This window comes from Trachypithecus francoisi, unplaced genomic scaffold (assembly GCF_009764315.1).
Source record: "Trachypithecus francoisi isolate TF-2019V2 unplaced genomic scaffold, Tfra_2.0 Lachesis_group12, whole genome shotgun sequence".
NCBI lineage: Eukaryota > Metazoa > Chordata > Mammalia > Primates > Cercopithecidae > Trachypithecus > Trachypithecus francoisi.
Genome location: NW_022681457.1, coordinates 100,682,566 through 100,743,513, shown reverse-complemented (window position 1 = coordinate 100,743,513; position 60,948 = coordinate 100,682,566). Strand labels below are relative to the sequence as shown.

Below are 60,948 nucleotides of genomic sequence, written 5' to 3'. Positions count from 1 at the left end.
ATGACAGAGCAAGACTCTGTCTCGGGGAATAAAAAGAAGTTTGAGTTGGCTATCATTTCTGAGGCCCAATTCCAGGGCTGGAGAAAGTAACGGCATTGCATTCTGCAGGTTGCCCCTTAGACGAAGGGGCCTAGAGCTCAGAGGTGGGTGTGTGGAGGCTCCAGGCTCCTACTGGACTCTGGCTTCCCAGCTGGTCCGCTGAGCACCTGGAGACACAGACTCAGAGTGGGGTGGGATATGTCTCACCCTGGAGTCACCACTCTCCTAGAGAGGGTCCTCCCGCCACATGCTGATGGTTTTGTCCACCAGGGCAGGGCACTCCTCGCGACCTTCTCCTCTTCATCCACTTAAAGAAGCAGTTAGGGGGAAATAAAAAGACTCAGCTTATATAAAGCCATCACACCTCCGTGTCACGTATCGTCACACGCCAAGGGTGGGGCTCCCGGGGCTGGAACCAGTTCTGGTGTCAATCAGTATCTCTTGAGGAACTGACTCATGGAGCTGACTCACGCATTTAGATATAACTTCTAGTCTGTTTTTCTAGGAAAAAAAAAAAAAAACTCCAACCCTCATTACTTCAGCCTCCCTTTATGCACACAGGAATGAGCTCAGGGAAGATGCCGCAGGCAGCCGTTGATCAAACCCTAAGTAACATGGGAAACAATCAATTACAGAATAATGAGTTCCAGCTCAAGTGTTAAGGTCCTGTTCTGTCTCCCACGTACTCCCTCCAACATCACTATGCTCAGTGAGCAGCACCAGTGCCCTCTCAGAGCAGATGCTGGGTGAGGGAGGACGGGCACCCACGGGCAACGGGAATTTGGGATCAGGATGGTATCATCGCATGCGAGAGCTCCTGAAACCTTATATGTAAGTCAGCTACAGCCGTCCACTTACTGACTCCAATTCATATCCCAATTCACTCGCTTATTCTTATTCTTTCATTCACCTACTCAATCCCAAGCTTTCACTCTGTGCCAGGTGCTGGTGCCAAGAGGAAAAGCAACCCCTTTCCTAAAGGAAGTTTTCAGGACGTCAATTACCCCAGCGCTCCCTTCTCCAGGCTCTCTGAGCCCGGTTCAGGTAAGACCGCGCCCTGACATACCACTACTGTCCAGGAGGTGGCAGCAGACAGGCCCGGAGAAGCTTAAGGGTGGCGACCGTGCTGGGTGGAGGGGAGAGAGGAGGAGGAGGCGGAGGCGGAGGCGGAGGCCGAGGAGAAGGAGGAGGAAGGCGGGTCACCTGGAGAGGACGTCCTTTCCTGTTTCCTGGAAAGGACCAGATACCCGAAGCTGGCCAAAGCGGGCGTGGTGGCGGGTGCCTGTGATCCCAGCTACTTGGGAGGCTGAGGCAGGAGAATCGTTTGAACCCGGGAGGTGGATTCACTGTCTCCTTGTCTTGGTGAATTAGCAAGGACATTGGGTTACACGTAATAGAAAGCCCTGGCTTAAATACTGGGGTGGGGGAGGAAATATAATTTCAAAACCTCAAATGTTCATAGTAGGGACAGATCCCCCGTAACAACAGGCAGATTAGCAAGAGGAAAACAAGCAAGTCTGTAATATATGCGGCACACATCAGGAGGGAGAAACCTCAAACAAAGATGATGGTGCAGTGGCTTATGACTCTGGCTTAGGGAGCATCTTCAGTAAAGAACAATAAATTTCATCCTGACAAAACAGTGTCAGGAATAACGCTCAAAATCCTGAGGAAATTGAACACTCGAACAAAGAATTCTTAGCAAAGTAATTTTACTTCTGCGCAGAGGGGTGCCTCCTTGGCCGGTCACCTTGAGAGCACACCTGAACAAAGGGCACGAGAGCTTTTATTTCTGACGCAAGTCCAGCCCTTGTACTCTTTCCCCATTGGTCGGGGTCGGGTTGTACAATCTAAACGAATCCCGGTTGGCTGAACATTTGAACTCTTTTACATAAGGTAAGCACGTAAAAGAAAGTGGAGAGGAAGGGGAAAGGGTGCCTGTAATGAGCTAGAAAGTTAGTCTTCTTTCCAAATAAGGAAAGGAATGCGAGCTGGTACTGACAACGCCTGGTGCTGCGGTGTGCCTGGGCATCGAACAAAGGCAAAAAGGAAAAAAAGGAGAAAAATGAAAGTGGAGTGGGGGTACTATGAATTAAAGAATAAAAGATGGATCAGATTATTTGAAGAGAAACCTCAACATATCCCACAAGGGGAACCAGGAAAAAAAAAACAACACAATACATTTTAGAGAAGTGGCAAGACAAACGAAAGTAGGTTTAGGCTCCTGGAACCTCTGAGATGGTAAGTGAATGGGAGTAAACTGATGGCATAAGGTTTGTAAAAGTTGTCTCCAGTAAAGAATTTTATAACCTGGCTTTAGGCGGAAAGAGAGGAGGTCTTCCACTGTTTGCTGCTTCTTAACTACCTTAGCTAAAAAATATTCAAAAATATCGTGTCAAAGAGGCATATTTGGGGGTAACATATTCTGGTTTCTTTCATGGACTTGTACATAGGATGCAGGGGGCTGAGCGTGGTGGCACATGTTTGTAATCCCAGCACTTTGGGAGGGGAGTGACCAGCCTGGCCAACATGGCGAAACCCCGTCTCTACTAAAAATACAAAAATTAGCTGGGCACAGTGGCTCAATCCTGTAATCCTAGCACTTTCAGAGGCCGAGGTAGGCAGATCACTTGAGACCAAGAGTTCAAGACCAGCCTGGGCAACATGGCAAAAGCCTGTCTCTACTAAAAGAAAAAATACGTATATATATATATATATATATACACACACACACACACACACACACACCCCAACATGGCAAAAATCCGTCTCTACTAAAAATACAAAAATTAGCTGGGCATGGTGGCGAGCGCCTGTAATCCCAGCTACTTGGGAGGCTGAGGCAGGAGAATTGCTTGAACCTGGGAGGAGGAGGTTGCAGTGAGCCCACAGAGTGAGACTCCATCTCAAACAAAACAAAACGGCCGGGCGCGGTGGCTCAAGCCTGTAATCCCAGCACTTTGGGAGGCCGAGACGGGCGGATCACGAGGTCAGAAGATCGAGACCATCCTGGCTAACACGGTGAAACCCCATCTCTACTAAAAAATACAAAAAACTAGCCGGGCGAGGTGGCGGGCGCCTGTAGTCCCAGCTACTCGGGAGGCTGAGGAAGGAGAATGGCGTAAACCCGGGAGGCGGAGCTTGCAGTGAGCTGAGATCCGGCCACTGCACTCCAGCCTGGGCGACAGAGCGAGACTCTGCCTCAAAAAAAAAAAAAAAACAAAACAAACAACAACAAAAAAAACACAACAAAACAAAACACACAAAATTAGCAGAACGTGGTGGTGCACACCTGTAATCCCAGCTTCTTGGGTGGCTGAGGCAGAAGAATCACTTCAACCTGGTGGGTGGAGGTTGTAGTGAGCTGAGATGCTCAGATCACGTACTCTAACCTGGGTAACAGAAAGAGATCCTATCTTGAAAAAAAGATTTTTAAAGGTGGGATGAAGCCGAGGCTGGGGGTGCAGCTGCACCTGGGGAAGGGACCAGAAGCAGGGGTTACCGTTTCTTGTCTTGGCAGCCCACGTGGCAGTGGCTGCTTTCTTGTCTTGTCTGCAGACTGTTCCTTAGACTGGGAAATGCAGCCGTGGCAGGTTGGAAGGTACCTGCTCCAGGCCCAGCCAGCCAGGGAGACTACTGAATTCCAGGGAGATGGACTTGTAGGATCAGCTAGGCTTGGGTCTAGCACCTACCCTGGCACCAATAAGTGGTGACAACTGTGGGCACAGAGCTAGACAGTCACCAGGTGGTCTTATGAGAGTTGCTGGAAACTGGGAGACCCTTGCTAATGGAGAGCCGCTGGAATGAGTTTGGGAGTGCAAGGTTAGTCACACAGGTGCTGTTCCATATCCTTTCATGGACCATAGTAGCCGTTGGGTGAGCTGTCAGCTCCAGCCTCACTGCAACAAGGGATACTGGCTGGGGACCCTGCCCTCAGCCCCATGGCACTCCCCTTTCTTGTGCACTCAGCTTGGTGGATTCCAACTGCAAGTACCTGCAACTCTGTCTCAGGGAACAGCCTCCACACTGGACTGATGGGAGGGAGTAGCTAGACTCCCTGGCTCCTGCCCCTGGCAGGAGGACCAAATCTGAAGTGCATCCTACATTGACTTCCAGAGTTTTCCAGGGGCATTGAGGTTCAGCTGCCCACAGCAGGGACCTGTTGATGATACACTTTGCCTAGCTGCCCTCCTCCCCCACCACCCCATCTTGCCTCCACACTCCCCTCCTGGCGTTACCTGGATCACTGCACTGCTTTCTACCTTTCTACCTTTTCTCTGGGTTTGCTTCTGGGGACCTAACCCGAGACCCTTGTAGTTTTTTTTTTTTTTGAGATGGAATCTCGCTCTGTCACCCAGGCTGGAGTGCAGTGATGTGATCTTGGCTCACCGCAAGCTCCGCCTCCCGGGTTCACGCCATTCTCCTGCCTCAGCCTCCTGAGTAGCTGGGACTACAGGCACCCACCACCACGCTCGGCTAATTGTTTGCATTTTTAGTAGAGACGGGGTTTCACCGTGTTAGCCAGGACAGTTGTGATCTCCTGACCTTGTGATCCGCCTGCCTCGGCCTCCCAAAGTGCTGGCATTACACGTATGAGCCACCCCGCCTGGCCAGCCCTTGTAGTCTTAACAGCTAGGTTTCCCAGAGGAGAGGTGAGGAGCCTTTGAAAAGTAAGAGAATAGGCCAGGCACAGTCACTCACACCTGTAATCCCAACCAACACTTTGGGAGGCCAAGGAGGGAAGGATTGCTTGAGCCCAGGAGTTTGAGACCAGCCTGGGCAACACAGCGAGATTCCATCTCTACAAAAACAAAAAAATCAATCAGGCCTGGTGGTGCATGCATACGCGACAGAGTGAGATGCTGTCTCCCCAAAAGATAAGAGCATACACTTTTCCATTCAATTGTATGTTTTTTCTTTAAAAATAGAGTTTTTATTTAAACAGTTTAGGGTATACCAACAAGCAGTAGGATATCATTTAAATATGACATAAACATAGCAAAAATAGAAATAAATACCAATACATAAGAACAACATATACTGTTAGTACTCTAAAGTGGTACATGTTGCTTCACCTAAGGCACGAACGCTTTTCACGGGACGTGCTTCCAGTGCAGGCCCAGCCCACACCACGCAGTTCCCACTCGCTGTGCATGTGAAAGGGCTTTGTAAACAGTTAAGTGCTGAGCACACAAGGCAAATTATCATACTGATTATCATGCCCTTTCCTAATGCTTCTCCTGGCTTTTTGTCAATGACTTAATGACGATAAAGGAGATGGAGTTTAGAGTTACTAGAAAACTCAAGCTATGTCAGAAATTAAATTCTGGAAAAAATTCTTAAAAAAAAATAGTAAGGTTTGGCTGGGCGCGGTGGCTCACACCTGTAATCCCAGCACTTTGGGAGGCCAAGGCGGGCGGTTCACCTGAAGTCAGGAGTTTGAGACCAACCTGGCCAGTATGATGAAACCCCGTCTCTACTAAAAATACAAAAAAATTAGCCAGGTGTGGTGGTGGGCACCTGTAATCCCAGCTACTTGGGAGGCTGAGGCAGGAGAATCACTTGAACCCGGGAGGCGGAGGTGGCAGTGAGCCGAGATCGCACCACTACACTCCAGCCGAGGCAACAAGAACAAAACTCCGACTCAAAAAAACAAAACAAAAATAGTAAGGTTTAAGAATAGAAACGGGCCGGGCGCGGTGGCTCAAGCCTGTAATCCCAGCACTTTGGGAGGCCGAGATGGGCGGATCACGAGGTCAGGAGATCGAGACCACCCTGGCTAACACGGTGAAACCCCGTCTCTACTAAAAATACAAAAAAAACTAGCCGGGCGAGGTGGCGGCGCCTGTAGTCCCAGCTACTCGGGAGGCTGAGGCAGGAGAATGGGGTGAACCCAGGAGGCGGAGCTTGCAGTGAGCTGAGATCTGGCCACTGCACTCCAGCCTGGGTGACAGAGCGAGACTCCGTCTCAAAAAAAAAAAAAAAAGAATAGAAACGGAGTGGTTATTTCATACAAGCCTAAGATGAAGCTGATGATAGCTTTTACTTTTTTGAAATTACCTCCACGACGCAGCTCGGCTGGTTTCAGAGAGAACGTCAGTAGAGGTCTGGGAATTTCCCTGGGAGCTGGCCCTGAGCCACAGCCCTCCCCAGCTCTGTGGTTTGTTTGTTCTTCCTCTTCTGAGCTCAATCTTGTGGACAAGCCTCATTGCAGGGAAAATCCCTGGGGAGACACAGGTGTGTGTTGTATGTGTGTGTGTATATATGTGTGTGTGTGTGTGTGTGTGCCCCAGCAGTGGTGAAGGCCTCCTGACCCTTAGAAATCCTGGCTGTGACCTTCATCTTTTACTGACACGGACAAGGGGTCAGAGGTTGGCCCGGCTGTGCAGAGATCGTAGCTCTAACCCTTGGGGATGTGCACAATAAGTCTTCAGAGCAGCACTGCTCGGTGACCTTGGGCAAGTGCCTTTGCCACCCTGGACATCAGCTCCTTTGCAACAAAAGGAGTGGTTTGCTAACTTTTTCTTGAGTAGTGGAAGCCCTCTAAACAAAATCTTACGTGGAAAGCCACGGTATGTAAATCAGGGCACAGTGAGGCTGCTCTGGTGAAAATGGGAGGCTCCTACAGCCCCATGACACTCCCTGCAATGCGATCCAAGGCCTTTGGGGGACATGGTTTGAGAAGCCCTGGATGAGATGCCCTAAGAAGCTTTTCCAGTTCTGCCATTTAATGCTGTACCCTTGTGGTGGCTTTAAAACAACACAGCTCTCTGGGTTCAATGGCTTTGAAGATCCCTTCTTCACAAATCCAGAAACGTTAGTCCTGGCAGATTGAATGGCCGCAGAGCCAAGGTTGTTCAGATCCTCCACCATAAAACACTTTGGTCCTCTGGGTGAAAACTCAGCTGTGCTCATCTGTATTCCGCTGGGTGTAGGTTAGCCGAGGATACATCAGCACCCCCAGGTAAGGATAGTCACCTGAATCTAGAAGGCACTGGTTTCTCGTAACCAGAAGGGAGAATGGGACTTCTTTGGAACACAGTAGTCAACCAAGGGCCTAACGTGCTGTCCAAACAGGGATTACGGGCCCAGAAATCCGATTCCTGCCACGTTACTGTCCTACTCCAACAAACTGGGTCCCTAGAAGGTGGAGCACTTGGTTCCTCCCCTGGGAAGCAGGGTTCCCATTGCTGGGTGAAGGTGGAGAGACCAGGGTCCCCTTGGGTGGGACTCTGGTTTCTGAGAGCTCACTCACCTGACTGGGAGGCAGCAAGGGTAGAAGGAAGGAGGTAGACTGGGGATGAGACAAGCTGAATGGTAAGTGCTCTCAGTCATTCTGGGTTTAGGGGCCACAGGTGGGAGATGCCCAGGGGTCTCCTGGAGCCTGCATAGATGGAGAATTCTACCAGCCACCATGTAGAGAGCACCAAGAACACAGCGGGCTCCGTGCTACACACGTCTGAGATCCCCTAGAACCCTCACCACACCCAGGCGAAGCTGCAGATGAGGAAGCTGAGGCAGAGAAGGAAGGTGTCTTCCCCAAGATCACGAAACCAGTGACGAGCAGAGGTGGGATTTGAACCCCGGTCTGTCTGACACTAAAACCGTATAGTACCATGACTCCAAAGACCAGGATTTGAGGACAGCCACCCTTCCCTTCCCATCCAAAACCCTCAGCCAGCTGGAGTTTTATCTGGGCCTCACCTAGAGGATCCGTGAATCAGGAGGCTAAGCCCTGGGATGGAGGAGCTCAGTGGCTGCTGGGAAAGGCATGAGGTATAGCAGGTGTCCCTCCAGTGGTCTCAGGTTCCAGAGGGCCCCTTGGTGGTGTCCACCCTTGATATCCACAGTGACCTGAGCTCACCTGTTTCATGTTGTCCGGGGATAATTTTTCCCCCTGGCCTGTCACCCCAGGGACAATGGGGGTGATGACACCCCACAAACCTGTGACCTCAGGCCACCCGGTGTCCACTCCTCTTGTAGCTCAGCCTAAAGCAGGTGGGTCACAGGAGGGAGGGGCATCTTATGGCTCAGCCCAACGGGTGAACAGCTGCTAGGTGGGCTTCCCGGAAGTGCAATGCCCCTCCTAGGAAAGGTACGGAGGCTTTCGAGTTTCTTGGGAAGCCCAGTAGTCCTCGCAAAGGCAGCAGGGTCAGATTCGGTCGGAAGCCGCGGGACAGCTCACCTGGCCATGTAATACCCCAGTGTCCGGCCCCTCTCCTCGGTCCTCTGGGTACTCTCAGCCCCCCAGCTGCCCGCATCGCTGTCCTCAGTTTCTGATTCCCTCGCCTCCTCTTCCTCCTCTTCCTCCTCTTCCTCCTCAAGGCTGCTTTCCCAGCAGAAGGTCAGTGTCCGAAGAGAAACTGGGGGCCCCCCAGGGACCAGATTTGATTCTGGTGGTAAGGTGCCCCAGGTGGCCCAGGAGGAGAGGTCATCTTTTGGGAGCTCTTCCAGGAAACCCGAGTCCGTGGAGAATTCAGGTGGTGGGAGAGGTTCTTGGTGCCCATCCCCACCCGGCCCTCGGCCTGGCCCCTTCTCAGCCAAATAGCCAGAGGATCCAGCCCTGTCCCAGGAGGAGTCCACAGTGCTGGCCCAGCTTTTGTCTGAAGAATCCCAAGCAGAGGAGCCTTCGCCTGGGAGCAGAGGAGCCCTGGGCCTCCCTGCGTCCACCCCACCAACCTCCGAGTGCCCTGGAACCTGGTGCTCTTGCCCCAGGAAAGAAGGTGGCTCAATGTAGGGCTGGAAGCTGACGCCATCTTCTGTGTCCTCCTCCTCCTCCTCGTCCTCGTCCTCTGCAAGGTCCTTCTTCCATCCTGCCTGTTGGGTGGCTGGGGCCCTGACTCTAGGCGTCGGCCTGACCCCTCTGGTCAGTTCCTTTTGGGGACAGAGGAGCAAGTCGTTCAGGGACTCTGGTCTGCTGGGCTGAAAGGTTGCCACAGGATATGTGTGTCCAGAAAAGTCCTGATTTGGGTAGGGGAGAGAAGAGCAGAAAATTTAGGCTTTCCTGAAGCACAATTATCTTCATCTGAATTCCCCTAGAAACAGACCTGAGACAAGGCTTCAAGTGTAAGCAGTTTCTTTGGGAGGTGATCCCAGGACACACCAGATGGGACTGGGGGAGCAGCTAGGAAGTGGGGTGTTATCAAGCAATTGACCACTAAGGCTACTGGCACTTAATCCTGCTGGGAACTCAGGGAGCCACTGGGGCACATGCAACTTGGAGCGATCCCAGGAGGGGGATGCTCCTGGGCTCTTTACCCACAGTCATTGCTGAGGAATGGAATTGCTGGTGGCTCTGACACTTGCAGGCTGCCACATGCAGGGGCAGTGTGGGCTCCAGAGGCCAGAGAAAGCCCACTGGGTGCAGGCACTGGGAGTTGCAAGTCCAGCTGGTGTGCTCTTAACAGGAAGGCTGAGGGCATGGGGCAGCACACAGACATGTCTACCCGAGGTTGTCACTCTGACAGTTAGTGGGATTCTCCTACAGATCCTGGAGCCAGGAAATTTGGAAATGCTCCCTTTGCCACCCTGCCATGATGCAGGGACACTCAGAACCCATCCTCAAAGCCCCCATGCCCATCGGAGCCTTGCCTATGCCCAAGCTGCCCCTGCCAGCCCTCATCTGAACAGGGCCAACCCATATCACCTCCTGGGCTTCCCCTGCCCAAGCTGTCCCCTAGATTCTAAGGGAGAGACCCAGCAGACCAGGGAAGAAACTCCAAGGTCAGCCAGGGCACAGCTCATCCTGGGTTAAAGTGTGAACTAAAAATTGGGACTCTTTTAAGATGTCCCCTTGGGTGCCTCCTCTCCTCCTCTCCTTCTGGGTATCTCTCCTGAGGTCCAAGGCCGGGGGCTCTGCTCCCAGCAGCTGACACATCCTTAGCAGAGGTGAAGTTATTTATCTCAAAGGAACTTAAGGCACTCCTCCCTCCCGGGCCTATTTGCCATTTTATTCAGGACTAAATGAATGCATTACTAAAGGTGGAAATTCAGACACAAAGATAGATGTTTTGGTCCAAGAGTCTGGACCATCTTGATATTCTATCTGAACAACTCATAGCTCCAGCCCCACTCCCTTACTCTCAACCCCTCCCCACCTGCCGCACATCCCCAGATTTGCTATACCAGGGCCCGTGGCATCTTCGCCCGCTGAAACCAGGGGTTCCCCATGAGGGTCTTCCAGATCACACCCCCTGCAGCAATTACTAACAGCAGTATCAGAAGCGATGGCAGCACCAGGAAAGCCCAGTTGGCTTCTAAGGAAGGAAAAATAACAATGAGAGAAACAACAATGGCTCTTGTCTACAACGGCACCTGTGCTGAGTGCTTCCCATACATTACCCTATTTAATCCTCACAAGAATAAACCTATCCTGCAGACTGTGCAAACCAAGATTTGGGGCATTATGTAAGCTGCCCAAAGACACACAATGAGTGTGGTTTTAATCCCGGCGAGTCTATCTCTAGGCCCGTGCTCTTAACCACTGTGTCACAAAGCTCCCAAGGCCCAGAGGGAAAGTTCCCCCTTCTGCACCACTTGGTACCCACCTGGAACCTCCAGCAAGAAGCACGTGGGCTTAGAGAACTCGCTGTATTTCGGGACACTGAAGGTGTAGACAGTTCTGGCACTGAGGCAGTGGCGTTCGCTGGCAGCTGGCTGGAGGGTGATCCGGACTGGCTGGCCATGGGGAGTGACTGGAAATAGGGTCTGTTTGGAAAAGAAGCAGAGAGTGGCAGAGCTGCTGTGGGGACTGGTTTCACATAGCCAGGACAGAGTGGGGTTGGCAGACATGGTAGGGTGTTTTTTTTTTTTTTTTTCTGTAGGGGATAGGGTCTGGCTCTGTCACCCAGGCCAAAGTGCAGTGGTGTGATCACAGCTCACTGCAGCCTCAAACTCCTGGCCTCAAGCAATCCTCCTATCTCAGCTCTCCAAGTAGCTAGGGACTACAGATTCACAACCACCATACCTGGGTAATTTTTTAAAATTATTTTTTGTACAGACAAAGTCTTGCTGTTGCCCAGGCTGGTCTCGAACTCCCAGCCTCAAGTGATCCTCCCTCCTTGCCTGAACCTTCTATTCTTTTCCTGCATTAAAGTTTAAGCATTGGCCGGGCGCGGTAGCTCAAGCCTGTAATCCCAGCACTTTGGGAGGCCGAGACGGTTGGATCACGAGGTCAGGAGATCGAGACCATCCTGGCTAACATGGTGAAACCCCGTCTCTACTAAAAATACAAAAAACTAGCCGGGCGAGGTGGCGGGCGCCTGTAGTCCCAGCTACTCGGGAGGCTGAGGCAGGAGAATGGCGTGAACCCGGGAGGCGGAGCTTGCAGTGAGCTGAGATCCGGCCACTGCACTCCAGCACTCCAGCCTGGGCAAGAGAGCGAGACTCTGTCTCAAAAAAAAAAAAAAAAGAAAAAGTTTAAGCATTGAGGAAGCACTTCCCAACACTACCTGAGTTCTTTTCATCTGAGGGATAGCCATGGTTCAAAAGCAGCCTACCACTTGGGGTCGCCCTGGTGTGCACCCCCATTAAGGTCCCTACTTTGAGGAGCAGATTCTTCAGGCTTTCCATCTTGGGGTCTCCCAGTCTATCAGCAGTAGAGGAAACCTCTACAGATGTCTGTCTGGTATGGAAGGCACAGACCACGTGTGATTACTGAGTATGTGAAATGCATCTGGTCCACACTGACAGGTGTTCCAAGTACAAAACACACATCAGATTTTAAAGAAGTAGAGAAAAAGAATGTGAAAGATCTCAATCACTTTTATCAGAATTGCTCATTGAAATGATACCATTCAATTGGATGAAGTCAAATCTGTTATTAAAATTCGATTTACCTGTCTCTTTTTACTTAACATGGAACACTTAAAACTGCGCATGCGGCTTGCATTATGTTTCTTTCTATTGGGCAGTGCTAGTCTAGAATATTTGTGAGGTTCTTCAAGGCAGAAACCACACTGGATTCAGATCTATAATCCCCGGAACCCAGAGTATGCAAAAGATTGGGAGTGTAAATGTTGCTTTAGTGGAAGCAAGAACAATCAAGAACAGAGGCCCAGGGACCAAGTCTGGCTGGCCAGTTGTTTATGTAAAAAGTTTTATTTTTTGTTTTTTTGAGACAAGGTCTTACTCTATTGCCCAGGCTGAAGTGCAGTGGCGCGATCACGGCTCACTGTAGCCTCGCTTCCTTAGCTCAAGCGAACCTCCTGCCTCAGCATCCCGAGTAGCTGGGACCACAAGCGTGCGTCACCACACCCAGCTTTTTTTTTTTTTTTTTTTTTTTTGTAGAGACAGTGTTTCACCATGTTCCCAGGCTGGTCTTGAACTCCTAGGCTAAGGTAACCCTCCCACCTCGGCCTCCCAAAGTGCTGAGATTACAAGCCTAAGCCACCACACCTAGCCTGTAAACAGTTTTACTGGAACCCAGCGATGCCCATTCATTTACATATAGGCTGCAGCTCCTTTTGTGCTGCAACTGCAGTGTTGAGTAGTCCTAAGGCCCACGAAGCCGAACATATCCACTATCTGGCTTTCTTCAGGAAAGTTTGCCAGCCCTCGCCATAAATAAATGCAGCTATACACACATGCCTACACAAAAAACAAATCTGAAATTGGGTATACACCAGAGTGATGTGTGGTCATCTCTGGGTACTTTTGGTTTGCTTCTTAGAGCTTATCTGTATTTTTCAGTTTTTCTGTACTGAATCTGTTGACTTGGCAAGCAGGCCTCTTGTAGGTCATCATACTTTGACCAGATTTTATCAGGGCTGACTGTCAGAAGTCAGGGGTGTTCAGGGAAGGCTTCCTGGAGGAGGTGTGCAGGAACAGGCTGGGAGGGTGAGAAGAACCTGAGTAAGAAGGGGTGGAGGAGCGGGCCTAGCCTGGGGTCAGGAAAGGAGCTTCCCACCTTGTTTCCGGCCTCCTCCTTCCAGAATGCCACCTCATACTTCAGATCCAGTGGGGGCATGCAGGGGGGCAGCTGGTACGTGGCATTGGCACTTAGGATCTCTTCCGTCTGGGTGAGCACCAGGACAGGTGGGGCCGGCTCCACTGTAGAAACAGAGCAGGACCTGTCAGTAATCCCGAGGAGCCACACTGCGTCCATCCCTCAAGACCAGAGAGCTCTCTTGGAAATGGAAAAGCAACTAGCATGTTTCAAACACTTCTTGTGCACCTAGAACCTTATAATCTGTTATTTCAGCCTTGCACTGACCCTGGGAGGGAGATACCACTATTCTCATTTCATAGAGGGGAAAACAGGCTTAGAGATGAGAGGTGACCTAGGCAAGCTCACTGCTGACCTGCCTTCTCTCATGCCATCCCATCCGCCTGGGACGGGATGTCCTACATGTCACTGGCCTGGCAGATCCTGCCCATGTGGATTCATTTCCTATCGCTGCCATAGCAAATTACCACACACACAGTGGCTTAAAAATGATACAAACTTATTATCTCACAGTTATCTAGGTCAGAAGTCCAGGTGGGCTCAGCTGGTTCCTCCGCTCTGGGTCTCACATCTGGAACCACTGGGGGAGAAGACACTTCCAAGCCTCCTTGGGTTGTCAGCAGAACTTAGTTCTTTGTGGCTGTAGGGCTGTGGTCCCTGTTTCCTGGCCAGTTGTTAGTGGGAGCCTCTCAGCTCTGGAAGGCACCCACATTTTTCATCACGTTACCACTCCATCGTCAAACCAGAAACGGCACCGTGGAATCCTGTTGATGCTTCAAATCTCTCTGACTTCCCCTTCTGCCACTTCTCTCCTGCCTCCAGCTGGAGAAAGTTTTAAAGGCTCATGGGATTAGATTGGGCCCATCTGGATTATCCAGGATAACCTCACTATTTGAAGATCTATGTCTCAGTCCATTCTGTGTTGTTATTACAGAATATCACAGGCTGGGTAATTTATAATGAACAGAAATGTATTTGGCTCATGTTTCTGGAGACTTGGAAGTCAAAGAGCATGGCACTGGCATCTGGCGAGGGCCTTTGTGCTGTGTTATCCCATGGTGGAAGGTGGAAAGGCAAGAGAGGGTGAGAGTGAGCCAGCAAGACAGGGCAGAACTCACTTTTCTTTTCTTTTTTTCTTTTCGTCTTCTTCTTCTTCTTTTTTTTTTTTTTGAGACAGAGTCTTGCTCTGTCATCCAGACTGCTGGAGTACAATGGGGTGATCTCAGCTCACTGCAACCTCCGCCTTCTGGATTCATGCAATCCTTCTGCTTCAGCCTCCCGAGCAGCTGGGGACAGGCGCCTGCCACCACTCCCAGATACGTTTTTGTATTTTTTAGTAGAGACAGAGTTTCACCATGTTGGCCAGGCTGGTCTCAAACAACTGACTTCAAGTGACCCACCAGCTTTAGCCCCCCAAAGTGCTGAGTGGCATAAGCCACTGCCCCTGGCCAGAACTCACTTTTTAACAATCCTTTCTTGATAAACACACTCCCGAAAGACTGACATTAATCTATTCATGGGGGCAGAGTTATTAAGGACTAAATCACCTTTTAACAGGGCCACTTCTTAATGCAATCACAATGATGATGAAATGTCAACAGGAGTTTTAGAGGGGACATTCAAACCATAGCAGTCTATAACCTTAATTAACATTCCTACTGCCGGCCGGGCACGGTGACTCACGCCTGTAATCCCAGCACTTTGGGAGGCTGAGGTGGATGGATCACAAGGTCAGGAGATCAAGACCATCCTGGCTAACATGGTGAAAGCCCGTCTCTACTAAAAATACAAAACAATTAGCCAGGTGTGGTGGTGGCCACCTGTAGTCCCAGCTACTCAGGAGGCTGAGCCAGGAGAATGGCGTGAACCCAGGAGGCGGAGCTTGCAGTGAGCCGAGATCTGGCCACTGCACTCCAGCCTGGGTGACAGAGCGAGATTCCGTCTCAAAAAAAAAAAAAAAAGATTCTTACTGCCGGGCAATACTGACGTCTAACACATTCTCAGCTTCTGGGGATTAGGGCAGAGCACCTTTAGAGGATCATTCTGCCTACCATGGTCTTCTCTCTGTCCCCCACCCAAAATCCACATCTCTTTCTTTCTTTCTTTTTTTTTTTGAGATGGAGTTTCACTCTTGTTGCCCAGGCTGGAGTGCAATGGCATGAACTCAGCTCACCGCAACCTCCGCCTCCCGGGTTCAAGCAATTCTCCTGCCTCAGCCTCCTGAGTAGCTGGGATTACAGGCAAGTGACACCACGCCTGGCTAATTTTGTATTTTTAGTAGCGATGGGGTTTCTCCATGTTGGTCAGGCTGGTTTTGAACTTCCAACCTCAGCTGATCTGCCCGCCTCGGCCTCCCAAAGTGCTGGGATTACAGGCGTGAGCCACCATACCTGGCCCACATCTCTTTCAGATGCAAAATCCATTCACTCCATCCCAATGTCCCCCAGTGTCTCATCTCATTACAGCATCAACTCAAATTCCCAAATCAACAGTATCTAAATCAGAGTCAAATAGACTCTGGGCATAGTCCAGTCAGTACAACTCCCGGGACACAGTTTCTCTTCATCTGTGGGCCAGAAAAACTAAAGTTATCTGTTCCCAACATAAAATGTGGGACAGGCACAGGATAACAGTTGCAGACAATCTGGCTTAAGTATGGTGAAATGGAGGGGACAATGGGGTCATGGTCCAACACAGTTTGAAAATCCAGCCAAGAAAACTCCATTAGGTTTCAAGGCTTGGGAAGAATTCTCTTTCGCTCTTAGCACTGCCCTTTGAGCTTCTGGTTTCACCATCTGAGTCATCCTTCCTTTTCACTAAAGGTAGCAGGTGTTTGCAGCTAAGTAGGTTTACCAGTCCGCATCTCACCAGTAGAAACTGGAGAGTCCAACAACCTTCTTTGATTTCATATGCTCTGTGTTCCATTTAGCCCAAGATAACAGTGTTTCTGTGGATGTAAAGTTCTCAGGAACTTTATGGATCTCCTATGGATGTCATGGGGGAATCCACTGCATTATTAGATAAAAGCCAGGTGCATAAATCTTTTTTTCAGATAAGCCCTTCTCTACTTTTGGCTCCAGCTGAGATGGCTGAGGGACAATGCTCTTCAGCTTCCTAGAAGTCCCCTGGTTTGATTGAAGGGGACTGTGAGTTATAATCTTAATCTCTTCAAAAAGCCTTTTGAGCGACTCAGTACTTTGATCTTTTATCTTCCTGAAGTTTGGTACAATCATGTACTTGTCTGTTTCTCTATGTCACACTTTTCGGAGCAATCTCTTCCTCTCTTCCTTCCTTCCTTCCTTTCTTTCTTTCTTTCGTTCTTTCTTTTTTGAGATGGAGTCTTGCTCTGTCACCCAGGCTGGAGTGCAGTAGACTGATCTTGGCTCACTGCAACCTCCACCTCTTGGGTTCAAGTGATCCTCCCACCTCAGCCTCCTGAGTAGCTAGGATTACAGGTGCCCACCACCACACACCCAGCTAATTTTTGTATTTTTAGTAGAGATGGGGTTTCCCCACATTGGCTAGGCTGGTCTCAAACTCCTGACCTCAGGTGATCTGCTCACCTCGGACTGACTACAGGCATGAGCCACTGCGCCCAGCCACAATCTCTTAATTTTATTGTTTTTTGCATAGGTTGAGAACTTCCCAAATCATCAAGTCCTGGTTCCTTTCTGTTTAAGTTCTTCCTTCATTTTCTCTCTTGCCTCTTGCATGTTACTATAAGTGGCAGGAAGAAACCAGGCCGTGCCTTCCACATTTTATTTGAAAACCTCCTCTGATAAGCATTCAAATTCATCATTTACAAGATCTGCTTCCCACAAGATTGCAGGACACAATTCTGCTAAGCTTTCTGCCAGTATGGAACAAGGCTCTCCCTCTCTCGAGTTTTCAATAACGCGTTCCTTACCTTGTGAAGCAGTGCCTTGAGTGTCAGCGTGTCTACTAACAGGCTGTTCATGATGATTGAGGTATTCTTGGAGGGGATTTAGCTTTTCTCTAAAATGCAGCTTGTTTTTCTCTACACTCTGAGTCTTTAACTTCCACATTCCTACTGACAGTCTGTTGAGGGCCCTCTAGCCTTGCCCAATGGCTTGAAGATGGAGAGGGCAATGTGACAAGGAATACGTCAGCCAGAGAAAACTAAATACAACACCTTTCAAGTTCTAACTAAAATGCCACTTCTTCCATGTAGCCTTCCCTGATTCCCAGCCAGCAGGGATCTCTGACCACGCTAGTCACCTTCGCCCTGTGTTTGTGGTCAAGGTAAACACGTGGCTTCTTCATGATGCCATTACTTACATGTTTAGGAAACACCCATTGGATACTGACTAGGTATCAAGCTTTGGGAAGGGAGCTGAGGGGAATGGGGAGACGAGGCCTCCTTGTATCCTGACCTCCAGGAGCTGAAAGCTTTGGGGTAAATGAAATATGCAAACTACCAAAAGAAAGTGATCAGGGCCACAGATGAGAGCAGGAAAACTGTGGAGGCAGTGTAAAGGCAGGAAGGGTCACCCTGGCTTGGGATGTGGGGCTGAAGAATCAGGAGAAATTCAGGGAGGACATGAAAATTAATGAAAACATTTTAAATCTCTTTGTGTCTTTCCCTTTATTCTTTTAATGTCCTATTCCTACCCTTCCAGTGATTATTGTAGTTTGTCTACCATTCTTCCAGCCAGACAGCCTTCCCGTCTGCCTTGTTATCCTTCCTTTCCTTCTCATCCATCCATCCATCCATCCATCCATCCTTACCAACCACCCTTCCTTTCTTCTCAATCATCCTTTCTAACCAATATTTTTTCCTTCGTATGCCTCTTTTCTTTTCTTTTCTTTTTTTTTTTTTTGAGATGGAGTCTCGCTCTGTCACCCATGCTGGAGTGCACTGGCTGGATCTCAGCTCACTGCAAGCTCTGCCTCCCGGGTTTACGTCATTCTCCTGCCTCAGCCTCCCGAGTAGCTGGGACTACAGGCGCCCGCCACCTCGCCCGGCTAGTTTTTTTTTTTTTTTTTTGTATTTTTTAGTGGAGACGGGGTTTCACCGTGTTAGCCAGGATGGTCTCGATCTCCTGACCTCATGATCCGCCCGTCTCGGCCTCCCAAAGTGCTGGGATTATAGGCTTGAACCACCGCGCCTGGCCTATGCCTCTTTTCTTATTATTCATTTATACTTCCCACCTTTTATCTCGCCAGTCAGCCTTCTAACCTACTCATCCATTCTTCTCATCCATCCATTCATCTTTTCTCTTCTACCTTTCTACACATCCTTCCTTCTTGTCTCTCCTTTCTTCCTGCCTCACTTCTCCTTCACCCCAGCCCTTCCTTCCCTGCTTGGATGTCCTGCTTTTCTTCTATACTATCTACCCACCCGTCTCATCCACCCGTCTGCCTTTTCTTCTGCCTTCTGTGATGGTTAAATTTTTTCTTTCTTTAAGACAGGGTGTTGCTCTGTCACCCAGACTGAAGTGCAATGGAACAATCGTGACTCACTGCAGCCCTGACCTCCTGGGCTCAAGTCATCCTCCCACCTTGGCCTCCCAAATAGCTGGGACCACAGGTGCACACCACCATACTCAGCGAATTTAAATATTTATTTATTTATTTATTTATTTTGTAGAGATGAGGTCTCCCTATGTTGCCCAGACTAGTCTTGAACTCCTGGGCTCAAGGGATCTGCCTACCTCATCCTCAAGGGATCTTCCCACCTTGGCCTTCCAAAGTGATGGGATTACAGGTGTGAGCCACAGTGCTTGGCCTGTGATGGTTAATTTTATGTGTCAATTTAACTGCACTAAGGGATATCCAGGTAGATAGTAAAACATTATTTCTGGGCCCATCTGTGAGGATTTTTCCAGAAGAGATTAACATTTTAATCAGTAGATTTGGTGAAGATCTGTCCTCACCAGTGTGGGCAGGCATCATCCAATCCCCTGATGGCCCAAAGAGAACAAAAAACGGAAGAGGAATGGCACATTTACACGCTCTCTTCCTGAGCTAGCACATCAGCTTCTCCTGCCCTTGGACATCGGAGCTTCCTGTCCTCAGGCATTTGGACTCTGGGACTTATACCAGTGGCCCCTCTGATTGTCGGGCCTGTGGTCTTGGACTGGAGGTTACACCAGTGCTCCCCTGGAGTCTTGGGTCTTCAGACTCAGACGGAATCACACCACAAGCTTTCTTGGTTGTCCAGCACATGACCGCATATGGGGGGATGTTTTTGTGTCTGTAATTGCATGAGCCAATTCCCATAATAAATCTCCTCTTATTATAAATTTTTTTTTTTTGAGACAAAGTCTTGCTCTGTTACCCAGGCTGGAGTACAGTGGCATGATCTCAGCTCACTGCAACCTCTGCCTCCCAGGTTCAAGCGATTCTTCTGCCTCAGCCTCCTGAGTAGCTGGGACTACAGGTGTGTGCCACCACACCTGGGTCATTTTTGTATTTTTAGTAGAGACGGGGTTTCACCATGTTGGCCAGGCTGGTCTTGAACTCCTGACCTCAAATGATCCATCCGCCTCAGATTCCCAAAGTGCTCAGATTACAGGTGTGAGCCACCATGGCTGGCCTCCTCTTATTGTATCTATATATATCCTATTGGTTCGGTTTCTCTGGAGAACCTTGACTAACATACTTCCTATCCTCCATCTCTCCATCCACCCATATTTTCTTCCTAATAGGCATCCATCCTTCCATCCAACCTCCTTCCTTCCCATTTTTCCATCGCTTCCTCCTCCATCCTCTCCATCCTCCCTTTCTTCTTACCCATCTAGCCTTCCCTCCTTTTATCCATCCACCGAGCCAGCTTCTTCCCACATGAATCATCTCTTCTTCCTTCTCTACCATCTTTTTCTGCTGCCCTGTAATCAGTCCGTACCTCTTCTCTCTTAAAGTCTTATTTTGTCCTTGAACATTGTGAGAAGCCTGGGCAGCAAGTTACAGCTCTCAGCTCTCTGAGGACACTGTCAGGGCATTTATCCTCTGCTTGTTACCCGGCCCTGCCTAAGGTCAGAAAGCTCCAGTTCATATCTATGTCCACTGGTTACTAGCGGTGTCAAGTTTCTTAGCGTCTGTGAGTCTTGGGTTGATGGAAATGAACCTCACAAGTTTGCTGTGAAGATTAAAAATAGACTGAAAAAAAAGGGTGCTCTCCTCACCCAATGTCAATTGGTGATTTCTGCCAGTAAGCATGAGACATTTTTTTTCCATCATCTTTACCGCCCCCCAACCCCCCACATTTCTGCAGTGTATAAAAAATACTTTTGTAAACAGAATTTTGTTTGTTTGTTTGTTTATTTTTTTCTTTTGAGATGCTCCGTTGCCCAAGCTGGAGTGCAGTGGCATGATCTTGACTCACTGCAACTTCCGCCTCCCAGGTTCAAGCAATTCTCCTGCCCCAGCCTCCCGAGTAGCTGGGATTACAGGCACCCGCCACCAAGCCTGGCTAATTTTTGTATATTTAGTAGAGACGGGGTTTTGCCATATTGGCCAGGATGGTCTCAAACTCCTGACCTCAGGTGATCCACTTGCCTCAGCCTCCCAAAGTGCTGGGATTATAGGTATGAACCACCACTCCCAGCCCAGAATTTGTTTTAAACATTGTTTTTAAGGAGAGAGGTTGAACATAAAAAATAGGAATAGCATATAAAGTGCCTTGTGTAGTCCATGACCGAAATGGTGCTCAACTGAAGATAATGAACATTGTTAGCAGAGCGTGCACACTGGAGCTCCCCTAACTCCCTGATAGGCTACCAGATATGGCCCCGGGCGGTTGCTGGTCCCATGCCCCATCTCAAAGGGGCTGGCCCCAGGGAGCTGCCCTCTGCTTTGGGGAAGTGGGAGACAGATGGTCAGGAGAACAGTACCATTGAGCACAGCTCCTGGATGGGATGGAGAGCCTCCCACTCAGTCCCTTACCCACAGACCTACCTTCAAAAAGGTAATCCACGTATTTGGACTCCACCCAGGGGGACTTGGAGCTGGGAGAAACTGTCTGCACGCGCCCCTTGAACTTGTTGTACAGGTCCTGTTTCTTCAGGCACATCATAGAACACAGCAGCTCCTTGGTTCCTGCACACTCTTCCACTTTGCGCCACCGTCTGGGGGTGGGAGAGCTGGGGGAGGAGACGGGAGAGCTTGGGCCATGGATTCAGCCTCTCAGGGTCAGGGAACTTAGAGAACAGGTGATCACACGTTCCTCCGTTTGGCTGGACTGATTTTAGGTCCATCCGTCCAGACAGGCAACCACTGGCTGAGACAGGATAAGAACAGCCTGGTCAGGAGCTCAGGTTCTGGAGCCAGATGGATGGGAGTGGGAATCCCAGCCCTGTCTCTCCCTAGCTTTGGGACCATGGGCAGGTCCCTGCTCCTAAGCCTCAGTTTCCTCATCTGTAATGCCTCCCGCACAGGGCTGTTGCGGCGGCTGCTGTTCCTAGTACTAGCATCCATTACTATATGTTTGTGCATTCAGGCGTTTATGGGCCACCTACGGCATGCCAAGGACCATGATGGGTACTCTGTGGACGTCAGAGGGGAACATGCAGGTTCATGACTCCAACCTGGAGGCTTCAGAGAGCTGCCTGGCCCTTCTACCTTGTCACGTTAGAACACAGTGTTTGCCCTTCCACCATGTGAAGATGCAGTGAGAAGGCATCATCTTGGAAGCAGAGAGCAGCCCTTACCAGAACGGAGTCAGGTGCCACCTTGACCCTGAACTTCCCAGCCTCTAGAACTGTGAGAAGTAAACTGCTATTATTTATTAATAGTAATTATTAGAATTATCCCATTCTAAGGTATTTTGTTAAAGCAGTACAAATGGACTAAGCCAGAGACCCAGGGAGCCTAACATTTTATTTTTATTTTATTTTATTTTTTAGTTTTTGAGATGTAGTCTTGCTTTGCTGCCCAGGCTTGAGTGCAGTGGCATGATCTCGGCTGACTGCAACCTCCGTCTCCTGGGTTCAAGTGATTCTCCTGCCTCAACCTCCCGAGTAGCTGGGATTACAGGCCAGCGTCACCACACCTGGCTAATTTTGTATTTTTAGTAGAGACAGGGTTTGCCATGTTGGCTAGGCTGGTCTCCAACTCCTGACCTCAGGTGACCCACCCGCCTTGGCCTCCCAAAGTGTTGGGATTACAGGCATGAACCACCGTGCCTGGCCTAACATGTTTTTACAAGATCACTCTGGTCAACCAGCAAGGAGGCCACGGCAGGAGTGTGAGACAGGATGACAGTTGAGACAGTGAGAAAGGGCTGGATTCAGGATCTATTTTGGAGGTGATAATAGAACTAATAGAACTTGCTAATGGATTGGATGTAGAATGTGAAGAAAAGGAGAATCAAGGACTGCTCCTGGGTTTGGGGAGTGACCGAGGGTGAACGGAGAAGGCTGAGATGGGGGCTGGCACGAAGAACAGATTTTGAGAAAGAACCAATTCCTCTGTTTTGTTTCTTCATGGAAAATGTTATACTATGCAAATATTCACACCAAAGGAACCAGTGTAGTTGTGTTAACAGCAGAGAAAATACAGACTTCAAAGTCCAAAGCAATGCTAAAGATGAAAAGAATCATTAGATAATGATAAACGATTCCATTCACCAGGAAGACAGAAAAATTCTAGCTTATGTGTGCCTGCTAAACAACTTCCCCCTCTATAAAGCACACATAGACAAACGACAGGTAGAAAGTGAACGGCCACACTTACAACAAGAAATTTTAATACCTCTCACCCAGTAATTGATGAATAGACAAAGAAAAATAAATACATAAATAAATAAAGAACAACACAGTTATCGAGTTCATCTAATGAACATATACAGAACAAACAAACAAATTGGTTGAACCACATGTGAACTATTAATAAAATATTAACACAAAGCAATTCTTTTTTTTTTTTTTGAGACGGAGTCTCGCTCTGTTGCCCAGGCTGGAGTGCGGTGGCCGGATCTCAGCTCACTGCAAGCTCCGCCGCCTGGGTTTACACCATTCTCCTGCCTCAGCCTCCCGAGTAGCTGGGACTACAGGCACCCGCCACCTCGCCCGGCTTGTTTTTTGTACTTTTTAGTAGAGACGGGGTTTCACTGTATTAGCCAGGATGGTCTCGATCTCCTGACCACATGATCCGCCCATCTCGGCCTCCCAAAGTGCTGGGATTACAGGCTTGAGCCACTGCGCCCGGCCCACAAAGCAATTCTTTTTTTTTTTTTTTTTTTTTGAGGCGGAGTCTCGATCTGTCGCCCAGGCTGGAGTGCAGTGGTGCAATCTCTGCTCACTGCAAGCTCCGCCTCCCGGGTTCACGCCATTCTCCTGCCTCAGCCTCCCGAGTAGCTGGGACTACAGGCGCCCGCCACCTCGCCCGGCTAGTTTTTTGTATTTTTAGTAGAGATGGGGTTTCACCATGTTAGCCAGGATGGTCTGGATCTCCTGACCTCGTGATCCGCCCGTCTCGGCCTCCCAAAGTGCTGGGATTACAGGCTTGAGCCACCGCGCCCGGCCAAAGCAATTCTTAAGAAATTTTAAAGAATAGGTATCTCATAAAGTATTTCCTCTGACTGCAAAAAATCCAGTTAAAAGTTAATAACAAAAAGGGAACTAAGGGAAGTTTGGAAATTTAAATATATATATATATTTTGAGACAGGGTCTTGCTCTGTTGCACAGGCTGGAGTGCAGTGGCACAAACATAGCTCACTGCAGCCTCTACTCCCGGGCTCAGGTGATCATCCTGCCTCAGCCTCTGAGTCACTGGGACCACAGGTACATGCCATTACACCCGGCTAATTTTCTTTTCTTTTCTTTTTTGAGACAGAGTCTCACTATGTCACCCAGGCTGGAGTGCAGTGGTGCAATCTCGGCTCACTGCAAACTCCTCCTCCTGGGTTCAAGGAATTCTCCTGCCTCAGTCTCCCAAGTAGCTGGGATTATAGGCAGCTATCACCACACCTGGCTAATTTTTTTTTTTTCTTTCTGGAGACAGAGTCTCACTCTGTCGCTCAGGCTAGAGTGCAGTGGCCGGATCTCGGCTCACTACAAGCTCCGCCTCCCGGGTTCACACCATTCTCCTGCCTCAGCCTCCCGAGTAGCTGGGACTACAGGCGCCCGCCACCTCGCCTGGCTAGTTTTTTTGTATTTTTGTAGTAGAGACGGGGTTTCACTGTGTTAGCCAGGATGGTCTCGATCTCCTGACCTCGTGATCCGCCAGTCTCGGCCTCCCAAAGTGCTGGGATTACAGGCTTGAGCCACCGCACCCGGCCAATTTTTGTATTTTAGTAGAGATGGGGTTTTACCATGTTGCCTAGGCGGGTCTTGAACTCCTGACCTCAGGTGATCCATCTGCCTCGGCCTCCCAAAGTGCTGGTATTACCGGTGCTGGGATGAGCCACCACGCCTGGCCCAGCTAATATTTAAAAATGTTCTGTAGAGATGGGGTCTCACTTTGTTGCCTAGGTTGGTCTCAAACTTCTGACCTCAAGCAATCCTCCCACCTTACCCTCCCTAAGTGCTAGGATCACAGATGTGAGTCACCACATCTGGCCTTAAAAATATTTTTTAAAAAACTCATAGAAGAAAGAAAGAATTATAATGGAAATTAATAAATAGCTGAAGGTGAATTATCACCAAATAATACAAATAAAAACATATAATACAGCTAAGTAATACTTAGAGGAAAACCTATAGTTTTAAATATTTATAATAGAAAATAAGAAAGAATAGAATTAATAAGCTAAGCAATAAATGATAAGAAGCCAGAGGAAACATGTCACAAAAACATATCCATGGACAGATCAAAACTGGAACCCTCATACTTCAAAATGGGCTAAAAGACAGTAAAAAGTGATACAGGACATGAAAGAACAACGTAAAACCTAATTAGCAAAACTCAGACACAGAAAAGAATTATATATGTTTCACAAAAGCAACACTCATTTCAGAAGTGAAGAATAAATCAGAAAGAATACAAGAACAAATTAACACAATAGATGATGCCTTAAAAGAAACAGAAGGCAAGAAGAAGGAAAGTTAAAAACATATATAAAAGCTAAAATTATAAAACTTCCAGAAGAAAGCATAGAAGAAAAATCTTCTTTACCCTGGGTCAGGTGAATATTCCTTAGGCCACCAAAAGCGTTAACTGTTGAAGGAAAAAAATCTAATATATTAGCCTGCGAGGGCTGCCATGGTAAAACACCAGAGGCAGGGTGGCTTCAGCAACAGAAATCTGGAGGCTGGAAGTCCAAGATCAAGGCATCAGCAGGTATGGTTTCTACTGAGACCCCTCTCCTTGGCTTGCAGATGGCTGTCTTCTGGCTCTGTCCTCACATAGCCATCTCCTTGCTCTGTTCTCACATGGCCGTTCTTCTGTGTGTGTGCATTCCTGGTGTCTTCCTCTTCTTATAAAGACACCAGTCCTATTAAATTAGGGCCCACCCTTATGATCTCATTTTACTTTAATTACCTCCTTAAAGACTCATCTCCAAATAGTCACTTAGAGGTTAGGGCTTCAATATATGAATTTGTGGGGTAGGGTATAATTCTGTCTGCATCACCTGATAAACTGGATTTTGTCAAATTAAAATATTTTTCTCTTCCAAAAAGAAAAAAAAACCACCAAAAAAGCCTAAAGAAAATGAAAAGGCCAGTCACTGGGGAAAAAAAATCACAATACATACACCGATAAAGGATTTATATTAATAGATAACTCAATAATAAGAAAACAAGTGACCTAACAAAAAATGGACAAAATATTTGAATAGTAACTTCACAAAACATATATAAATAGCCAATAAGCACATGAAAAGATGTTCAACATCATTCGTCATTAGGGAGTTATAAATTAAAGCCATAATAAAATACTACTACATACTCACTAGAATGGTTAAAATGAAAAAGACTGATAATACTAAGTGTTAACAAGCACATGGAGTAACTAGAACTCTCATGTATTGTTGGTGGCAATGAATGATGGTACAGTCACTTTGGAAACAGCTCGACAGGTCCCTGTAATAGTACACATTCATTACCTAATCTCCTAAATCCTACTCCTAGATCCTTTTCCTTCTCCTTCCCTCCCTCCCTCTCTTTCTTCTTTCCTCCTCTCTCTCTCTTTCTTTAGAGACAGAGTCTCACTCTGTCACCCAGGCTGGGGTGCAGTGGCACAATCATAGCTCACTGCAGTCTAAAATTCCTGGGGCTCAAAGGATCCACCCACCTCAGCCTCCTGAGATGCCAGGGCTACACGTGTACACCACCATGCCTGGCTAATTTTGAAAATTTTTTGTAAAGATGAGGTCTCACTTTGCTGCCCAGGTTGATACTCCTAGATCTTTATCTAAGAGAAATGAAAACATATCCACACAGACACTCGTACATGAATATTCACAGCAGCTTAATTCATGATAGCCCTATTATGGACGAATTGAGTTCCCCCAAAATTCATATGTTGAAGCCCTCATCTCCAATGGTACTGTATTTTGAGAAAAGATCTTTAAAGAGGTAATTATGGTTAAATGAAGTAGTAAGGCTGGGTCCCTAATCCAGTAGGACTGGTGTCCTTATAGGAAGAGGAAGAGACACCAGAGTGAACACACACAGAGAAAAAGCCATGTGAGGACACAGCAAGAAGGCGGCCATCTGCTAGTCAAGGAGAGAGGCTTCAGGAGAAACTAAACCTAGCAATGCCTTGACCTTGGACTTCCAAACTCCAGAATTTTGAGAATATAAAAATCTGTTGTTTACCCAGACCGCAGTACCTTGTTATGGCAACCCTAGCAAACCAATGCAGATTTGGGCACCAGAAATGAGGTGTTGATGTAACAAATACCTAAAAATGTGGAAGTGGCTTTGGAATTGCATAATGGGTAGAATCTAGAAGAAGTTTGGAGTGCATGTTAGAGAAAGCCTACATTGCCTTAAAAAGACGATCTGTAGGAATATAGACATTAAAAGTGATTCTGGTGAGGTCTCAGGTGGAAAAGAGGAATGTGTTATTGGAAACTGGAGGAAAGGTGATCCTTGTTATAAAGTGGAAAAGAACTGCTTGAATTGCCTTCTAGTGTTTTGCAGAAATTAGAAGTTAAAAGATCATTGGCTAGCCATCTCAAAAATTAGAATATAAAATAAACAGCAAAAAGAGAATTTAAAAGACATAAACTTGGATGCTTAGCTGAAGAGATTTCTAAGCAAAATGCTGATGGTACAACCTAGTTTATTCTTACCGCTTATAGTAAAATGTGAGAGAAGAGATATATGAAAGGAATTGGTAAGCAAAAAGGAACTAGAACTTGAAGCTTTGGAAAATTTTCAGCCTATCCACATTGAAAAAAAAAATGAGAAAGTATGTTCTGGGGAGGATACTAAGGTTGTGGCTAGAACAACCTTTTGACAGAGATCAGAGGTGCAACTCATAGACTTAATCAGCCATTTAAGCAGAAATTAGAAATCCTGATGGGATTATACCAGCAGAGGCACTGCCAGCTTTGACTAAAGGGGACGGAGATGGGACAGAATGAAGGAAGGCTGTCGGACTTCTGGGATTCTACAGGAAGGGACAAGAACTGGAGCTATTTGGCTGTGAACACACAATATCCTTCAAGAATAGGGGAAAATTACCTGGAAGATGATTCAGAGATCAGCAGGGTTGTCACTACCACCAAAGACGTGGAGGCAACACTGTCCCCTCCGCAGTTTCAGCAGGTAAGGTTACCACCCAGGGCAAAGGGGATGGGGCTGCCACCCAGTGGGCTCAGAGGGCAGAGCACTGAGCCAAAGAGGGCTGTTCTTGAAACTTAAAATCTAATGGAATTTGCCCTGCGAGGTTTTAGACTTGCTTGGGACCTGTCACTCTTTCCTTCTTTCCTATTTTTCTCTTTTGGAATGGGGAAGTCTACCCCATGCCTGTCCCATCACTTTACTTTCAAAGCACATAACTTGTCTGGTTTCACAGGTCCATAGGTGGAGAGGAATTTGGCCTCAGGATGAGCAACACCTCCAGTCACACCCATATCTGATTTAGATGAGACTTTGGACTTACAGTAGATGCTGAAATAGGTCAAGAGTCTTGGGGCTAGCCAGGTGCGGTGGCTCACGCCTGTAATCCCAGCACTTTGGGAGGCCAAGGCGGGTGGATCACCTGAGGTCAGGAGTTTGAGATCAGCCTGGCTAACATGGTGAAACCCCATTTCTACTAAAAATATAAAAAATTAGCCAGGTGTGGTGGTGCATGCCTGTAATCCCAGCTACTCAGGAGGCTGAGGCAGGAGAATCTCTTGAACCAGGGAGGTGGAGCTTGCAGTGAGCCGAGATCATGCCATGGCACTCCAGCTTGGGCAACAAGAGCAAAACTCTGTCTCTAAAATAAAATAAAATAAAAAACAAAAATAAAAAACAGTTTTGGGGCTGTTGGAATGGGGTGAATGTATTTTGCATATGAGAAGGACATACATTTTGGGATTCTAGAGGGTAAGCATATAGCAGCCCTAGCAAATGAATACCTGCCCAGAACCGGAAGCAATCCAAATATCCACTGACGGGAAAATGGATGAACAAATGTCATACATAGTCATACAGTGGCATTACTACTCAGCAATAAAAAGGAATTAACTACGAATACATGTAGCAATATGGGTGAATTTCAGAAACATTATGCTGAGGGAAAGGAGCCAGACACAAAAGGGTACATACTATACGCATCCATTTATATGAAATTCTGGAACATGCAAAGTTTAATCCACAGTGTCAGAAAGCAGAAAGCAGGTTGCCTAGATCTAGAGGAGGCCTGAATGCAAAGTGGATGAGGGAACTTTCTGGGGTGATAGAGATGTCTTACATCTTGATTGTGGTGGTTGGGTATGTGGATGCATACTTTTGTCAAAACTCATCAAATTGTATACTTTAAAATGGGAACATTTTATTCTATATATATTTTGACTCAATAATGTTGGTTTTAAAAGAAAATTGGAATTAATTCAGCAAGGCAGGCTATAATAAGAAATGTGTATTCTTAGTTACAAACATGTCAGCTAAAGGCAGACTAGAGTTTCAGGAAAAAATAAACGTAACCAAGAGGAAGGTTACAAATGAGATGCTGAATAATCTCACACATGAAAGCACACACTTTTTAAAAAAACAAGAGTGAAACCTATTTCATTTAGAGAGCAGAATAGTAGATAGACAGACAGGTAAAAGACATGTGAAAGAAAAAGACAAATATTCTCTCCTTTTTCTTTAATTTTAGACGAGGTCTCACCATGTTGTCCAGGCTGGTCTCCAACTCCTGGGCTCAAGCGATCCTCCTACCTATGCCTCACGAAGTCTTGGAGTTATAGGTGTGAGTCACTGTGCCCAAAAGACAAATACTGAACACAGAAAAACAAGATTTAACATACAAATGATATGAGTCCCTAAAGAAGAAAATAAAAGAAGAGAATAGAACAAATACTAAAACTATAATTTAAGAAAACTTTCCTAAAATAAAAATGACTTGGAACTATGTATTAAGTGAGAATATTGAGTACCTAAAAATATCAACTCGGAATGAATGAGCAATACCAACACACAGTCAAATAAAATTACTAGATTTTAAAGAAGAAGCAACAACCCTTTATTAGTCAGGGTTCTCGAGAAGTTCTGAACAGAACTAATAGGTTATATGTGTATATGAAAGGGAGTTTATTAAGGAGAATTGGCTCACCCGATCACAAGGCGAAGTCCCACGATAGGCTATCAGCAAGGTGGGAAAGAAAGAAGTCATAGTGACTCAGTCCGAATCTGAAACCCTCAAAACCAGGAAAGTTGACGGTGCAGCCTTCAGTCTGTGACCAAATGCCCGAGAACCCCCAGCAAACCACTGACTTAAGTCCAAGAGTCTAAAGGCCAAAAGAACCCGGAGTGTGATGGTCAAGGGCAGGAGGAACAGAAGGAAGCATCCGGCATGAGAGAAGGAAGGAAACTGGAAGACCCACCAAGTGAAGCTATCGCACCACCTTCCACCTGCTTTCCAGCCAGACTGGCAGCCAGTTGGGTTGTGCCCACACTGAGCGAGGATGGGTCTTCCATTCCCAGTCCACTGACTCAAATGTCAGTCTCCTCTGGCAACACCCTCACAGACATACCCAGAAACAAAACTTTAACAGCCATCTAGGCATCCTTCAGTCCAATTGAGTTGACACCTAATACTAACCCTCATAAACCCTTTGGACAAAAAGAGCAAGAAACTATTAAGAGGCAAGTATATATGTTTTGGGACAAAGAAAATGAGTAATTATGGGTCATTCTAGTTCTATCATCTCCCCTGTCCTTGAGAAACAGAATTCTCAATGTGAAAGAAAGAAAATACAGATGTAACATAATAGTCAGATAAAAATCCTAAGGAACTAAATTTAGATGGGAAGCACCAGTATAAACTCATTAGGCATTTTATCTTAAAAAATATGTACATGTATGCCGGGTGCAATGGCTCATGCCTGTAATCCCAGCATTTTGGGAGGCCGAGGAGGGCAGATCACTTGAGGTCAGGTGTTCGAGACCAGCCTGGCAAACATGGTTAAACCCCGTCTCTACTTAAAATATAAAAATTAGCCGGGTGTGGTGCTGGGCACCTGTGATCTCAACTATTTAGTAGGCTGAGGCAGGATAATCTCTTGAACCCAGGAGGCAGAGGTTGTGGTAGGCCGAGATCATGCCACTGCACTTCAGCCTGGGTGACAGAGTGAAGCTCCGTCTCAAAAAAAAAAAAAAGTATGTATATGCGTGTGTCTATGTGGTATGCACACATCACTCTGTTCGCTGAAAAGACCAACAGCAATAGCTAAGTGGTGATCAGCATAGCTAGCATGCAGATTATAGTCTTTATAACCATTTCTTACTAAACGGAAAAATGGCCGACTGCAGGTTTTAGGTCAGGAGTTGTACCAGAGGGACCTGAAACATCTTGTCATAACAGACACCTGGGAAGATATTTGTTCAAGTTAAAAGGACTCAGGAGCAAGCTTGATGAGACTCCCACTGCGCAAAGATAGAGCACTTCAAGCTTCAATGACCACAGTACGTCGCAATAGACTGAAACCACCAAATATATTTAAATGCTTGAGTTCATAATGATAATAATAAACTAGCGATCACCTTTGGGAGATGATAAGGAACCAATTCATTATCTTAAAAATTGATAAAGGAAAAAAATCAAGCATTTATCTTCTCTTGCCTATTTGAATAGTATGACTGGATATCAAATACCAGATGAGAGGATACATCTCTTTATAAAATAATTCCAACTAACAAATGAAAAAATTGGCCGGGCGTGGTGGCTCAAGCCTGTAATCCCAGCACTTTGGGAGGCCGAGATGGGCGGATCGCGAGGTCAGGAGATCGAGACCATCCTGGCTAACACGGTGAAACCCCGTCTCTACTAAAAACTACAAAAAACTAGCCGGGTGAGGTGGTGGCGCCTGTAGTCCCAGCTACCTGGGAGGCTGAGGCAGGAGAATGGCGTGAACCCGGGAGACGGAGCTTGCAGTGAGCTGAGATCCGGCCACTGCACTCCAGCCTGGGTGACAGAGCGAGACTCCGTCTCAAAAAAAAAAAAAAAAAAAAAAAAAGAAAAAATTATGTAATCAGAATATCACTATTTTACAACCCTCACAGTTGTTTAAAAAGTATGAAAGAGATGAAAAATATCATAGAAGTCCAGAGGATAGATTTTCTTTCTTTTTAGGATCGTGCTCTGTTGCCCAGGTTGGAGTGCAGTGGTGTGATCTCAGCTCACTGCAACCTCCATCTCCTGGGCTCAAGTGATCCTCCCCACCTCAGCCTCCCAAGTAGCTGGGAACACAGGCACACACCACTACACCTCACTAATTTTTTATATTTTTTCTGTAGAGACAGGGTTTCGTCATATTACCCAGGCTGGTCTCGAACTCCTGGACTCAAGCAATCTGCCCATCTACCTTGTCCTCCCAAAGTGCTGGGATTACAGGCGTAAGCCACCATGCTTGGTCCTAGAGGATAGACTTTCAACTCCTTAATAAATTTATTCCAGCCATACTACACCCAGCTGTGTGACTTTGAGCAAAATACACCCTTGGCGCTTCAGTCTCCTCCTCTGTAAAGCGACGTACTGAACTTGTCCTCACAGAGCTGTTGTGAGATTAAATTCGCTACGTGTGACACAGTGCCAGCCACACAGTAAATATTAGCTGTTTTCTGCCACCTGATAGTGCTCTAGCTTTTGAAAGCTCTCTTGCAGTCTGTCCCCGCCCAAGCCAGGCCCCCATCACTCACATGTGGATTCCACACACGGAGGGACAATGTGATGGGAGAGGAAGGGCACAAGTGTTGGAGTCAGACCTGAGTTCCCCTTCTGGCTCCATGACGTCCTTCCTCAGACAAGACACAGCACCCTCTGAGCTCAATCCCCTCACCTCTAGAATGAGGGAAAACACAGAGCCTGCCTGGTCACATTGGGAGAAGGAAGTGAAATATTCACATAGGGCCCTTAGCCTTTGGCCTGGCACAGGATGGGTCCTGAGGACACGGTGGTCTCCTCCCCTCCCTGCTTTTCACCTCCTCACCAACTCCAGGAGAGTCCTCCCGAGCTTCTGCTTCTATCATCTCACTGTCCTGCTAAAGAACTTCGAACGATTCCCATCTATGTTCGAAGATGGTGGATCTGCTTCCATTGTCAGATTTCTCTGGATTCGCCGTGGCTGCCTGGGCTTCCAAATTGAGAATGATCCCATAGGGAAAAGTGTGACCATTCGGCCAGGCATGGTGGCTTACGCCTGTAATCCCAGCACTTCGGGAGGCTGAGGCAGGTGGATCGCCTGAGCTCAGGAGTTCGAGACGAGCCTGGCCAACATGGTGAAACCCCGTCTCTACTAAAATTACCAAAATTAGCCAGGTGTGGTGTCGCACGTCTGTAATCCCAGCTACTCTGGAGGCTGAGGCAGGAGAATCACTTGAACCCAGGAGGCAGAGGTTGCAGTGAGCTGAGATCAAGCCACTGCACTCCAGCCTGGGTGACAGAGCAAGACTCTGGCTCAAAAAAAAAAAAAAAAAAAAAAGAGAGAAAAAGTGTGATCATTCAGGGATGCCTAATTGCCCAGGTAAAAGCTCCTCTGCCGTGTATCTCCTTGCCTCACAGATCAGCTGGGACAGCTCCGAGCACCTCATCCAGCCACTTGAGAATTTCATCCGCTGGCCCCCACAGCTCCATCCATGCCCTACACCAACTTTCCTCCAAGACTTACTCCCGCCCCGGCAGACTGGTCACCTGTATGCTGCTCTTCATTCAACAACTTCCCCACCTCCAGACCTTTATTAAAAGCCCCTCTCCAAATGCCGACCACATGCCATCTCCCGTGGGGCCCAGAGAGCTAGCCAATGCTGCCTACACTGGCTGCAGCTGTCCCAGGGAAGCCCCTCCAGCCCCCACCCGCCCCCTCAGTCTTCCCATCCACCAGCCGAGAGAGTCTCCTCTACCTCTGATAGGCCACAAAATAGGTCACATCCTGGGGGTTGCCAAGCCCTGGGAGCCACGTCAGGTACACGCTGAAGTTCCGGGAGAGCAGCGTCACATTCTGGGGCGGGGCCAGACGGGGCCTCCCTGGGGGAAAGAAAGGGGTCATGAAGCCTGTAGCTCCTGGCTGGTCTGACTCAGGCCATCCCAAGCTGAGGGGCAGCACGAAGGGCAGGCAGATGCTCACTGAGTTTGAGGAACCAGGAGCCACCGACTGGCTGTACTGCAGCCCTTGGGCCGTGAGAGAAGACCCTGCACCAGGAGGGGAGGCTCCTGTACACTCTGGGACCTGACGGTTCCAGCAGAATACCACGGAACAGGAACCTAATGGCCTCCAGGAGGGAGCAGCCTTGAGGCTATCAAGGACCAGGGGCTCTGTCCTGTTCTCAGCCACATCCCCAGAGCCTGCCTGCCATGGCCCCAGCACATAGTAGGTGCACAATAAACATCTGCTGAGTAAATAACATGGTTTACACCAAAGGCTTCCTGACCGGTCTCCCTGCTTCCAACCTTGTGTAAGGCAGATGACACAGCAAAGGTTGCTGCCTAGGCATTAGAAGTAGATGCCACGCTCAGATGGCCCAAGCCAGTGGCCAGAGATAAGAACTTAGAGGGATCTCTCCCTCCCGGCAAACTGGGCTCCCCATTTCCCACCCATTCCTTTAAAGGGACCATTCAAATATTTGCCCTCAGACTTAACCTGACCCACACTCTAGTCCCTTACATAATATACTTCCCATTGCCACAAGCTCTCACTTTCTTTTTGCCTGACTCTTCATTCCTGCTTCATGTAGCCCAGGATGGAGGATGACCCTCCCTACTCATTGCACCCTCCCTGCTCAGGATCTGTAAGTAATAAGCCTTTGAACTTGTTTCCCATTGAGGTGGTGTACTGAATTTGCACCTTCCGTCTCAGGAACCCGGGCCCAGCCCAGGCCTGGTTTTCCCTGGGTTGCCGGGAACACAGGCTGGCTCCCAGTGCCAGAGCAATGGTCAGACAGGCATAAACTTGGACATGGATCAGACAAGAGTCACAGGGACGTCGGCCAGTATAAACAAGCGTGAAGGACCTCCAGCCATGGGTTAGACAGCTAGGCCATTAGGCTGCCCGCCAGGTAAGAAGTATTTCATGGGCCTGGCGCAGCGGCTCCCGCCTGTAATCCCAGCACTTTGGGAGGTCGAGGCAGGCAGAACACCTGAGGTCAGGAGTTCAAGACCAGTCTTGGCCAATGTGGTGAAACTTCATCTCTACTAAAAATACAAAAATTAGCAGAATGTGATGGCACAGGGCTGTAATCTCAGCTACTTGGGAGGCTGAGGCACGAGAATTGCTTGAACCCAGGAGGCCGAGGTTGCAGTGAGCTGAGATCATGCCACTGCACTCCAGCCTGGGCAACAGAGCAAGACTCCGTCTCAAAAAAAAAAAAAAAAAAAGAAAAAAGAAAGTATTCCATGAAGGGCACACTGTAAGTACCCATGCCCAGCTCACCAGCATTGTTCATTAGGGCAGGCTTGCCAGCCACTCTGCTACTGGAACCCTAATTTAGCTGGAGGCTCTCAAAAGCCCTTGTCCCAGGGTAGAAGATCACTAAATCCACATTTGCAGGCATGTTACTATGGAAGTTTAGGTGACACCTATATTCATTATTTATTTCACAATTTCATTTTTGTACTCACATTTCATATTTGGAAATGCAGTTTTTTTTCCCTGAAAATTCATTTTAACTTAAAAGTATGTATTTAATTCCCCTGATGTAATTAATGGAGTATGTGCATATTTATACCTAGATGTGCTTATATGTTAATAATGTATTTGCCTAGTTATGAGAATTTCACATTGGACTCCATAGTAGTAAAAAAAATAAATACAGGCCGGGTGTGGTGGCTCACGCCTGTAATCCCAGCACTTTGAGAGGCTGAGGTGGGCAGACCCCGAGGTCAGGAGTTCGAGACCAGCCTGACCAACATGGTGAAACCCTGTCTTTACTAAAAATACAAAAATTAGCCAGGCGTGGTGGTGCATGCCTGGAATCCCAGCTACTCAGGAGGCTGAGGCAGGAGAATCGCTTGAACCTGGCAGGTAGAGGTTGCAGTGAGCAGGGATCACACCACTGCACTCCAGCCTGATGACAGAGCGAGACTCTGTCTTAAATAAATAAATAAATACAACATCTGTCATATACATTTTTTTCTGTTGGTTTAAGAAAATATCTGACAGCTTTACCTACTTCTCTGCAGGTTCATCCAAGCCCAGATATTACTGAAAGAATATATTGACGTAGGGTATGTGGTATTTTGTTTTCAGTTCTGCTCTAGATCATAACTGTGTAAGAAACACTGTCATAATCAGTTATACTAAAATTCATGAGCCCAAACGTAAGATGAAAAGTCTGCACCGTAGTCTAAGATCACTGCCCTATCTATAATTATGTTCTCCTTTTGATGTACAGAAGAGCTTTATGGTAGAAACACCAGAAAACATCTCATACTATTAAAAGGCTTTTTCCCCTATTTAAAAAAACAAACAGGTTGGGCATGGTGGCTGATACCTGTAATCCCAGCACTTTGGGAGATAGAGGCAGGAGAACCATTTGAGACCAGGAATTTAAGACTTGCCTGGGCAACATAGTGAGACCCCATCTCTACAAAATAAATTTTTTAAAAAATTAGCAGGGTACAATGGTGAGAGTCAGGAGGCTGAGGCAGGAGTTTCGCCTGAGCCCAGGAGTTCAAGGCTGCCGTGATTGCATCACTGCACTTCAGTCTGGCCAACAGAGCAAAACTCTGCCTCTAAAAAACAGACAAATATATAAAACACCTTGCCTTCAGTCCATTCTCCACATAGCAGGAAGGATTACAAATGAAAATCAGATCATGTTCTTCTTCTGCTTCAGCCCTCTAAAGGCTTCCATCTCACTCCAGGTAAACTCCAAAGTCTTTATTATTTTTATTTTATTTCGAGACAGAGTCTCACTCTGTCACCCAGGCTGGAGTGCAGTGGCACAATCTCAGCTCACTGCAACCTCCACCTCCCGGGTTCAAGTGATTCTCCTGCCTCAGCCTCCAGAGTAGCTGGGATTACAGGCATGTGCCACCACACCTGGCTAATTTTTGTATTTTTAGTAGAGACTGGATTTCACCATGTTGAAATACTGGCTACACAGGAGCCAGTATTTGAACGTCAATCTGGCTGTACTTACTCCTAAATCATCGCACCATAGTCAGTGTTGTGTATATTAAATATTTATCAGATGAAAGTACAAGAAGGTCTGGGCTTGACAGTGAAAGGGGAACAGAAGACCCCACCCTCCCTCCACACACAGGTACACTGTTCCTCATCAGCCACAGAGAACGCTGCTGTGGGCACTGTGGGCTGGGGCATCCCTGGCTGGCCTGGTGACCAAGTGGATGGACAGCCTATCCCAGGTGCCTACCCTAGAGGCCAAACCTAGCCAGGCTTGCTTCAGCCCGTCTTCTCTCTTCTGTGTGCCTCACCTCTGCCGTCCTTCTTAAGCAATTCCCTGAATTGCTCAGAGCCTCAGTTTCCCCATCGGAAAAGTGAGAATAATATCTACCTCCTAGGATGGCTGGACTGTGAGGCTTCTAGAATAATGTGGTGCCTGGCACAAAGAAGTTGCTCAATAAATATTGACTTTTATGATGATTGGATTATGCCCAGGGACCTTACCAGCTCTTTAAACTGTGAGTCCAAGACTAGGAAAATATCCTGGGGGCAATTTCTGGACCTTCTCCTCCCTGCTTTGGTTGGAGTGGTGAGCGGTGAGGTTTGGTGGCTGAGTCCTACGGCAAGGAATTTTGTACCCGACACCTTACTTAACAGTAGAGGTGGGGGAAAAGAAAAAAACGTGTCTTGTTAGGAAGCAGGGCACAGGCGAAACCAGAGCTCCGTCCCCCGGAGGCCTGGCAGGAATGGGAAGGGACATCAATCGGTCCCACCTTCCCTACTGCCCACACTTTAGGGTCGAGGGTGGTTTTCACACAGGGATCAGTGCTTTCTTTAGGAAACATCAAAAAGCACTTTATTAAAAAAGAAGATGCAGTACAAAACTGCCGCTGTCTTTTTTCCTGTTCTCCTGAAGCTGGAAGCATTAGGAAACTGGATTAGTTTCCTGCGGGAGAGGAATTTCAAGATCGGGTTCTGTTCTGTCCTGGGAAGAAGCTAACTGGGGGAGCGTAGGCAGGGCCGATTCTCACCTGGCCCGGGTGGCTGCGGACCCCGTGCCTGTCCCAGGAGCTCCGGGTCCGAGGGTGGGCGCGGCCCGGCCCGGGGAGCCCTCTTCCCCCGCCCTCCCGTGGCCCCGCGCCCTTACCTGGAGCGGCCTGCAGTAGGCACAGGAGCAGGGGGCCCCAGCGCTCGGGCCCCGCCATGGCCTCCCCGCCTCGGCGTCCCCGCCCGGGCCCAGGTCCCCGCCTCCCGCCTCCCTCCTTCTACCCCACCGCGGGCAGGTGACAGCCAATGGCTGCCGACTGCGTCGGCAGCCAATGGCCCGCAGAGCCGCGGGCCGGTCCCTGCCGCCCGGGATTCACTGGGCGCGTCCCCGGGGACAGCCCCGCCGCGGGGAGGGAGCGCGCCGGCCCCCGCGCTCGAAACCCGCCCGTACCTCCGCTTCATCTGCGCTTAGTTTTGTTTTATTCAATTTCCGGGAAAAAATATCAGTAAATCCGTGCACGTGGGAAGGGCAGGGGAGGGGAGGAAACCTGCTGATGATCAATAACCCACGGTCAATCCAGTGCTCCAGGATAGGCCATTTTGGCAGGACTAGGGAGAGTTCAAGGCCGGTTTGGCTACGCGGCCTCAGATGCCATTGGTGGGATCCCAGCGCGTTTCCGAGCCCGTTTCGCGTTACACACGCGATTCCCTTTAATGCCCCCGGGGATCCCGGCGGGTCCATGCTGCCGTCCTCCACATACTTCTCTCCCGGAGAGCGGCAGGCTCCAGAGCTTCAGGTGCTTGTTCTGGGGAAAGCTGTCTTTCTGACCCCGAAGCCTGTGGTGTTCAATTGCACAGTAATTAGTTGCTTCCAAATAAGGCACAGGCCACGACGCGCAATATTCTGCGGCCCTTTAGGAGGACGTTGCCGAATGGTGTGTATCGACACCGAGGTGTTTGCAACACACTGAGGAAAAGAAAAACGAGTACTAAAACATAGGCCCATTAAAAAAGTGTGTGTGTAGCCGGGCGCGGTGACTCACGCCTGTAATCCCAGCACTTTGGGAGGTTGAGGCGGGTGGATCGCCTGAGATCAGGAGTTTGAGACCAGCCTGGCCAACATCGTGAAACCCCGTCTCTACTAAAAATACAAAAAATCAGCCGGGCGTGGTGGCACGCACCTGTAATCCCAGCTATCAGGGAGGCTGAGGCAGGAGAATCGCTTGAACCCAGGAGGCTGAGGTTGCAGTGAGCCGAGATGGCGCCGCTGCACTCCGGCCTGGGCCACAGAGTGAAACTCAGTCTCAAAAAACAAAACAAAAAAACTATGTGTGTCTGTGTCTGTCTATCTGTATGCGTATAAACGGATTTGGAATAGTAACCACCAAAATATTAATGGTTGTTGTCTTTGGGTGATGAGGATTTTTTCAACTTTCTTCTTTTCTGATCATATTTCGTTTCCAATTTTTTGATAATTATTTGAAACTGGGATCAGCTTTGATCCCATCAGTTTTTGGAAGAGAAAATGATTTTCACAGAGCTTGGTGGATCCAAAAGTTGCTCTGAGTTTGACCACAGGGGGAAATTTCTTTTGGGAATTTCAGGATGCTTCTGGGACTAGCATCAAGGCTTCTGCTTAATCAGGACCACTTTTTTTTTTTTTTGAGATGGGAGCTCTGTCACCCAGGCTGGAATGCAATGGTGCGATCTCTGCTCACTGCAACCCCCGCTCCCAGGTTCAAGCTATTTTCCCACTTCAGCCTCCCAAGTAGCTGGGATTACAGGCACCTGCCATCATGCCCAGCTAATTTTTGTATTTTTGTAGAGACAGGGCTTCACCATGTTGGGCAGGCTGGTTTTGAACTCCTGACTTCAGGTGATTTGCCAGCCTCGGCCTCCCAAACTGCTGGGATTACAGGCATGAGCCACTGGGCCTGGCCTTAATTAGGACCTCTTAACAAAGCCCTGCTTACAGAAGACGCGATCCCACCTCAAAGGTGCAGGGTGGATGGAGGAGGATGGAAGAGCAGTAGGCACGGTCAGTGTCAGTATCTTGGGGTCTCTGAAATGTTGACTGTTGACTTTCTTTTCTCCTTCCTTCCTCCCTCCCTCCCTTCTTTCCTTCCTTCCTTCCTTCCTTCCCTTCTTTCTTCTTTCTCTCTCTCTCCTGCTTTTTTACTTTCTTACGTTCTTGCTTTTTTTTTTTTCTTTTTGACAGAGACTCTGTCACCCAGGCTGGAGTGCAGTAGCGTGATCACGGCTCACTGTAACCTCTACCTATTGGTTCAAGTGATTCTCATGCCTCAGCCTCCCAAGTAGCTGGAATTACAGGTGTGAGCCACCACGCCCAGCCAATTTTTGTATTTTTAGTAGAGACGGGATTTCGCCATATTGGCCAGGCTAATCTCGAACTCCTGGCCTCAAATGATCTGCCCACCTCGGCCTTCCAAAGTGCTGGGATTATAGGCATGAACCACCGCACCCGGCCCTGAAATGTTGACTTTCATCTCCACCCAGCAACTGCAACTCTTTCAGACCCAGAATCCCACTGCACTTGGAGCGGTTCGGCAGCAGGGGCAGAAATATCTTCATTTGCCAGCTGCTCCACCCGTGGGCTCCTGTGCTATGCGTCTGAAACTGGCACCTGCTCTTTTTTGACAATTTGTTTGTCACGTTTCTCTTGTTCCTCTTCCCCCACTTCTCCCACCGCCCATAGTTTCGAGTTAGGAAATTGTATGTTCAGATGCCTTGATCCTTCAAGAGACATTTTGTGACTACGAGCTTGGCCAAGTTGGATCTTTCAAAACCTTAAAAAAAATGTGTCATCTATAGATGCTGGTCAGAAAATCTCAGCCAGTTACCATGACCTTGCTTCTACTTAGGTCCTCAATATATTGCTTCAATTTCTTTCAGGTATCTCAAATACTGACAATTCATCCATTCTGGAATAAAATGAATATATCTCTATTGATATCTCTTTATCCCAAACATCTGGTTGCATGAATCTTTATTGAGTCTTTGTTATATAGTGACACTGCAGTTTACATATAGTATTTAATCTTCACAACAACCCTATGAGGTGGATATTATTAATATCCCCTTTTAACAGATGAAACTGGGAGAGATTATATTCCTTGCTTAGGTCACACAGCTAATTATAGTGACAGGGCTATGATCTGGAACTCAGTCTGTCTGTCCTCAAAGCTTGTGGTTTTAAAACTTCTGCTACCCAGGCTCTTGCTTTCTTAAAGGCAAACAAGAACAAACCTCCCCAGTCTTAATCACTTCCTGATTTGCAAAGGTCATGGCGCTAACCTCTCAACTCTCCTGAGCGAAATGGTGGGCGCGCTGGAGAGCCAGCTTCCTCTTTGGGTTGGAATATTAGGTACGAAGCAGTGGTGCTGATAAATATTTCACAACTGGTTGGGGGTTTAGGGGATGGGGTAAAAGTCCTGTTTTCTTGCGTTTGCCAACCTTCGTGGTGTGAATATCCCCACTGTGGCTGACTTGGAGCTAGCAAACATGAGGTCACTGAACACAGAGATAAAAAGAAATGTGGCCGGGTGCGGTGGCTCACGCCTGTAATCCCAGCACTTTAGGAGGCTGAGGTGGGCAGATCACGAGGTCAGGAGATTGAGACCAACCTAGCTAACATGGTGAAACGCCATCTCTACTAAAAATGCAAAAAAATTAGCCGAACATGGTGGCGGGCACCCGTAGTCCCAGCTACTCGGGAGGCTGAGGCAGGAGAATGGTGTGAGCCCAGGAGGTAGAGCTTGTAGTGAGCCGAGATTGTGCCACTGCGCTCCAGTCTGGGTGACAGAGAGAGACTCCATCTCAAAACAAACACAAACACAAAAACAAAAAACAAGAAGAAATGTGCACAGCTGGCTCCTGAGCCTGTACGAGCCAACTCCAGCACACCACTGGGTGGAAGAAATCAATTTCCTTCACGGTTGGAGGACCCAACCTCTGTTGCACCACAACTGAGCTTTCCTATGTTTAGAACAAACCATATCACAACCCCTAAGGGCCTGTGGGGCTCATGTGAAAAGTCTCTGGTCCTTGGCTTGAGGCTCAAAATCTCTTATGCAGCTGTTAAATGTTTTCACAATGCAGCCTCCATCCACCTTTTGAAGTTCCCCAACCAGTTCTCTGTGTTCCGGCCACAGAGGCTTCCAGTTCCCTTCTTTCTCTTGCCCCCTGGCCTTTTCAAACACTGGTCCCTGTGGCAGAAATTTCCTTCCCAGGCTTATCTTCCGCTAGTCTTCCAGCAGGCCCCTATCCTTGCTTCCAGTCTCAGCTCACATGCGACTTCCTCAGGGAGCCTTTCTTAACCACTGTCTTTGATTTGTACCCAATCTCCATGTATGTCTCTGACTTATTCCATTTTGTGCTGCTGTAACAAAATACCACAGAGTGAGTTATTTACAAAGAACAGAAATTTATTTCTCACAGCTCTGGAGGCTGGGAAGTCCAAGCTCAAGATGCCTTCAGGTTACGATCCAGTCTCTCTGCTTCCAAGACAGCGCCCTGAACATTTCATCGTCTGAAGGGGAGGAACACCATGTCCTCACATGGCAGAAGAGGAGAGAGGGAGAGAGAGAGAGAGAGAGAACCCACTCTCACAAGCCCTTTTTGTGGATGCATTAATCCACTCACGATGGCAGAGCCCTCATGACCTAAACACTTCCCACCAGGCCCTACTTCCCAACACTGTTGCATTGGGGATTGAGTTTCCAGCACATGAATTTTGAAGGCCATATTCAAACCACAGAAGTCTCTTTGATACGAATTAATCACAATATCATCATTTTTGTGCACTGAATATCTTACTTCTTGGATACATCTCTAATGACTTGCTCAAGGCCTGGCACATAGTAGATGCACAATGAACTGTGAGTAAGCAAACCTTTGCTGAATGGGGCTCAGTCAAACACAATTTCATATGCCCTACACAACTCAGCCCCACTCCTGGTTCTTATCTGCCACACCTTAGCCACTCACTAAGTGTTTACTGACTTGAACTTGGCATATGACTCATAGTTAGAAGACCTCAGTGTCTCTTTTGAAAGTATGACTCCACTGTCATACTCCCTCCCATAGCTGGGATTTTACAGTCTTCTGTTGTCTCCAAGAATAATGTTTAAAAAATAATGTGGCTGGGCACAGTGGCTCATGCCTGTCATCCCAACACCTTGGGAGGCCGAGGTGGGTGGATCTCCTAAGGTCAAAAGTTTGAGACCAGACTGGCCAATGTGGTGAAACTCCATCTTTACTAAAAATACAAAAATTAGCCGGGCATGGTGGCGCATGCCTGTAATCCCAGCTACTTGGGAGGCTGAGGCAGGAGAATCGCTTGAACCTGGGAGATGGAGGTTGCAGTGAGCCGAGATCGTGCCACTGGCCTCCAGCCTGGGCAATGACAGCAAAACTCTGTCTCAAAATAATAAAATAAAATAAAATAAAATAATAATAATAATGTGCAACAGGGTAAACAAAACCTCATTACCGTGTGTGTGCGTGTGTGTGCGTGTGTGTGTGTGTGTGAGAGAGAGAGAGAGAGAGAGAGTTCACAGCCTCTCCCTCTCCTGTCTACTAAGATAATTATGTGTGGACTGGCAAAGTGTCCCATAGGATTGGGTTAATGGACATGGGAAAAGGCAGGAGAGGAGGCAAAATGTAAGAGCCAACTGGGACTGGGTTTTGACAGACAGTTTTGGAGGACACGTGGAGAGAAAAGGAGCAAGTGCAGGGACTAGCTGCTCTAACAGCTGAATGTGAGAGTGAATATGAAATGTATAAAAAGGGCCGGGCGCGGTGGCTCAAGCCTGTAATCCCAGCACTTTGGGAGGCCGAGACGGGCGGATCACGAGGTCAGGAGATCGAGACCATCCTGGCTAATACGGTGAAACCCCGTCTCTACTAAAAATACAAAAACTAGCCGGGCGAGGTGGCGGGCGCCTGTAGTCCCAGCTACTTGGGAGGCTGAGGCAGGAGAATGGCGGAAACCCAGGAGGCGGAGCTTGCAGTGAGCTGAGATCTGGCCACTGCACTCCAGTCCGGGCGACAGAGCGAGACTCCGCCTCAAAAAAAAAAAAAGAAATGTATAAAAAGAGAGGTGGAGAAAATGGATTTCCAAATTTTTAACTGTCAGGACTGAAATCTCTTTTGGCATTTTCCCCAAGATTTCAATCCAAAGATTTTGAAGAAATCTTTGATTTCTAAAGATTTTAAACCATTGTTGTTTTGACTATTATTCTTCTTGCTGTTGTTTTAATGTAATGCTGGAAGGAGGCAGAGTCCAGTACAAGAACAAGGAGACCCATTTGTATGTGGGAGTGGAATTTAAGACTTTACCAACTGCAAGAACACAAACTCCAAACTGACATAAGTGCGAAAGGAATTCTGCAAGGTCCCCAGATTGAGAAGTTCAAGGACGGATGTGGCTCTGGGATGGTGCTAGCGGAAACAGATTCCGATTGGCCTGGCTTGGGTCACATGACATGCCCTGAGCCAACCGGTGTGGTCAGAAGAATGGGCTACTGTCATTGGCCTCTCTGGGTAGAATGCCCACCCTGGGGGAGAGGGGAAAGGGAGTACTCTGATTGACAGCTCCTCCAACTACAGGGAATGGAGGAAGATTGGTTCTCCAAAGGAATGGATGCTGCAGAGACAAAGAGCATACACCCACTGCCGGGTTGCAGAGGAGGAGTTCTTAGAGATCATCCGCACCAGCTTCCTACCCTGAAAGTCTATACTCTTCAGCATCCTGAAGAGACCAGCTGGATGCTGCTGCTTGGACTCATGGAGAGGGGGACGAGATTCCCCTATCTTTTGGGGCTGACAATTCTGTTTTTGAACAGTTCTAGTTAGGAACATCGCCCTTACTTTGACCTGCCTCCTTGTAATTTACCCTAATCATCTAATTCTTCCTTTTGGAGCCTCACAGAAGAAAACAAAGCCCTTCTCCCCATGGCAGAGATGTTAAGTCTCAAGATCCTTCTTGTAGATGGTGCACAGATGACAGCCAGTTTCCTGGTGTCAGAGCACCAGCCTGGGAACCAGGAGACCTCAGTTCCAGCCCTCACGCCGGCTTTAATGCGGTGAAGTGGCCTTGCTTGGAGGCAGGTATACACTGTTCCCATTTCACAGGTAAGGATGCTAAAGTAAAGGGAGGTTAAGGGACATGCCCGAGGTCACACAGGTGGAAATGGGGAAGCTGGAACTCACATCCAGGACCACACAATTCCAAAGCTTCCTTTCTTGATCACTTTGTGGTCTTGAGAAAGTTGCATCCTTTCTCTGGGCCTCAGTTTTCTCATCTGTAATTTGGGAACTTTTATGTGCATTAGAATCCTCTGGCTGGAGTGCAGTGGCGTGATCATGGCTCACGGCAGCCTCAATCTCCTGGGCTCAAACGATCCTTCTGCCTCAGCCTCCTGAATAGCTGGGACTACAGGCACATACAACCACACCCAGCTAATTTTGTATATTTTTTGCAGAGACTCGGTTTTGCTGTGTTGCCCAGGCTGGTCTTGAACTCCTGGGTTCAAGTGATCCACATGTTTGGGCCTCCCAAAGTGGTGGGATTACAGGCGTGAGCCACAGCTGGAGGGCTTGTTAAGACACAGGTTGCTGGGGTTCATCTCCAGAGTCCCTGGTTCCATTTTTTTTCTGAGGTACGGCTTAAGGATTTGCATTTTAACCAGTCTCCAGGTGATGCCAGTGATGATGGTGCAGCTAGTCAGAAACACTGTAGTATTTGATTCTAGCTCTAACATACCATGATGTGGGGTGGTGGATATATTTTACCTTTCTATTTAGTTTGGGCTTAGACCTCTATTTTTATTATTAATTAATTAATTATTTATTTATTGAGACAGAATCTTGCTCTGTTGCCCAGCCTGGAGTGCAGTGGCGCAATCTCAGCTGATTGTAACATCCACCTCTTGGGTTCAAGCAATTCTCATGCCTCAGCCTCCCAAGTAGCTGGGATTATAGCTGTGCGCCACCATGCCTGGCTAACTTTTTTTGTATTTTTAGTAGAGATGGGGTTTCACCATTTTGGCCAGGCTGGTCTTGAACTCCTGACCTCAGGTGATCCACCCACCTCAGCGGCCCTAAGTGCTGAGATTACAGGCGTGAGCCACTGCGCCTGGTCAATTTGGGCTTAGATTAGATCCATTTTAAATGGTGTGTGTGTGTGTGTGTGTGTGTGTGTGTGTGAGAGAGAGAGAGAGAGAGAGAGAGAGAGAGATACAGAGAGAGAAAGACAGAGAGAGAGAGAGAGAGAGAGAGAAAGAGAGAGAGAGAGAGGGCAGCCAATATTTTGCTCTGCAGTAAACTTAATTCCAACAATTGTTGAAGGAAATTCAAATAGGTAAAGAAGTGAAGATAACAGTTTGAAAATTTGAGTGTAAGCTTTGACTCCCTCAAAACTTAACTACTAACAGCCTACTGTTGATCGGAAGCCTTATTGATTATATAAACAACATATATTTTGTATGTCATATATATATATATACTGTACTACTACATATACTATATACTGTACTCTAGTAAACTAGAGAAATGAAAATGTTATTACAGAAACCATAAGAAAGAGAAAATACATTTACTATTCATTGAGTGGAAGTGGCTCATCATTAAAGTCTTCATCCTCATTTTCTTCATAATGAGTAGGTGGTGGAGGAGGAGGGTTTAGTCTTGCTGTCTCAGGGGTGGAAGAGGCAGAAGAAAATTCATATATAAATGGACCCTCACAGTTGAGACCCATGTTCAACGGTCGGTTGTATATCAGTGGTTTCCAAGGGCTGGGGAAAGGGAGGGAAATGGGGAATGGCTGCTGGTGGGTAGGATTTATTTTCCAGGTGATGAAAACGTTCTCAGATTAGAGAGTAGAAATGGTTGCATGACATTGTGAATATATTAAAAACTGTGCATTTTTAAAGGTGGATTTTACAGTATGTGAATTATATCTCTGTTGGGGAGTGGTTTCTAGGGGCGCACAGTTTGAGGAGGCAGAACTGGGATTTGAACCCAAGGCCATGTGGCAGCCTGGGAAAGAGCCTGTGATTTCAGATCTTGGCTCAGCCCCTGATCTTGGACCAACCTTTTCTGTCTCAGCGGGCAGTGAGGCATGGTGGGGGTCGGACATTCCCTCCAGGCCCTGGCATGGAGGACTCCAAGTGTGGCCCTGCTCGAAGGATCTGAGGGAGCAAAGGTGCAGGAGTGGGAGAGGAGGGGAGGGCCATTCTTATTCAAGAACCCCCTCTCCTTTTCCTGTAAGAACAGCCAGGCTCTTTCCAGCCCCACCTTGATCTGCCCCTTCCAGGCCTGGGAAGGCCGCTGATGCTTGACAGCTGTTCCCAGGCTGCAGGACTTGCAGGGGCAGACACGGTGCGCGCCCAGACTTTTCTGGGAACGCGTGCGCGAACCTGCTGCCCGGCAGCTCAATGGCTGGGAGCCCAGCCCTAGCTCACAAATGGGGCTCTTCTACACCCCGGTGGGGCCTCTGGTCCTACCCGCTGGATGTTGTGGGCCTACTACTTGAGCTACATCCTCCTGTGATTCTCCTCCCTTTAGAAAATTCTTTCTGGCTCATGCCTGTAATCCTAGTACTTTGGGAAGCTGAGGCAGAAGGATTGCTTAAGCCCATGAATTTGAAGCCAGTCTGGGCAACAAGGTGAGACCCCCGTCTCTACAAAAAAAATAAAAAATTAGCCAGGCGTGGTGGCATGCAGCTGTTGTCCCAGCTACTTGGGAGTCTGAGGTGGGAGGATCTGTTGAGCCAGGGAGGCCGAGGCTGCAGTGAGCTAGGATTGCACCACTGCTCTCTGGTCTGGGCCAGAGTGTGAGACCCAGTCTCCAAAAAAAAAAAAAAAAAAAATTATTTTTCTTCTTATCTCTATCTTTCTAATAATACATTTTGAATTACACAGGCAATAGATGAATACATTTTCCTTTCAACACATTAAAATAACACTGACTCATCATTCCCCTATGCTTTCTCCTCTCCCTCTCAAAAGTAACCATTATTATTATCAGTTTGGGAGCAATATTTTCAAATATTTTTCTATGGGCCCATAGAAAATACATGATACTGTGCACCCCTGTGTGTGTGTTTTTTTGTTTTGTTTGTTTGTTTGATACTGAGTCTCACCCTGTCGCCCAGGCTGGAGTGCAGCGGCATGATCTCAGCTCACTGCAACCTCCACCTCCCAGGTTCAAGCTATTCTCCTGCCTCGGCCTCTTGAGTAGCTGGGATTACAGGTGCCCACCACCACACCCAGCTAATTTTTGCATTTTTAGTAGAGACAGGGTTTCACCAGCTTGGCCAGGCTGGTCTCAAACTCCTCACCTCGTGATCCACCTGCCTTGGCCTCCCAAAGTGCTGGGATTACAGGTGTGAGCCACCTCGCCCTGGCCCTGTGGGTGGTTTTTATATGAATTGTGTCATACTCGGTTATTCTGCTGCCTGCTTCCAGTATTTTATTCAACAGAACTTCCTGGAGAACTTCCCACAAGAGTACATGGATACCGCTTGCTTCACTGCTCAAGGTACCTTCCATGGTTCATATGTGCCTTATTTTATAAACTGTTTCTCAATGGATGTGTGGATGTTTAGACTATTTCCAGCTTTTTGCCATAAGACACCCCAATGATTACCTTTGTAATTGGCCCCATGTGCACTTACGCGTTTGTTTTTCTGAGATGGATAATAAGGAAACGTGAGTCTGCTGGGCCGTAGGGTGTGTGCCTTTTATTTTATTACTTTATTTTATTTATTTATTTTTTTGAGACAGAGTCTTGCTCTATCACCCAGGCTGGAGTGCAGTGGTGCAATTTCAGCTCACTGCAACCTCCGCTTCCCAGGTTCGAGTGATTCTCCTGCCTCAGCCTCCCGAGTAGCTAGAACTACAGGCATGTGCGCCACCACACCCAGCTAATTTTTATATTTTTAGTAGAGATGGGGTTTCACCATGTTGGTCAGGCTGGTCTCAAACTCTTGACCTCAGGTGATCCACCCGCCTCGGCCTCCCAAAGTGCTGGGATTATAGGCCTGAGCCATTGCTCCTGGCTTGGTGTATGCATTTTAAAATTTAACAGATACTGCAAGTTGCTCTCCATGGTGGCTGAACCAACTTCCTACCAGTAGGATATATGAGAATATCCTTTTCCTAACATTCTTGTCAATCTTAGATCTCAGCCAACTTATGTTTTGCAAGAGAGGTTCCTCACTGTTGTGTTCATTTGCGTGTTCATGGGCTTTTTCCAGAAGTTCTAGGTTGCTGGTGTAGGGGAAGAACTCAGGAATTGGGGTCAGGCAACCTGACTATCCACTGTGTGATCAACTGTAGACCCAACCTTGTCGCCATCTGCTGTGTGACCAACGCTAGACCCAACCCTGTCTCCAGCTGCCTAAGAATCTTGGTCATGAGCTTCCTTTTGGTCCTCTGTTTCTTTATTTTTGAGGTCAAAGTTTCTTCCTCCTGTAGACCCAACCTTGTCTCCATCTGCTGTGTGACCAACACTAGACCCAACCCTGTCTCCATCTGTCTAAGAATCTTGGTCATGAGCTTCCTTTTGGTCCTCTGTTTCTTTATTTTTGAGGTCAAAGTTTCTTCCTCCTCTAAGAGTCTGTTCTTCTTCCTCCTCCCCCTGCTGGGACTCTGAAATCCCTGAGTAAAGCAAGGCGTTCAGAAGCTCCCCCACTGCAATGCACACGTGTTCCCACTAGTGGGCAAATCTTTAACTCTCCTGTTGCTCACTTAACAAATAGCGTTCCAGAGATGTTCTGAGCAGCATACAGCAGATGACAGGGACTGGAAACCAGATGGAAAGGGATTTATTATTAATTTTTCATTCACAAAACTATACTTTAGAAAAGTGAAATGTGCTCAATGCCGAAAATTGGGAAAGTATAGAAAATTATAACGAATAAAAATAAATGTAATCTCACTCCACAGAGAGACTCGTTGCTACTATTTATAAGTTCAGTACATAGATAGTATTTTATGTATATGTTTAGTAGTTCACATTATATCATGAGTGTGTCATTTAAAATATTTTTTAAAGTTTTAACTAAAAAAATTTGTTTTAGAGATAGGGTCTTGCTCTGTCACCCAGGCCGAGTGCAGCAGCACCATCACGGCTGCCTGAAGCCTTGAATTGAGCTCAGGTGATCCTTCTGCCTCAGCCTCCCGAGTAGCTGGGACTGCAGGCATGCACCTCCACGCCCACCTAAGTATTTTAATTTTTCAAGAGATGGGGTCTGGCGATGTTGTCCACCCTAGTCTTAAACTCCAGGTGTCAAGCGATCCTCCCATCTTGGCCTCCCAAGTTGATTTTTTTTTTTTTTAAGACATGCTCTCACTCTGTCATCTGGGCTGCAGTACAGTGACGCAGTCTTGGCTTACTGCAGTCTCGACCTTCCAGGCTCAAGAAGCCCTCCCACCTGAGCCTCCTGAGTAGCTGGGACCACAGGTGTGCACCGCGACTGGCCAATTTTTTGTATTTTTTGTAGATATAGGGTTTCACCATGTTTCCCAGGCTCTCGAACTCTTGAGCTCAAGAGATCCACCCACCTCAGCCTTCCAAAATGCTGGGATTGCAGGCATAAGCCACCATGCCCGCTATTTTATTTTATTATTATTATTTTAAATGACTATTTTCAAAAAGGCTGTACCAATTTGGGTTCCCACTAGAAGACGTGGATAGGTGAATTTTTAAAAGAGCACTGTGGCCCTCATCAACCTGGACACACACTCTGGTCTCTAAGGGATGAAACAGCTGTGCTGGGAGGGAGCTCCTCTGAGAGGGTGGTCAGAAGAGCCCCCAGGCACCACCTCCACCACGAAAGGCACCCCTCTCCCCTAAAGCTTGGGTAACCAGCTGCATTTCCTAAGAGTGAGCACCAGGGGGCACCACATACCAAAGGAAAGCGGTCCAGACCGTGAGCCCACGCATTAGACCTCTTAAGAGAGAACTTTTTTTTTTTCTTAGCCTGGGGTCCTCCAAGGCAGAGAGAAGCCCAACTCTCCTGGCTTCCTTGACATTCTCCTTACCTGACGTCCTGCAGCCTCTTGGGAGACTCTCGGAGGTACCCATAGGAGGCTGTGGGAGACAGAGGGTCATGTTCAGAAGGGAAATGGCAGTGTATGGCGTCACAATAAGAGCTGGGGCAGCTTCCCCGTTGTGTCTTTGATGTCTTTGCATCACCATTCCAAGCCTCATGTGTCAAATGGGAGTGACAGTTTCCTGCCTCGCTTTACTGTGTGTGTGCGTGTGTGCGTGCATGCACACGCGCGTGTGTGCGTAACTTATGCCAAAGTGCTTTGAAAAAACAAAGTGCTTTGAGAAGTCCTAAGGATGTCTGCTGAGTTGAGACTAGGGTGTAAGGGGTGATATGTTTGGCTGTGTCGTCACCCAAATCTCATCTTGAATTGATGCTCCCATAATTTCCACGTGTTGTGGGAGGGACCTGGTGGGAGATAGTTGAATCATGGGAGCAGTTTCCCCCATACTGTTCTCATGGTAGTGAATAAGTCTTATAAGATCTGATGACTTTATAAAGGGTTTCCCCTTTCACTTAGCTCTCATTCATTCCTCCTTGTCTGCTGCTTCGTAAAACGTGCCTTTTGCCTTCTGCCATGATTGTGAGGCCTCCCCAGCCACGTGGAACTGTGAGTCCACTAAAACTCTTTTTCTTTGTAAATTACCCAGTCTCTGGTCTTTATTAGCAGCAAGAAAACGGACTAATACAGGGGTAAGGGCACGTGGAACAAGACTGGTTACTACATTAGTCCAGGAAAGACAATGGTGGTGGCAGCTGTGCAGGTGGTGAGTCGTGGCTGGATTCTGGATATATTTCAAGGGGAGAAGCAGTGAGATATATTGAAAGATTTGATGTCGGGGGTGAGAGAAACAGGGGGTCAAGGGTGATACTAAAGCTTTTTGTCTTGAGCCAACAAAGATTAGAGATGCTTCTTACCTAGTGGGGAAGGTAGTGGAGGGATGGTTTGGAGGTGCATATCAATAATTCCATATTTGGACATGATATATTTGAGATGCCTTTTAGGTCACTGAATGATTGAGTAAAGACAGAGGTCAGAAAACTGAGCCTTAGGCTGGGCTCAGTGGCTCACGTCTGTAATCCTAACACTTTAGGAGACTGAGGTGGGAGGATCACCCAGGAGTTTGAGACCAGCCTGGGCAACATAGGGAGACCCCATCTCTACAAAAAATTTTTTAAAAAGTTAGTGAGGTGTGGTGGCACACATCTGTGGTCCCAGCTACTTGGGAGGCTGAGGTAGGAGAATCACTTGGGCCTGGGAGGTTGAGGCTGCAGTGAGCTGTGATCACACCACTGCACTGCACTCCACCCTGGGCAACAGGGCAAGACCCTGTCTCAAAAAAAAGATTTAGCCTTGATTCCTTTTCTCAGGGTCCTATAAGGATCACAGTATACAATAGATTGGACTAGATCAGAGATGAAAACATAACACACACATGCAGCCACATCCCTTCCAGTGCCACTGGCAGACGCCACAAATTCATCACAGCACTCAGGAATCCTCTCAACCCAGAGCTCTAGGCAGCCTCTACCCACCAAGTGGAGATGATACAAAAATGAAAACTCTCCATCGTCCTGCACTGGGCGAGAGACCCAGGAATGCGGTTAAAACCATGAGCTTTTGTGCAGAGAGACCCGGGCTGGGTAGCTAATCTAGCTACCAGCTAACTTGAAACCTCAGAAAAAGACTGTTTCTCAGTTTCTTCATCTGAAAAATTGGATTAATAGTAGTTCCTATCTCATAGGGCTACTGTGAACACTGAATGAGATCATCCAATAAAATTATTTAGCATAGTGCCTGGGACACAGTCACCTCTTCATCAGTAAAAGCGGCAGCAACAGCAGTAATAGTTCTTGTTGCATGGTGTTACTCCAGCTTGAACATTCCAGATACATCCGTCTTATGCTGTTTCTGACATTGGACAAATAGTGTAATGTTGGGACTGTCCAGCAGGAGGCACTGCTGACATGTACTTCTCTATTGCCCCCAGAAGTCCAGGAAGTGGGAGGCAGTTTTCCCTGGAGCAGTGTCCTCTGATGATTGCCCTGGCAGAGGCCTCAGCTTTTCCTCCTTGTACAGTAAACCAAGCTCTTGGCTCCTCCCAGACAGCAGTGTCTCAGCTTTCTTCCTGGGTCTGGTCCTCTCTTCTCAGATCCTGTTCCTGGCCTTCTCCTGCGTATAGGCTCCAGCCAAGCCGCTGAATCTGGCAACCCAGGCCCTGGCCAACCTTTCCTTCTTGTCCAGTCCCTCAGTGGCCGCCAAGTTCCCCAAAGCCAGCAGGCACATGCAGGACGTGCCTGCTTGGAATCGGTGTCCTGTGTCCTCTCTCTTCCCCTTCAACTCTGTAAAATCCCTTTTTCCGACTCTTCCTCTTCAGAGATGGAGCCGAGCAGGACTAACCCTGCTGTGCAGATGGAACAAAAGGCAGGGACCTGTTCCACGATGCTCCCAAGCTCAGATCACATCGAGCTAAAGGGGAACCTGGGAGGTGAGTCTCCTGAGCCTCAGGCACAGGTGAGTCACTCACCACTCAGATCGCACTCATCTTCAGACTCGGGTGTTTACTGGGTGCTCACTGGGCATCTTCTATCTCTCGGCCCTGTCAGGGCTTGACCAAGATGAAGGGAGACTGTGCTGAGCTTCTGGAGGCTAAGACTGTGCTGGGCCTTGGGAGGCTGAGACGGGGGCTGGGCCTCGAGAGTGGGAGGGGGGACTGAGCCTCAGGAGGCTGAGATGGGGCTCGGCTGGGGGATGGCTGCTGTGGATCGTAGGAGATAGACAGTTCTACCTACCCTGCGATAGGGGATGGGCAGCCAGGGTGCTGTCAGAGGACAGATTTCTGGATGCTTCTGGAGACCCATGAAACCACAGGCTCCCTAAAAGCACATGTCTTTAAAAGGGTCCATCTTGTATCCATCTTTCCCCATGCTCACCGTTGAACATGATTCCCCAGCCCTCTACAGCCTCAATATCCCTTTCTTGGCCCAAACAGAATCTCTTTCCTGATTCCCCCATCTGCCCCAGGGCATACATCCCCACCTCCCACACACCACTGCTGCACACACCCCCCTGCTACTTAGCATCAGGTGAACTCCTGGGAAGGCCCTGGAAAGGACCCAGCAGGTGGGGGAGCAGCCTCTGAACCACCTCCCTTTCTTCCCCGTGCCCTCCTGCCTCAGCCACCATCTCCTTCCATGTACCCCTCCCTTCATTCTTCCTCTTGGTGTGGCATTCACAGCCTACAGAATATCTGTCCCCAACCCTTATCACTGTCCACTCCCAGCCTGGGTTTTATATAAGGAAGATGCCAGGACTTATCGCTTGATAAACTCCAGCGTGCCTTTACCTCCCTCCCTCCCTCCTGCATGCGAAATCTACAATCTTTGGCATGTGTTTGTTACACAGAATGCCACCAGTGGGTCATCAGCTGTCACTGTGAACAAACAAAAAAAAGAAAATGCAAAGCAGGCCGCTGCTTGGTGCGCCGGTGCCCCAAACCACAATGGCACACCTGGTGGTTTTCCGTGGAAGGCGGCCTGGGTTCAGCCCACGTGTTGGCCTGGGGACATCGCATGAGTCAGCTGAGGTGGATAGTTGTTCTTATTTATGGTGACAAAAATACCTCTCTTTTTCCTTTACATAAAAGCAATACACATTAGCTGTAGAATAATTAGAACTAGAAACTTTAGCTACAACAAGCAAAAACCAAAGGCATACCTCTAACGCCTCCCCTCCCCGCCACCCACTCACACTCCTAGAAATGATCACCGTGAGCTGCCTGGGAGGTACATGCAGACCACACGCCTTTTTTTTTTTTTTTTTCACTTATACAAAATGAGCTCATACTGTACATATTATTTTATAACCTGCCTTTTTTGTTGAACAATATATTTTGAGTAAAAATTGCTAACATTTCTTTAGACTTACTGTGGGCCAGCCCTGTGCCAAGAGCTTTGCTTGTACATCAAGGATGTCATTTAGTCAACCCTAAGAGGTCAACTATTTACTGCCCCCATTTTACAGAGAGGACATCAGAGGGTCAAGTATTCTGTCTAGCCCAAGAGGCAGTATGAGGTGGAAATCCCTGGCCCGGGAGGCAGAAGGCTCCAGGGCCTCAGTGACTGACAAGTCACTCAATGGTTCAGGGCCTCAGGCTTCTCATCTGTAAAGTAAGGGGGCTGGGGCTGGGCCAGAGCAGCCTTCTCCACTGGGGAGGGGGCAGCAGACCCCACTCCCACTTACAGAGGCCACCCCCTCTGAGGCCTGCCTTCCTCCTCATTCTGAGTCTGACGCCCACCAAACCTCGTGCCAAGCACTGTTCTAAGTACTAACGAGGTACGTATTCTTTCTTTCTTTTTTATTTATTTTTTTAGAGACTGGGTCTTTCTCTGTTGCCCAGGCTAGAGTGCAGTGGTGCAGTCACAGCTCTCTGTAGCCTCAGCTTCCTGGGCTCAAGTAATCCTTCCACCTCGGCCTCCCAAGTAGCTCAAACTACATGCATGCTTCACCATGCCCAACTGATTTTTTTTGAGACGGAGCCTTGCTCTGTCACCCGGGCTGGAGTGTGGTGGCATGATCTCTGCTCACTGCAACCTCCACCTCCCAGTTCAAGGGATTCTCCCTCCTCTGGAGTAGCTGGGATTACAGGCAGGCACCACTACACCTGGCTACTTTTTGTATTTTTAGTAGAGGCGGGGTTTCACCATGTTGGCCAGGCTGGTCTTGAACTCCTGACCTCAAATGATCTGCCTGCCTTGGCCTCCCAAAGTGCTGGGATTACAGATGTGAGCCACCATGCCTGGTCTCAGCTAAGTATTTTTTTTTTTTGTAGAAACAGGGTCTTGCTATGTTGCCCAGGTTGGTCTTGAACTCCTGGCCTCAAGCAGGTCTCTCACTTTGGCCTCCCAAAACACTGGGATTACAGGCATGAGCCACTGCACCTGGCCGGTAGATGTTATTTCTGTCCCCTTTGTACACAAGAGGAAACTGAGGCACAGACAGCTAAAGTAACTTGCCCAGCGTCACTCCATTAATAGGGGCAGAGTGAGGACCCAAACTCAAACTCTTCTGACCGCAGAGATTGTGTTCTTAACCATTACCAGTTGCTTTTTTGTTGAACAATATATTTTGAGTAAAAATTGCTAACATTTCTTTAGACTTACTGTGGGCCAGCCCTGTGCCAAGAGCTTTGCTTGTACATCAAGTACATCTTCCCCACAGGAAGAAAAACATTTTGAGCCGGGCGCGGTGGCTCAAGCCTGTAATCCCAGCACTTTGGGAGGCCGAGATGGGCGGATCACAAGGTCAGGAGATCGAGACCACCCTGGCTAACATGGTGAAACCCCGTCTCTACTAAAAAATACAAAAAACTAGCCGGGCGAGGTGGCGGGCGCCTGTAGTTCCAGCTACTCGAGAGGCTGAGGCAGGAGAATGGCTTGTAAACCCGGGAGGCGGAGCTTGCAGTGAGCTGAGATCCGGCCACTGCACTCCAGCCTGGGCAACAGAGCGAGACTCCGTCTCAAAAAAAAAAAAAGAAAAACATTTTGATATATGTGTTCCTATGACTTAGGAAACATATATATCGATATTTAACTGAAATAAAAATTTCCCAAAGTAAAAACATATCCTTACTATGCAAGATACCTTCTAATCAATTAAAAGAAAATTCTGGCAACAGCCACTGCATGTCCTGCAAGACTCATAATGGGTCGTGACCTGTAGTTTGAAAATCAGTGCTAAGCCTATCCCTCTCTGCCCTAGGGGAACCTTCTTTATTGGGTCCAAAGGCTTTCGCTTGATCCTAGGAAGCAGCTGGCATAGGGACTGCGACCCCATTTCAGAGGAGAGGGAAGTGAGGACCAGAGAAGGGTAGGGCAGGTCCTGCCGAGGTCACGCAGAGAGGACTGGAATTAAGATCTAGAAACAGGCAGACGGCAAACCTGGGCAAAGCCGGCCTTCCGCACAGGGAGCTTTCTTCAACACAGCCCCTGTCATGTTGGTAATTACCCCTTATTGAGCACCTACCCTATGCAGGGTGTCACATACAAGGCTTAGCTCAGTTAATCTTCAAAGCAACCCAGGCAACAGAGAGTTAGGAGCCCCATGGTATAGAAGTGGCAGCTAAAGCTCAGAGAGGCGGAGTGACCAGGCTGAGGCCACACAGGGTGCAGGAAGCCATGTCTGGTTTTGGCCCCACTGCGTTTCTAGAATCAAGCTCAGGGCCTGAAACATGACAGGGCTCAGGAAACGTGTGTCTGTCTGACCCCAAAGACTTCTCCTTCTGCCATTGCTTTGCGGTTCCCACTAGCCCCCTTTCTGGGAGGCATGGCTCTGGGGCGGGGCAGGCGCCAGGGTGCTCGGAGGCTTGCTGGGCGAGGGTCCCTGGGGTGACACTCTTTGCTGAGTTTCGGTTCCAGGTCCCTGCATGCTTGCCTGGCCCTGCCCTGTCAGCTGAGAGGGAGGGCGGGAGGGATCTAGACCGCTCCCCTGGGCTGGGGTGGAGGAACCCGCCTGGCGCCTGGGCTCACACGGCCGCTCCCGGCTCACCTCTCACTCCCAGACTGGCTCTGGGTCTCCCGGGGGGCCAGAGAAAGGCCAGTCCTACCTCCAGCCTGAGTTTGATTCCCATCCCTGGGGCTCCCTCTCACTTCCCCAGCCCCAGGCACAGGCAGTTCCTACCCCTTCCCCATAAGAGAAGTGGTTGTGGGTGAGAGGGTTGAGTCTCAGGGTTAACCCCAGGGGTGAGCAAACAGACTTGGTCTTGCACTCTGTTCCTTTTGGGCTGTGCACTGTCGGTGAGTCTCCAGTCCCCACCCTCAAGGTACAGTCCCTCAGGTAGCCCTACCTTCCCTGAGCAGGAAGGGGTCTGAGCTCCTAGCAGGAAGCCCAGAGCTGACTCAGGAGATGGTTCTAGACCTGGGAGGGGAGGAGGGGAAGGAAGCAGGAGAGCTAGAGGCCAGGGCAGAAAGCCAACAGCTGGCTTGGACAGGGCATTGTGTGGTTTGGAAGGTGCCATGTGTCCCAGGGGAGTGGCATTTTCACCTCCACCCTCCTCTTTGCCCATCTGGACCCCACCCCTCCACTTTAGCTGGCTCCACACTCCCTCCCTGCAGGAAGCCTTCTCAGGTGGACACCACCCCACACTGCCTGGCATCACTTTGCATCCCTGGGAGGGAGGGGGGTGAGGCTGAGACGAAGCCCGGTGATATCTCACAGGTGTGAGCCTCCGCATCGTAGACGCCCTCTTCCAACCCAGGCGCAAAATGCTAGATCCCTCTTTGGAAATGGCCTCAATTTGCAGGTGAAATACCCACACGCACATACACACACGCACGCACACACACATGCACACACGCCCCTATCATTACTTGGGAATCCTGTCTTGGTTTTGGCTAGGAACAGATGTTTCCAAATTAAATTCCGGAGGATGTCCATCCATTTTTACCCACCCACCTAACCGTCCTACCTCAGATAGATTTGGGATCACACGATCTAAGGATTAAATGATACAAATCCTATTTATCGAATGCACTTTCTCAGATCCTTTATAGTTAATGCACATTGTGAATCTCTGAGCATCTGCAGTTTCCCAAATTTGCTTGACCTCAGAATTTTTTTTTTTTGGAGATGGAATTTCCCTCTTGTTGCCCAGGCTGGAGTGCAATAGTGCGATCCCGGCTCACCACAACCTCCGCCTCCCGGGTTCAAGCGATTCTCCTGCTTCAGACTCCTGAGTAGCTAGGATTACAGGCATGCGACACCACGCCTGGCTAACTTTGTATTTTTAGTAGAGACGAGGTTTCTCCATGTTGGTCAGGCTGATCTCGAACTCCTGACCTCAGGTGATCTGCCCGCCTTGGTCTCCCAAAGTGCTGGGATTACAGGCGTGAGCCACTGCGCCTGGCCTTTTTTTTTTTATTTTAAATATAGTAGAGCATCTCTTGGGTCTAGAATGCTATTGAGCACCTATTGAGAAATGCTAGGGTACAGAATATTCTAGAAAGTGCAGACCCACTTTAGCAATAAGTTATAATTATAATAACACAACATACTTCCATGGACTGGGGGCTTACTCTATGTCAGACTTTTATGTGCTAGATATCAGCCCATTCTCAAAACAGATGGTGAGACAAGCATTATTCTGGAAGGAGGGAAGAATATCTAGGTCATTTGGGTGAGGTAATTTACCATAAGCTGCCAAGCTATGGATCTTGCATTACCTGAGTGATATTTCAAATATTTATTGCCCTAGATAGCACAGGCATTGACCCATGTACTGGAGATGGGAATGTGCCAAGATCCCCTGGTGGGCTGGCATTAGCCCTTCAGTCACTGGATTGTGGAGAGGTCTGGAAGGCTTGAGGGTAGGGGATAGTACCCCTGGAGAATCAAGAAGGTTGAGAGACCCTTGGGGGACTCAGGACAGCAGCTGCTTATGAACCAGTTTGGAAGCATTTCAATATTTTGCCAACTTTGTGGATGTCTCGGTGCTGACTGTAGGCCTGGACCGGACCACCACAAACACCCTTCCTGCCCACTGGGAAGAAGCAGAATGCTGGTGTCTGTCCAGCAGCACATTTTGGTTTCATTTTCAAACTGAGAAACAACCCAGGGTAAAGATTAGGCAGATATGGGTGTGAATCCCAACTCAGATTCTTTCTAGGCACATGGCTTTGCTTTGGACAACTTCTGGCCCTTTCTGAATCTCAGTTTCTTTACCTGTAAAGTGGGAAAACATATTGCTCGCCTCATTGGGTTGTTGTGAGGATGAAATGAGGTGTTGCCTGTGAAGCCCAGCACCCGGCATATGTTGATTGCTCTGCAAGTGAGAGCTCTCACCAATAAGGACTGTAGACGTTAATTGTCAACAAAATTGTGAGCTGTTTCAGCGTTTTGTTGTTGTTGTTGTTGTTTTGTTTTTTCGAGACAGAGCCTCGCTCTGTCACCCAGTCTGGAATGCAGTGGCCCAATCTCGGCTCACCGCAACTTCTGTCTCCTGGGTTCAAGCCATTCTCCTGCCTCAGCTTCCCGGGTTGCTGGGATTACAGGTGCCCGCCACCATGCCCAACTAATTTTTTTGTATTTTTAGTAGAGATGGGGTTTCACCATGTTGGCCAGGCTGGTCTTGAACTCCTGACCTCAAGAGATCCGTCCCCCTCAGCCTCCCAAAGGGCTGAGGTTACAGGCATGAGCCACTGCACCCAGCTCAGCCTTTCTTTCGGGAAGAGAGCATAGGTTTGGGACTTTTCATCTGCCAAATCCTTCTTTCTAGACACTGTCAGACTGTAGATTGAGCAATGAAACTGGAAGGTAACATGAGAAATACGACCATGAGCAGCTTCAAGTTGTTGTTAGATTGGCTTCTGCAACATGCCACCTTGCACAGGTGCCTCATGAACTTGGACAGAAGTACATTTAGCCAATCAGAATGTAGCAATGGAGTGTTCCTGTATAGGTCATCCAATTAAAGTACAGCAATGTCACCGGCTGTTTATCCAGTTAGAACTTGGCCATGTTCTGATCCTGTGCAGGCTGCGCAATAAGGACTTGCATCTGTCGTGTGCTGGTCAATCACACATACAGAGCTGCTGGTTTGATCTCTGCCAGAGCTGAGTTATCATCATGAGTTAAGAGAGCTCTTTAAGGCCAGGCTCCGTGGTTTGCACCTGTAATTCCAGCATTTTGGGAGGGCAAAGCAGGAGGATAGCTTGAGTCCAGGAGTTCAAAACCAGCCTGGGCAACACAGTGAGACTCCTGTCTCTACAAAAAAAAAAAAAAAAAAAAAGGCCGGGCACGGTGGCTCAAGCCTGTAATCCCAGCACTTTGGGAGGCCGAGACGGGTGGATCACGAGGTCAGGAGATCGAGACCCTCCTGGCTAACACGGTGAAACCCGTCTCTACTAAAAATACAAAAAACTAGCCGGGCGAGGTGGCGGACGCCTGTAGTCCCAGCTACTCCAGAGGCTGAGGCAGGAGAATGGCGTGAACCCGGGAGGCGGAGCTTGCAGTGAGCTGAGATCCGGCCACTGCACTCCAGCCCGGGCGACAGAGCAAGACTCCGTCTCAAAAAAAAAAAAAAAAAAAATAGCCAACCGGGCATGGTGGCTCATGCTTGTAATCTCAGCACTTCAGGAAGCTGAGGCAGGTAGATCATGAGGTCAGGAGTTTGAGACCAACCTGGCCAATATGGTGAAACCCGTCTCTACTAATAATA

General features: G+C 48.2%; 1 protein-coding gene and 2 long non-coding RNA genes across 7 annotated transcripts in view; 2 read left to right on the top strand and 1 right to left on the bottom strand.

Annotated features, from left to right (window-relative positions):
• Window positions 1–745: 745 nt before the first annotated feature.
• On the top strand, window positions 746–21,544 carry LOC117093118. Its single transcript, XR_004441038.1, has 3 exons — window positions 746–870; window positions 982–1,083; window positions 21,447–21,544. It is a non-coding gene; the product is annotated as an uncharacterized LOC117093118 (long non-coding RNA).
• On the bottom strand, window positions 5,986–37,910 carry IFNLR1 (interferon lambda receptor 1). Of its 5 annotated transcripts, XR_004441037.1 has the most exons (8): window positions 37,817–37,910; window positions 33,449–33,572; window positions 20,906–21,090; window positions 12,947–13,089; window positions 10,587–10,746; window positions 10,165–10,295; window positions 7,744–9,000; window positions 5,986–6,262 (listed from the first exon to the last, which is right to left on the bottom strand). XR_004441037.1 is itself a non-coding variant. In XM_033227825.1 (7 exons), the coding sequence occupies exons 1-7, from the start codon at window positions 37,872–37,874 to the stop codon at window positions 8,221–8,223; spliced, it is 1,581 nt and encodes a 526-aa protein (XP_033083716.1). In that variant the 5' UTR covers window positions 37,875–37,910; the 3' UTR covers window positions 6,277–8,220. The 5 variants fall into 5 exon arrangements, 4 of the variants coding, with proteins under 4 accessions (XP_033083716.1, XP_033083719.1, XP_033083718.1 ...); XM_033227825.1 differs by lacking the exon at window positions 5,986–6,262 and having other exon boundaries at window positions 6,277–9,000; XM_033227828.1 differs by lacking the exons at window positions 5,986–6,262; window positions 10,165–10,295 and having other exon boundaries at window positions 6,277–9,000.
• A 13,282-nt stretch (window positions 37,911–51,192) lies between these two features.
• The window catches only part of LOC117093929, an 11,783-nt gene continuing 2,027 nt past the window's right edge, over window positions 51,193–60,948 (top strand). Inside the window, exons 1-2 of the long non-coding RNA XR_004441299.1 lie at window positions 51,193–51,344; window positions 53,113–53,249. This is a non-coding gene — a long non-coding RNA (uncharacterized LOC117093929). The remainder of the gene's footprint in view (window positions 51,345–53,112; window positions 53,250–60,948) is intronic.

What these genes read in the sequence shown, in the direction of transcription:
- IFNLR1 (XM_033227825.1), bottom strand. Translation starts at nt 37,874, where the DNA reads ATGGCGGGGCCCGAGCGCTGGGGCCCCCTGCTCCTGTGCCTACTGCAG. An exon ending in CTTCTTGCTGGAGGTTCCAG is followed by an intron (nt 10,296 to 10,586) that starts GTGGGTACCAAG and finishes TTCCTTCCTTAG; the next exon opens with AAGCCAACTGGGCTTTCCTG. An exon ending in CGAAGATGCCACGGGCCCTG is followed by an intron (nt 9,001 to 10,164) that starts GTATAGCAAATC and finishes TACCCAAATCAG; the next exon opens with GACTTTTCTGGACACACATA.